The sequence below is a fragment of the Cervus elaphus genome, chromosome 1 (genome assembly GCF_910594005.1).
Source record: "Cervus elaphus chromosome 1, mCerEla1.1, whole genome shotgun sequence".
Lineage (NCBI taxonomy): Eukaryota > Metazoa > Chordata > Mammalia > Artiodactyla > Cervidae > Cervus > Cervus elaphus.
The window spans coordinates 96914617-96986705 of NC_057815.1; the positions used below are offsets into that span (position 1 = coordinate 96914617).

Below are 72089 nucleotides of genomic sequence, written 5' to 3' on the forward strand. Positions count from 1 at the left end.
GAAGAAAAACTGAGCGGCACAAGCATTGTAGGAAATGACCTTGTCTCCTGTGAGGAATCCTGCCATCACTTTGGGAGTGACGGCTGTGGAGTAACCGAAGTCCATCAGAGAGAGGTGGCTGAGGAAGAGGTACATGGGGGTGTGGAGACGAGAGTCCAGCAGGATCAGCGTGATCACCCCCAGGTTCCCAACCAGAGTGAGGAGGTAGATGAGCGCGAACACGAGAAAGAGTGGGATCTGCAGTTGTGGGTCATGGGTTATCCCGGCAAAAATGAACTCAGTCACGAACGTACTGTTCTCCATGGGGGTTATCTATGCATTATGAAAATGCACTGTGTCAATGAGAAAAGAGGGTCTGGGTGGTACATGCGCTTAGAACCGTAATTATGTTCAAGTTATACCTTGTATCTGAATTTTCTAAACTAAATATGGGCATAACAACAAAAGTAATTTTTAAATAATATTAGAAATGTAAAATGTTCTAGTTTAAAGAATTTGGATGGTAATATAACCCAGTACCTCTATCCTCATAAATGATTGAAACTGAAGTACAGAAATGGACGGAAACTTATACAAGATCATTGCAGAGATTTGTTAAAAATGAGATCCCTGGTGGTTCAGTGGTGAAACCTCTGTGCTTCCAACGTAGGGGGCATGGGTTTGATCCCTGGTTGCGAACTAAGATGTCACATGCTGCACAGCGTGGGCAAAAACTAATAAAAGAACAATAAATCAATTTAAAAATGAGATTTGTTAGTCTCCCAATTCAGATTTTTCAAACATAGACATATTCATATTATATGCATATTCATGCAATAAAATAGCTTACTGTAATTTAATTTGCTTCATTGTGATTACCACTGTTGTATCATGAGCAGTGCTATATTCTAGTAATACAAATTTTAATATATCAAGTTCTAGCTTTAATAGTCTCACAAGACAATAGAATACATAGAATGAATAATTTCCCCAAAGTTCAATACTGTAGAAATTCCCATTCAAGGAATAAAAAATCTAGAGAATAAAAGTTAACAAGTGTGAGTCCAGACTAAGGACATTTAAATGCAAATTCTAGCTCCACCTTGTGCTAGATGACTGACTTTGGGTATTGTTCACTATCACTAGGTCATCAATCTTCCCTCGAACTCAGTATCAAACTGGAGTGATGGTGGAAACTGGCATTGCAGGGTTTTACACGTTATGGCTAGGACAGAGTTATTGGTCTATGCATTGATTAGAAGGGTGGATGTTGTAGTAGAGGAATTCCAGATAACTCTAAAAGGAAACATCCTATATGCTCCCTCATGCATTTGCTTCTTTGCCAAAACCTTTTCACTCTCGTGTTCTGTCCTTATCCTCCTCTAATTTTTCAAACAATAATCCTGTTTTACTCAAGTTTTGCACAGTCCAGCTATGCCAAGTATTTTCTGAGTCATCTTGTGTATTAACTAGAGTGTCTGAGGTTCGGGTTCTCCATCTGTAAAATTGGTCTAACATTATTGCCTGATATTTAACAGAATTCAATTAATGTACATATTCTTCCTGTTAGAAGATAGTGACAGATTCTATCTAGGGACCCAAAATGTAAGTGAGGTTAAAGAAAGCTTCCATGTAAGAATGAAATCTGGATTACTATGATGTCACCCATTTCCATTTTCTTTGCATTAAGCTTATTAATCTATACAACAGTTAATGATGGCTTAGAACAGGATGGTACTGAGGGAGGTAGTGAGAAGTTAAGCAATTATAGATATATTTCAAAAGTAGAACTGATTGGATTTCATGGTATGTTGAATGTAGGCATTAGGGAAAGAAGGAGCAATAATGACTCCATTTTTTGTATAATAACAAAAGAATGGTGTAGAAGAAGCAGATGTTCAAGAAATAGCCAGAGTGACAATTTCAGAATAGTCATGGTGAGTCTGCGATTCTTTCTGGCCATCTAACTTAGAAGAGTTATGTAAACAGTTGGACTTGTTGCATCAGAGTTTATTAATTCGAACTATATTGGCAACTTGCTAGTGATTTAATCTTCTCATATCATATTAAATCCACAAAATTAAATAAGACCACTAAAAGAAAGACTTTGGAGCACAAAAATCAGGGAGTATGATAATGTTATAAAGTCAAGAACATGAAACAATACAGCATTAAGAGGAAAGTGGAAGAGAAAATTGCCATCGCAGAGACGGCTGTCTCAAGACACAGGCTTCAGTTGGACAAGTAGGGAACTTCCAGAGGAGAAATGAAGTGTGTGCTGGTTATGCTGATGACTGACTGTAAATTCCAGAAGGAAGAGTAGAATGATCAGGAGTTGGGCAGGCGTGGCTGCTGGGCTTAGAAAAAGGGATATGAAGAGATGTGGCTGTTATGTAACGGGGTTGAGGGCTGACCTGAGAGTCCTCGGCTTCGTGGTGAGTGACACAGTGACAAAGAGCCTCGTGAGACGAGTCCTTCGGTCTCAACATAGGGGGGAAACCAGGCCATGAGGCTGTGGGGTGGGACGTGAGGGCGACGGTCTAGACAGAGCCCGCAGCGCCTCACCCCTCCTTTACTCCTGCTATTGGTGGTGGGGAGGCCACTGGGAGGCATTACCATCCTGAGAAGGCACCCTCTCGGTTTCTACCTTACCTTAATCAATGCAAAGATAAGTTGAGGGATAGGGGAAGTACACCGGAAGCATTTCATTTTACTTTTCACCATCCCTTTTCTCAACAAAGTGAAGGAGTGAGTCTCGATCCGGCATTTTCCTAAGGAGGAGAAAAATAATTTCAGGCATGTTTGTGAGATAACATTAATGTTAAGATAAGAATTATAAAACGCCTCTGAATCATGGATAGACTTTTTTAGCAGTCTTTCTATGGGTTGGACCACCACATTGGGTGTTCAGGATATAATTGAAAAGTGCACAAGATGCCCTGTACCCTCAGTACAAGGCTGATTTATTCTTCAAAGAATAACATGAATTTCAAAGCTTCCATGAAGTCTTCTAAAACTCCTTCTCTCTAGACACAGCCTTTCTGTTATAATCTACAGGGCACCATTCATCACTTTGTTACTCTTAATGATTTGGTTCATCTTAATTTAAGCATGTATGGACGTGAGAGTTGGATCATAAATAAGGCTGAGTGCCAAAGAATTGAGGCTTTTGAACTGTGGTGTTGGAGAAGCCTCTTGAGGTCCCTTGGACAGCAAGGAGATCAAACAAGTCAATCCTAAAGGAAATCAATGCTGAATTTTCATTGGAAGGACTAATGCTGAAGTTAAAGCTCCAATACTTTGGCCACCTGATGCAAAGAGCTGACTGATTAGAGAAGACCCTGATGCTGGGGAAGATTGAAGTCAGGAAGAGAAGGGGACGACAGAGGACGAGATGGTTGGATGGCATCACGGACTCGATGGACATGAGTTAGAGCAAATTCTGGGAGCCAGTGAAGGACAGGGAAGCCTGGTGTGCTGCAGTCCAAGGGGCTGAAAAGAGCTGGACACAACTGAGCAACTGGACAACGACAACAATTTAAACTTCATCTCCCATATAGAGCATCAATTCTGTATAAGCAGACAAACTTAAATAATGAATTAAACTATGATAGTTAGAAACTGCAGAGCACTTTCTGTTTTCAGGGCACCACATGCATGCTATACCTCCATTGATTTATCACCCAACTATGTGAGATACTATCCCCTTTTCACCTAGGGGGAAACTGAAGCTTACTGACAAAGAGTTATACACAGAGGTCCATAAAACTAGTGAGTTAGCAGAGTTGGTATTTGAAGTCATATCATTTTGAATCAAAGCCAGAGTTCTTTTTTTTAAGATTGTTGTTACTATGGATCATTTTCAAAGCCTTTACTGAATTTGTTACAATGTTGCTTCTATTGCTTCTGTTCTGGTTTTTTGGCCATATGCCATGTGGCATATGGGATCATAGCTCCCTGACCAGGGATCAAACCTGCTCCGCTAAAATGTGAAATTATAACCACTGGACTGCCATGAAAGTCCAAACTCTGAGCTCTTGATCACCAAAAAATATTCCCCAAATCTTTTATATATAATCTAAACTTTGTGCCCCAGTCCTGAGCACAAAAAGTTACTCAGTATATTGGTGTATTCATGAATGAACTGATAATTATTGAGTTCATCATTCACAGGTAATGTGGCAAGTAAAAAGCATGGTCTTGGGAAAGAAACATATGATTAGCTAGTGAAAATTTGGCTAATACTTTATTTTTCTGAATCCCAGCCAAATGAGGAGAACTAGATCCACAGTGTTCATAATCAAATTCTTCTTCTCATTTGAAAGAAAGAAAGAAAAAGAGAAAGGAAAAGGAATGAAAAGAAAAAATATTACTACATATAAAAGTTACATAAATAACATCAGTTAATAAGCCTCATAAAGTGCTGGAATTTTTTTCAGTAAATCATCCAACACTCATTCTCCTCCAAGTACCAAGTGCTTACAGTATATCAGGTTGTGTGCTAATTCTAAGGGCCACGATGACGTAAAAAACATGTTCCCTGATCAGGAAGTGCAGAGGATCAAGAGAGAGAGATAAAATGGTGAATGCTGATTCACCCTTCGGTCAATATAGCTAATAGTTAAGCTGATTAACTATTAACTAAGCTGACTGGGTGCCTAATGCCAGCAAACCATAAGAATGATCACTGGAGTCCAAGTCCCCTCACTCATGAAAATTGTTCCTTCTGGTGTGACTTTTACACCTGTTCTCTTGGTGCATTTTTATGATTGTTCTGTTAGACTTGGTCCCATTTATTTATCTCTATTTCTTCTCTTTTTCATTAATGGTGTTATATGCCCTCCAGATTTTAATAAATTTCTAATCAAGATTCAATTCAATACTCTCAAATACCTTAGGATTAGATGATGGAGCTAATATTTCCATACTTCAGAAGAAGAAACAAAAAGTGAGAAGAGTTGAATAACTTTTCAATTTCTACAAACCCCTGCACGGCAAAGCAGGGACTCAAGTCCCTTCCATTCCTTTTACTTTTTCACAAGATAAATGCACATCCTTCTTAAGAATTTCCATAGTGTTTGTGACATAGTCTCTTTTTAAAAATCACAGACATATAAAAACATTCAAAATGTTCAGTATTCAGTTATGGATAAATCAAGATGAAAACAGGTGCATTGATATATTTTCCTGGTTACTTCTGACCCTACAAATTTACACAGATTGCAGATTTGATTGGAGGCTTACCTGGCTTCTTGGACAACGAAGAGGCAAATTCAACACTTTCACATGTGAGTCTCAAATCCGAAATTCAGTCTATAAAAGAAAAGATATATTCTACTGAGATGTTCTTCTCAGCCTTTGATCAAAAGGGAAAAGTTCTTCAGAGCATGGAAAGATTGAGGAAAAAACACTTAATGGCAGAGAAGTAGCTAGCATGTCTTGTATGGTAAGAGCTGCTGATCTATCTTCTTAAATAAGTCACTTAATTGCTTTAAGCCACTATATATTCCTCTATTAAATGGAGATGCTAGAAAGGCAGCCCCAAACAATATCTTCCCTAAAAGACTACTGCTGTCATGAGAAAATAAGAGAACCCCTGTAGTGTGTTGAAAATGGTGATCATGATAATCAAAGTCATGATGATTGGCAGGTATTTGTCTTGGTCATTATTCCAAGCTTCCTGTAACTCTGCAGAAATATCATCATATCTGTTAGATAACTACTGACAATCATGTGAATGAATGAATGGTCAAGGGGCCCTAGCACTTGGTCTATTACCTGTAATATAGGCCGAATGGAGCTAGTAGAAACTGGAAGAGAGAGAAGCTTATACACCCACAGACTTCTCAGGGGACAAAGCCCCCATGAGGGCAGTAACAGGTCCTGATCTTACTGCTGGAGGACAACTGATGAATGTGTCTGTAGGGATCCAGCTCTGCTTGTTGAGGGAAACCTTGAGTGTATTAATATAATGTGTATTGATTTTCTATGATAATGCTAAAATCAAGTTACATCTTTACCTCTAGTGTCCAATATTGACATAAACATGGGGTGTAGGGACACTAAGCCAACTGGATCCCAGAAAGAAATGCATGACTTAATTCATCAGAAACATTTGAACTATTAGTAAGAATTATTAATTCATTCAACTGTGTATTGGTCCCAAATGAGTTTAGTCATACTCATGACCCTGGATGTCCATATCCATGCAAAACAAACATGTTCTTTGTCTCATGTGCTTAAGCCAATTGGGGAAACAAACATGGAAGACACTCACAATAAGGATATAAAATTACAACTATAACAAGTTGCCCATATGAGAGTGAACAGTAAAAATCTACCTTAAATTGTTAGGCCAGAATGTTTTTCTCAGGAGAATGAACACCTCAGTCAATACATAAAGGATGAACAGAGGTAGCATGGGAAAGATTGCCCAAACAAAGAGAAGAGTTATGGTAAGGACTCAAGTTTCAAACGGAGTTGGCAGAATCTAAAGAAACCGGAAGGACTACAGCATTGGCAGCAACGCTTGTTCCTTGGAAGTTTGTTTTCAGCGTCCTTTCCAGAATAAAATTCAGAAACAAATACAAACAAACAAAAATGCTCATCCCAAACATTAAAAAATTATCAGGAGGAATGACTGGACCAGCATGGACAAATGGTAATGATAATTCAACTTTGTCCTACCTAAAGCAGAAAACCCTGGGACTGGCAATTAGTTTCAGACTGGAGTACATTTTGTTACCACTAATTTGGGAATTTGCATCATTGTGTGCCAAGCCATATCCCATTTCTCAAGGAGAGCCTGTTATATTTAAAACTATTCTGAACAGCCAATAGTTTTTAAAGCTCCAGTGGAGAAATTCCTAGAATTTGCTTTGTGATATTTGAGTAATTAATGTCGACTCTATCAAGTCATGACTGAATGGTATTCTCATACACAAGACTTTTCAGACTCTGTACGTATCATTCATCACCATCTTAGGCTTCCAGTGTTTGGTTTTTATTGTTCTTGCCCTAGTAGAAACAGCTGCTACTCTTACTACCAGAAATGGTAGTAGTAGAATCTTTCTTCTAAGTTCATGTTGAGGACAGTATCTAGCATGAGAAACATGAGCATATAAACTGCAGATAGACATATTGAGATTTAAATACAGGACTCTTCATTTTGTCGTTATGAAACCCTTAACAAACACTTGTATAAGATTGACTTTAATAGTGCTATATACATCATTGAATTATAATATACTTGTAAGGCAATTTTTTTTAATCTCATTACAGTGCCAAAAAAGAGATAATCACTCAAAGATTTTATCATAATTGCTGTTATTCATTTATTGACTCCTTGACAACACACAAGATTATTCTTATTCTTTCATTGACTCATAATAAAAGAATTCTTTGAGGATACAATGTGTTGAACATTTTCCCCCCAAAGAATACAGACATTTATACTTAATACTGGAATATAAAGCATGTACACAAATTATTATGCTACAAATGAGAAGTGATGATTATGGTCAGAGAAGTACATGTCAGTTATTAGCACTTAGAATGACCCTGATGTTGTCTTCATTAATAGTATAATGTCTATGTATATGGCTTCTCAGGTGGCACAGTGGTAAAGAATCTGCCTGCCAATGTGGGAGACACAAGAGAGGTGGGTTCACTCCCTGGGCTGGGAAGATCCTCTGGAGGAGGAAATGGCAACCCATTCAAGTCTTCTTGCCTAGAAAATTCAATGGACAGAGGAGCCTGGTGGGCTACAGTCCAAAGGGTTGCAAAGAGTCGGACATGACTGAGTAACTGAGGACACACACATATGCGTGTGAATTCATATATATACATATGTATATGTATCAGTTCAGTTCAGTTCAGTCGCTCAGTCATCTCTGACTCTCTGTGACCCCATGGACTGCAGCACGCCAGGCTTCCCTGTCCATCACTAGCTCCCGGAGTTTACTGAAACTCTTGTCCGTTGAGTGGGTGATGCTGTTCAACCATCTCATCCTCTGTTGTCCCCTTCTCCTCCTGCTTTCAATCTTTCCCAACATCACGGTCTTTCAAATGAGTCAATTCTTTGCATCGGGTGGCCAAAGTATTGGAGTTTCAGCTTCAGCATCAGTCCTTCCATTGAATATTTAGGACTGATTTCCTTTAGGATGGACTGGAGGGATCTCCTTGCAGAGTCTTCTCCAACACCACAGTTCAAAAGCATCAATTATTCAGTGCTCACCTTTCTTTATAGTTCAACTCTCACATCCATACATGACCACTGGAAAAATCATAGCCTTGACTAGATGGACTTTGTTGCCAAAGTAATGTCTCTACTTTTTAATATGCTGTCTAGGTTGGTCATAACTTTTCTTCCAAGAAGCAAGCCTCTTTTAATTTCATGGCTGCAATCACCATCTGCAGTGATTTTGGAGCCCGAAAAAAGAAAGCCTGTCACTATTTCCACTGTTTCCCCATCTATTTGTCATGAAGTAATGGGACCAGATGCCATGATCTTAGTTTTCTGAATGTTGAGCTTTAAGCCAACTTTTTCCCTCTCCTCTTTCACTTTCATCAAGAGGCTCTTTAGTTCTTCTTCACTTTCTGCCATAAGGGTGGTGTCCTCTTCATATCTGAGGTTATTGATATTTCTCCCAGCAATCTTGATTCCAGGCTGCGCTTCTTCCAGCCCAGCTTTTCTCACGATATACTCTGCATATGCATATATAGTATTACATATATTATAATAATAATAACATATAACACATAGCTACTGAACATATGTTATATGCTCTGTGCACTCAGTTATGTCCAGCTCTTTGTGACCCAATAGACTGTAACTGGCAGGCTCCTCTGTCCTTGCAATTTTCCAGGCAAGAATACTGGAGTGAGGTTTGCCATTCCTATTCCAGGGGATCTTTCTGACCCAGGGATTGAACCTGTATCTCTTGCATCTCCTGCATTGAATTCTTTACCACTGGGAAGCTAGGTACTACCTAATATAGTACTCACAAAAAAACTCCTGTATAGATATTATTGCTATTCTTTTTTAAAATGAGAAAAGAAGCACATTTGGAGAAGTTATGTAACTTGCGAAGGACACACAGCAGGTATATATGAGCAATCAGGCCACAAAAATCATAAACAATATGTTTAAACTGTATGCTATGCTGCTGAAAAGCATGTTACAGATTCAGTATATCACGGTTTGTTTATGGTAGAAAGTGGATCACAATAAGTCTGGCTGTCTCAAAAAGTGCTCCACAGAATTGTATTTCTTCAAGGTGGTATTACTTATTCAAATATTTGTAATATGCTGTATAATCCTTTCATGGACACTAACTTATACATGACTTTAAAGTTAAGTTTATATTTGACAAATCCAGTGTTCCTCAACTTTAATCCTAAATATAATTTTTAAAGAATTCCTATTAACTTTTTATCAAATGAGCTAGAGGATACAATGGAGTAGCATCTTTTAAGTAACTCCATGGTAAATATCCTATGTTAGTGCATATATATGGAGTCTAGGAAAATGGTACAGCTGAGCCTATTTGCAGGGTAGGAGTAGAGATGCAGACATAGAGAATGGGCCTGTGGATACAGAGGGACGAAGAAGGAGGTGGATGATTTGGGAGAGTAGGATTGGCATGGCTTCCCTGATAGCTCAGTTGGTAAGGAAGCCACCTGCAGTGCAGGAGACCCTGCTTTGATTCGAGTTGGACCATAAAGCTGAACACCGAAGAATTGATGCTTTTGAACTGTGGTGTTGGAGAAGACTCTTGAGAGTCCCTTGGACTGCAAGGGGACCAAACTAGTCCATCCTAAAGGAAATCAGTCCTGAATATTGGTTGGAAGGACTGAGGCTGAAGCCAAAGCTGCAATACTTTGGGTACCTGATGTGAAGAACTGACTCATTGGAAAGGACCCTGATGCTGGGAAAGATTAAAGGTGGGAGGGAAGGCGGTGACAGAGGATGAGATGGCTGGATGGCATCACCGACTCAGTGGACACGAGTCTGAGTAACTCCGGGAGTTGGTGATAGACAGGGAGGCCTGGTGTGCTGCGGTCCATGGGGTTGCAGAGAGTCGGACATGACTAGAGACTGAGCTGAGCTGAGCTGACTGAGGACTGGCATAGACAGGCCCTGTGGACACGAGCTGGTGGGAGCAGGCGTGCAGTGTAGAGAGCTCAGCCCGGCGCTCGGTGATGACCTAGGGCCGGGTGGAGGGGCTGGGAGGAGGCTCAGGAGGCAGGGGGCATGTGTGTCCATGGAGCTGACCCACTCTGCTGAACAGGAGAGGCTAACACCACACTATGATGCAATCACACTGCAGACTCTGCGGCCCCACGGACCCCGCCACGCTCCTCTCTCCACGGGATTCTCCAGGCAAGGACACTGGATGGGCTGTCATGCCCTTCCCCAGGGATCTCATCTATTTATGGACGGCTTCCAAATCCATACCTCTTCTCCTGACCTTTGTTCTAAGGTCTAGATTATTTATCCAATTACACTTTGGCATTTCCACTTAAATGTTCAGTCAAAATGTCAAACTTAAAAACAAACAAAAACAGAAAACCCAAAATACTTCCATGTTACACAGATTCAACATCATATTTTCATTTAATGAAAGTCAAAAAGCTAATTTCAAAATCAGCCAAAGAATAAACAAACACTTTCAAAGTTGCAGAAGTGGGACTGACATCTGATTTCTCAACATGAATGATAAGTTCAGGAGTGATTGGAATGATGTCTGTAAAAGTATTAAGGACTAGTAACTCATAAACTAGAATTTTACAGCCAGTTATCATATCTTTCAAAACGAAACAGAGTAAAAACCTCTTCCCACAATAAAATTGAGAGATCCAGTTGCCTGCAAATCTATACTGAAAGGAATACCAAAGAAAGTTCTTCCAGAAAAAAAAAAAAAAAGCTTCAAAATGAAAATATAGGAAATTAGAAAAAGCACTGGAAAGACTAATAGGTTGGTGCTACAAATAAATATATTAACTGCTTTAAATAATGTTGAAAATTCTAAAGTTTTAATTGTAAGTAGAGTCAAAATATTTGACAATAAAGCAAAAAGGGGTGGGAAGCAAACGGAATCAAAATATACAACTCTTTAACACTGAGGAAAAAATAAAAGTATAAAGGTACAAGTAAATAAGTAAAGGATGAAAATTGCAATATAAGAGACAAAGAAGCAAAATTAATTATTTAATATTAGGTAATCTTACTCTAAAGAAAGGAAAAATATGAAACACACAATAGGTGGACTAATAGAAAACCAAGAGGCAGATTTCAACCCACTGTATCAGTTATCACTTTGAGAGTCAAAGTCCAATAATTTTATATAAAGATAAAAGCTTATTGAACTGAAATATACTGAACTGAATATATATTTAGGTATGAAACATGTGATAACATAAAACATTTGTTTCCTAATTGTTCAAAAAAACAAAAACTGAATGGCTTCTGTTATCCCTTATGTTATGCAAAGTAATCATCAGTATTTTCTAAAGCTACCCTAAGAAGATGCAATCACAATTCCTTTTCTAATATTTTTTCTCCCACAGTTGTTACCAAAAGTGCGATCTGGCTGCTCACCCCTTTAAAGCCAATAAAGAGGCAAGGAAAGGTTGCTTTATTTGGAGGCTGTCAGCTGGGGTGGGGGTGGGGTGGTAGGGTGGACTCCTGTCCGAAGATCACTTCCCCGCTGATAATCAGTGGGCGGGAGCTTTAAATGGGGATTTCCAGGGATGTGTAGGTGGAGGGAGGGAGCTACATGCAGAAACAGCCCAGTCAGCTCTGACAGTCCTCTTGAAATTGGTCATCAGAAGTCTGATATGTGTCATCTTGATTGTTTTAAGTGCACTTAATCTGTAGTTCCAGGGTCAGCTTGTTCCCATTTATTTGAGGCCAGTTCTCAAAACTGTGGCAGCTTCCGTCTTGGCTACAACCTGGCCATCACGCAGTTAACTTCCTCCACCCAGTGAGGTTTCAGTATCTACAAAACAGAACATTATCTACAGCACTTAAGGAGGAACTAAAGGTTCTTGACTTCTTTTAATGACTAAATTATTATTATTAGGTCTTGACTGTTTTCCTTTGTTTCTGCCTTTTCTCACTTCTCTGATTAAACTTGCTCTTTGGCTATAGTCTTTCTACAGACAAAAGGCAGGCAGAAGATATGGTGTGGAAGGACCATGGGGTTCTGTTACATTTCAAAGTCATGGCACTAAAAGAACCAACTTTACAAGATGAGATTGCATGGTAACCTAATAGGAGAAGCAGATTATGGCTTCCTCTTTGTACACAGTCTTAATTTACCTTTTTAAAGTTGAGGTATAATTGACATATAGCATCATATCAGGTGTACCACATAATGATTGGACACTGGTTTGAACTGCAAATTGATCATAAGACTAGCTAACATCCATTCCCACATGTAATTGCAATTTCTTTTCCCTGTGATGAGGATTTTTAAGATCTGCTCACTTAGCAACTTTCAAATATGCAGTACAGGTTTATTAACGACAATCACTATGCTATATGTTAATTTACTTTATAACCACAATTTTTACCTTCTGAATTATCTCATTCTTTTGACAACACTTTTGGTTCATAAGGGCTTCCCTGGTGGCTCAGACGGTGAAGTGTTTGCCTGCAATGTGGGAGACCTGGGTTCAATCCCTGAGTCGGGAAGATCCCCTGGAGAAGGAAATGGCAACCCACTCCAGTATTCTTGCCTGGAAAATTCCATGGATGGAGGAACCTGGTGGACTACAGTTCATGGGGTCGCAAAGAGTCGGACATGACTGAGCAACTTCCCTGGTGCCTTGGTTCATAAATGGGCTCCTTGGCACTCCATAACAAACCTCAAAACTCCTCAATTCTAGATTTCTTGTTTCAGATAGAAACTGAAGTGAATTTCTTCACTTAGCCTCACTTTCTAAATCTTTTTAATGGAGTTAGTGATACCCACCCCTGAGGTTTTACAGAGTTGTTTGATTATGAAATAAGATGGAGCATGTGAAACCTCCGGCAAATCACTCAGTCTAAGAAAAGATTTCCCTTGTTATCAGGCAGTGCTATGCAAGGTCATCCTGACTGATGCACCGCAGCTACGTCACTGTGAAGGTAAAGGCCTGCGGCTCTGAGACCCTGAAGACCGCCTTGTGCTAACATCAGTGAACAAGGCTGCCCTGGGCAGCGGATTGCTCTCACTCTAGTGAGTTTGAATGAAGCCAGATTGGGATTTAAGGGTCTGGTGACTGATGTCTTGAAGGGGATTGTACTGGCGAGAAACTCTTAGGGGACAAGTTCTCTTGTAATAAATACATCCATAGCTCCATGCCTATTGAATATTTTAATTAAAATAATTCCTGTGGGGACCAAGTACTTAGGGAAACTACTAAGGAAAGTCATGGGGTGTAGGAGTTATTATTTCTTCTCAAGTAAACCCATCTGTTCCCCCAAATAAAGAAACAATTATTTTAACATTCTTGGAAGCTGCTGACATGGGCATTAGAGCAGAAAAAGTAACACAGGCTGGGGCATTGAACCAGTCACCAAGACCTTGGACAACATGACCTCCGTTAAGTTCTGTGGGGTCGTTTTCTTCCTTTCTCTTTGGAGATAAGTATCTTCCTGCGTCTATTGTGCACCTTGAATTTGAAAGTCATAGCCTGACTAGAAGCAAAATCTAGCAAAAGGCAAGCATCCCAATTTTATGCTCACCCAACACTAATCTTGCTTCTCTTTTATGTATACTGTAAACCTCCAGATGAAATTTTATTTCTTGGTTTTCTTACAATCATATATGGGCTGAGTGGTTTTCCAAGTAATTTGTTTCTAAGAGATAAAGAGAGACCATACCTTCTCATTCTTACACTTAATAATACTGACATCTTCCACAAGTGACTCCAAAGCTTTCTGAAGGTGGAAGGAGAGAGTGTGATAAAAATTGCATGATGGACATCCATAAAAATAAACTCAAAATGGATTGAAGATCTAAATGTAAGACCAGAAATTATCAAACTACTAGAGAAGAACATAGGCAAACCCTCTCTAACATAAATCACAGCAGGATCCTCTATGACCCACCTTCCAGAGTAATGGAAATAAAAGCAAACATAAACAAATGGGACCTAATTAAACTTAAAAGCTTTTGCACAACAAAGGAAACTATAAGCAAGGTGAAAAGACAGCCCTCAGATTGGGAGAAAATAATAGCAAATGAAGCAACTGACAAAGAATTAATCTCAAAAATATACAAGCAGCTCCTGCAGCTTAATTCCAGAAAAATAAAAGACCCAATCAAAAAAAAAAAATATGCCAAAGAGCTAAATGGACATTTCTCCAAAGAAGACATACAGATGGCTAACAAACACATGAAAAGATGCTCAATGTCACTCATTATCAGAGAAATGCAAATCAAAACCACAATGCGGTACCATCTCATGCCGGTCAGAATGGTCGCTTTCAAAAAGACTACAAACGATAAATGCTGGAGAGGGTGTGGAGAAAAGGGAACCCTCTTACACTGTTGGTGGGAATACAAACTGGTACAGCCATTATGGAGATCAGTGTGGAGATTCCTTAAAAAACTGGAAATAGAACTGCTATATGACCCAGCAATCCCACTCCTGGGCATACACACCGAGGAAACCAGATCTGAAAAAGACACGTGCACCCCAATGTTCATCGCAGCACTGTTTATAATAGCCAGGACATGGAAGCAACCTAGATGTCCATCAGCAGAAGAATAGATAAGGAAGCTGTGGTACATACACACAATGGACTATTACTCTGCTATTAAAAAGAATACATTTGAATCGGTCCTAATTAGGTGGATGAAACTGGAGCCCATTATACAGAATGAAGTAAGTCACCAATACAGTATGTTAACACATATATAAGGAATTTAGAAAGATGTAAAGATGACCCTATATGTGAGACAGCAAAAGAGACACAATATAGAAGTATAGAACAGTCTTTTGGACTCTGTGCGGGAAGGCAAGGGTGGGATGATTTGAGAGAATAGCATTGAAACGTATGTATTATCATATGTGGAACAGATCGCCAGTCCAGATTGATGCATGAGACAAGGTGCTCAGGGCTGGTGCACGGGGATGACCCTGAGGGATGGGATGGGGAGGGAGGTGGGAGTGGGGATCGGGATGCAGAACACACATACACCCATGGCTGATTCATGTCAATGTATGGCAAAAACCACTACAATATTGCAAAATAATTAGCCTCCAATTATCCGCCTTCCTGTTGGCAGTGAACGAGAGCTCCTGGTGCTCCGCGTCCTTAGTGGCTCTTGGGGCTGGCAGTTTCTGCACGTTGGCCATTCTAGAAGACATGCGGTGTTAGTTCATTGTTGTTCTAATTTGCATTTTCATGATGACCTAAAATGTGGAGAATAATTTACTTTTAAATCTTAATGGTTTGGGAATTTGAAAAAGATTATGCCTAAGATGAGGAGGACTCTTCAGGGCTGGCCTCCTGATCATGAATTTGGTGCCTTCACACAGACCTTGTGCTTAGGAGGTCCTGCTCTGAGTTTAAAGCTCTGCTCTTGCCAACTTAAAACTATCATTCATTCTTAACAAGGGGCTCAGCATTTTAGTTTTTACATTGGTATCTGCAAAGTATGTAGGCAAAATGATTCTTCACACTTGAAATACTCCAGAGGGGCTTAGCACTTCACAAGGATAATTGCTAGAAAATGAAGATTCTGGATCCTTTTCTCCAAAAGGAAAAACTGTCTCTATCATTAGGGACAATCTGTTGCTGTGGTCTTTCATTTGTGTGTGTGTGTGTGTGTGTGTGTGTGTGTGTGTGTTAGTCATTCAGTCAAGTCTGACTCTTTTTGATCCCTTGGACTGTAACTCGCCAGGCTCCTCTGTCCATGAAATTCTACAGGCAATAATACTGGAGTGGGTAGCCATTCCCTTCTCCAGGGGATTTTCCTGACCCAGGGATTGAACCAATGTCTATTTGGTTCTGAGAGATATACATTTAACTATCTCTGTCATTCCTTAACAGGACATGCTGGCACATCAAGTCACACCACAGGAGCCCTCAATACTAGATTCAAGACCTAACATGAAAGCATATGTATTTCATTCTTCCCATGTATGAGTCCACTGTTTTGAAATAAATATATATTTTTATATGTGTTCTAAATCATTTAGCATGGAAAGAAATATTCACAGAAGAAAACAATACACAGGGAATTGATAAGTCAAAGAAATCCTTTTTAGAATCATTTAAATTGGCACAATTTTCATTTTAAGAGATATCTTTAAAACTATTATCATATCTCTGATCGATTCTTAGTGTTCTAATATTCCCAATTTAAAAGCTAGGCTAAGGTTTCCCTCTTGGCTCAGTGGTAAAGAATCTGCCTGCTAATTCAGGAGACGTGAATTTGATTCCTGGTCTGGGAAGATCCCAGCTCCAGGGCAAGTAAGCCCATGTGCCACAACTATTGGTCCCGTGCTCTAGAGCCCGGGAAAGGCACCAACTGAGCCCAGCTACTGAAGCCCACGTGCCCCGGAGCCCATGCTCTGCACAAGAGAAGCCCATGCACCACAGCTAGAGAAACTCACACAGCAGTGGAGACCCAGCACACCAAAAAATAATAAAAAAATGAAAAATTTAAAAAAAAACTAGGCTATGTTATTCTTAGAGATACATAAGGACAGTCAAAGCAGCCTCTGTTTTGAGCCTGAATGGTGATCTGTCAGTTGGTGACCTGATTGTACATGGGAAGGAAGGAGCATAAAATGTGCCCTGAGATGAGCATCTGAAGACAGAGTCAAACCTGACTGTAAAACTAAATGTTATTTTTACTTCAGTAAGTCAAAATATGCTTACATTACTATCTCCCTTGTCTTATACTCTGCAATGCTTTTTTCATTAAAATTATCACATGAAGATGTTACTCTGGGTAAAGAGTTGATAAAGGTGAAAATTGAGATAAAGATGCCCATTTGATGATGTTTATTATCATTGAACAAAGAAGAAAATAAAAGCACTCAGTAATAACCTATAGCAAGGATGATTGGCATGAACATTAATTATTTAAATGAAATAGTTTCAAATAAAGAGTTTTTTAAAATAAAATGACATGCAAAATGACTGTTTCTATTTAAAAATATACATGTTTATATTTAAGAATGTGTTATCAGACACCAAAACCATTGTTTCAAATTATAGTATTAAAAAAATGTGAATCTTATTTGTCTCTTGAACTCATTTTTCTGTCCACATATAGGTGTGTGCGTTGCACATGATTTGTATGGATAAGGTACATGTGAGCATGTACTTAAATATGCAGGTGAGCACATTTCATAAATGTGCTTATGAAAGTGTGGATGATCATGGAAACAAATATACAGTAAAAGCAATTAAAAAGGAAATTTAAAAATATGAATTACAGGTTCATGATTGATTCTTCCAATGTTATTATTCCTGTGATCTCATTTTGTCAACACATTTGCTTTCTAGACTCAAAAAGAACTTGAGAAAAGACGTAAAAACATTTTTATAATTGTTGACATAGCAAGTCAATATTTTCCTTAGCTTGATATGACCTGTGTGAAACCATACTGTTGTTGTATATACATAATTAAAATACATGTCTTATTGAAGATTTTGCCTTCCCCACAGCTATTTTAGGTCTATTTTATTTTACATTTTTACTTTTTATCTTGTATTGGGCTGTAGCAGATTAGCAATGTGGTGATGGTTTCAGATGAGCAGTGAAGGGACTCGGCCGTACACTGCATGTATCCCCTCTCCCCCACACTCCCCTTCCGTCCCGGCTGCCACACGATACCGCGCAGAGTTCCGTGTGCCAACACAGTAGGCCCTTTCTCCAGTTTACATACAGCGGTGTGTGCACCTCCATCCCAAACCCCCTGATTATCCCTTCCCCCTCATTCTCAGCCCCAGCAACCACAAGCTCATTCTCAAAGTCCCCACAGCCTTTGTTAAGGCACTCTTGACCTCTCTGTTCCTCAGACTATAGATCAGCGGATTCAGCATGGGGATGACCACGGTGTAGCACACAGACGCCATTTTGTCTGTGTCCATGGAATGGCGGGAGCCGGGCTGTAGGTACATGAAGGCGCCTGCCCCATAGAAGATGGAGATGGCGGTGAGGTGGGAAGCACAGGTGGAAAAGGCCTTCTGATGTCCTTCAGACGAGCGCACCCTCAGAATGGTGACAAAGATAAACAGGTAAGAGACCAGGATGACTAGGACAGTAGAGATGATATTGAATCCTGCCAGAATAAAATATACCATCTCGCTTCTGTTGCTGTCTGAGCATGAGAGAGCCAGGACGGGGGTAACATCACAGAAAAAGTGATCAACCACATTGGATCTGCAGAAAGAGAGACTGAATGTGTTCCAAGTGTGCATGGAGGCCTCGAGAAAGCCAAAGACATAGCAGCCTACGACCATCCAGGCACACACCCTTGGTGTCATGATGGTGGTGTAATGGAGTGGTTTACACACCGCTGCATGACGGTCATAGGCCATTGAGGACAAGAGAAAAGTTTACACAACAAGAAAGTCAACAAAAAAGAAAAACTGAGCGGCACAAGCATTGTAGGAAATGACCTTGTCTCCGATGAGGAATCCTGCCATCACTTTGGGAGTGACGGCTGTGGAGTAACCGAAGTCCATCAGAGAGAGGTGGCTGAGGAGGAAGTACATGGGGGTGTGGAGACGAGAGTCCAGCAGGATCAGCGTGATCACCCCCAGGTTCCCAACCAGAGTGAGGAGGTAGATGAGCGCGAACACGAGAAAGAGTGGGATCTGCAGTTGTGGGTCATCAGTTATTCCGGCAAGAATGAGCTCAGTTACTTCTGTACTGTTCTTCATGGGGGTTATCTACGCATTATGAAAATGCACTATGTCAATGAGAAAAGAGGGTTCAGGTAGCAACTGAGCTCAGAACCAGAATTGCATTCAAGTTATGCTTTATATCTGACTTTTCTGAATTTAACATGGGCATAAGAACAAAGAAACTCATGCAAAATCACTACAGAGATCTGTTAAAAAAGAAATTTGTTAGGGGACTTCCCTGGTGGTTCAGTGGTTAAGACTCCATGCTTCCAATGAAGGGGTGCAGGTTTGATCATGGTTGGGAATAAAGAGCTCGTATTCCACTTGGCATGGCCAAAAAAGAAAAGTAAAGTAATTAATTAAAATTAGATTTGCTATCCTTCCATTCAGATTTTCAAACAGAATATTCATGCAATAAAATAGGTTACTGTAATTTAATTCATTTCATTGTAGTTACCACTGTTGTATCAAGAGCAGTATTTTATTCTAGTAATACAAATTTTAATATATCATGTTCAAGGCTTTGATAGTCTCACAGGTAATAGGATACATAGAATGAGTAATTCCCACGTAGTGGGATACTGTAGAAACTCCTGTATAAGGAATAAAGACATCAGAGAGTACACTTACACTTTAAGTGTAAGTCCAGGCTAAGACTAACTGAGTGCAAATTCTATCTCCACCTTGTACGAAATGACTGGGTATTGCTTAATATCATTTGGCCATCATTTTAGTGATAATGCAAACTGGCATTGTAGGCATTTACACATTATGACTGTGCTTAGTCGCTCAGGCCAGTCCGACATTTAGCGACCCCATGGACTGTAGCCCACCAGGCTCTTCTATCCATGGGGAGTCTCCAGGCAAGAATACTGGAGTGGGTTGTGATACAGAATATGACTAGGACAGAGTTATTGGTCTATGCATTGATTACAGGCGTGAATGTTGTAATCGAGAAATTCCAGATAACCCTGAAATCAAACATCCTATATGTTCACTCATTCATTTGTCTTCTTTCCCCAAATCCTTTCACTTTCATATTCTGTCCATACTTTACTCCAATTTTTCAAATAACAACCTTCTTTTACTCAAGTCATGAACAGTGCAGCTATGCCAAGTAAGAACTGATTTATCCTCTGAGTCATCTTGTGTATTAACCAGGGTGTCTGAGCCTAAGTTTCTCCTGTAAAATGGAATAAAGAATACCACCTAGCACTTAACCAGATTCAATCAATCTAGATATTCTTACTGTTAGAAGATAGTGACAGAATCTGTCTAGGGACCCAAAACGTCAATGAGGTTAAGGAAAACTTCCATTTGAGAATGAAGTGTGGGGTACTTTGTTTTCTTCCATTTCATTTTTCTTTGCATTAATCTCATTAATCTATGCAGAAGTTAATGATGGCTTGGAGCAAGGTGATAGTGAGCGAAGTAGTGAAAATAATCTAGTTATCAGTGTGTTTTCAAAAGTAGAGCTTGCTGGATTTCCTGATATAGTCAGTGTAGGACATTAGAGGGAACAGTGTTGGTTCCTTTTTTTGTATAGTCCTCGAGGGAATGGTGTAGAAGAAGCAGATGTTTGAGAAAGAACAAGAAAGATTTCAGATTAGTCATGGTGAGTTTGAGATTTTTTAGGCCATCTAACTTAGAAGGGTTCCATAAACAATTGGACTTGTATCAGATTTCATTAAATCAAAGTATATTGGCAATTGCTATGGTTTAACCTTCTCATATTACATGAAATCCACAAAACTAAATGACATCACTTAAGGAAAGAAATTGGAGAACAAAAAAATCAAGGTATGCTAATGTTACAAAGTCAAGATCATGGAACAATACTGCTCTAAGAGGGAAGAAGGAAAGAAAATTGTCACCACTGAGATGAGTGCTAGGGAAGCCCTGTCCCGGGACACAGTTTTCAGTTGGGTGAGTAGGTTGAAGGAACTTCCAGGGGAGAAGTTAAGCATATACTGGTTATGCTGATAACTGTAAATTCCAGAAGGAACAGTAGAGTGATTTCAGGATTCGGGCAGGAGTGGCTGCTGGGCTTAGAAAGAGGGATATGAAGAGACGTGGATATTATTTAATAGGGGTTAAGGGCTGACCTGAGATTCCTCAGTTTCATAATGAGTGATGCACTGATAAAGGGAATCATCTCAAAGTAGGCGATGATGACCAGGCTATGAGCCTGTGGGGTGAAAAGGGAGGATGAGGATCTTGATGAAGCCTCCTGACCCCTGCTGTTGGTGTTAGGGAGGTCACTGGGAGGCATTAGTATCCAGAGAAGATACCCTCTTGTTTATTGTTTACCTAAGTCAATACTCATATATTAAGTAAGTAAGTGTTAGTCGCTCACTTATGACTGACTCTTTTTGACCCCATGGACTGCAGCCCACCAGGCTCCTCTGATTATGGTATTTTCCAGGCAATAATACTGGACTGGGTTGTCATTTCCTTCTCCAGGGGATCTTCCCAATCCAGGGATCGAACCCGGGTCTCCTGTACTGCAGGCAGATTCTTTACCAACTGAGCTACAAAGGAAGCCTATGTATTAGATGTCCGTAAATCAGGGGAGGGAGAATGTACTGGAAACATTTCATTTTATTTTTTACCATTTCTCTTCTCAATAATGTGAAGGAGTGTGTCTTAATTGGGCATTTTCCTACAGGGGAGACAAAATAGTTTCAGACACATTCTTGTGATAACATTAATCTACTGATAAGAATTATAAAAATCTTTGAATCATGTATTGACCTTTTAGCAGTCTTTCTTTAAAGATTTTTATGGATTGGATCAGCATATATTGGGTGTTCAGGACATAATTAAAAAGTGCAAAAGAAGCTATGTGCCCTCAATTACAATTCAAATTTATTCTTCAAAGAATAACTGGGGTTTCGAAACTCCTGTGACATCTTCAGCAACACCTCCTCTCTAGACAGCACCTTTCCGTTAAAACCTACGGGGCTCCACTGATCACCTTGTTACTTGTATTTGTTTTATCCTAATTTAAACTTCATCCACCATATGGATCATCTATACTGTATAAGCAGAGAAACTTAATGAATTAAACTATGAGAGTTAAAACTACTGAGTGCTTTCTGTTTTCTGGACACTGTATTACACTGTGCATACCTCCATTGAATCATCTCCCAATCATGTGAGATATTATTCCCGTTTCACATATGGGGAAACTGAAGCTCGCTGACAAGGATTTACACGCTGAAGTCCGTAAAACTAACAAGTAGCAGAGCAGATATTTGAAGTCATGTCAAAGCCGGAGTTCTTGATCACTAAAACATAGTCTCGTAATATTTTATATGGAATCTAAGCTCTCTATACCAGCACTTGGCACAAAAATTTGCTCATTATATTGGCTTATTCGTGAGTGAGATGATTTATTGAGTTCATCATTCACAGGCAATGTAAGAGGTAAAAAAGCTTCGCTTTGGGAATCAAACATACAATTAGCTAGTGGTAATTTGCTTAGTACACTATCTTTCAGAATCCCAGTCAAGTGATAAGGACTGTATCCACTCAAGTATACAATCGAATTCCTCTCCCCTCTCTCCAGAAAGAGAGAAAAAAAAATACTTCTACACCTTAAAGTTACATAAGTTTTGAGTAACCTCAATTAATAAGCCACATAGAGTGCTGGAATTTGTTCAGTTATTCATCCAACATTTATTCTCTTTCCAAGCACTGAGTGAGTGTTTACAGTATATCCAGTTGTATCCTAATTCTAAGGTTTACAATGACATAAAAATGTATATATATATATATGTGTGTATGTGTGTGTGTGTGTATATATGTGTATGTATGTATATATATATATATATATATATATATATATATATATATATATATATTCCCTGATCAGAAAGTGTATAAGATGAAGACAGTTATATACAATGATCATTATTATGATATATTTTTATTCTTTATTCCCAAGAAAAGAGCATCATTTTTGTCCCTCTGGTCAGTGGGATGGTACCATGGTCTAATTTACAGTCTAGTTCACCAGGCAATATATCTAATAGTTAATAATTCTGGTTGCCTAATGCCAGCAAACTTCAGAATGACAACTGGGGGATTTCCCTAGTGATCCACTGGCTAAGATTCTGCACTGTCAATGCAGGGGGCCCAGGCTTGATTCCCGGTTGGGGAATTAGATCCCACATGCTGCAAATAAAAGTTCACATGCTGCAAGGAAGAGATCCTTGTGCTACAACTAAGACCTGGTGCCGTGAAATAAACAAAAATAAATATATTTTTTTAAAAGAATGAAAACTGTAATCCAGGTTTCCTCATTCCTGTAAATTCTTTCTGATGTGATTTTTACACCTCTACTTTCAGTGTATTTTTACAGCGGGTCTATTAGCCTGAACCCACCCCCCGATGCTTATCACTCTCTATTCCTACTCTTTTCATAAATACTGTCATGTGCTCTACAGATTTTAATAAATTTTCCAGTTGAGATGCAAAGACATTGGGATTAGCCAATGGAGCTAAAATTACCGATTACCATACCCCAAAAGAGGAAATTTTTAAATGAGAAAGGTTTAACAACTTGTTTAAATTCTACATAGTCAAGCATGGGGAGGCAGAGACTCAGGACCCTCTTGTCTCTTTTGTTTTTTAAACAAGATAAATGCATATCCTCCTTAAGAATTTCTATGGTGTTGGTGACACAGTCTCTTATTTAAAAATCACAGACACATAGTAACATTCCATTCAAAATGTTCAGCATTCAGTTATGAATAAATAGAGGTGGAAACAGGTGCCTTGATGTATTTTTCTGGTTACCTCTGCCCTGAAAATTTTATGCTGATTGCAGATTTAATTGGATGCTTACCTGGCTCCCTGGACAATGAACAGGCAAATTCAACACTTTCACATATGAGTCTCAAATCAGAAATTCAGTCCATCAGAGAAAAGAAACATTCCACTGAAAAGTTCTGAGTCTTTGACCAAAGGAAAAAGTTCTTCACAGTAAACAGAGATTTTGAAAAAAAACAAAAAACTACTGAAGGGCAGAAAAGTAGTTAACATGACTTGCACAGTAAGAGCTGCTGATCTGTCTTCTTCTTTTAAATAAATCACTTAATTTCCTTAAGCCTCTATATATTCATCTAGTAAATGGAGATATTAGAAAGGCAGCCCCAAACAACACCCTCCCTGAAAGATTTCTGCTGTCATGAGAAAAAAAGAGAATCCTTGTAGTGTCCTGAAAATGGTGATCATCACAACCAAAGTCATGATTATCTGCCCTGATCATTATTGCAGGCTCCCTGTACCTCTCACTTTGGGTAAAGCCATCATATCTGTTAGACAAGTACTGACAATCATTTGAATGAATGAATGGTCAAGGGGTTCTAGCACTTGGTCTGTTACCTATAATATAAGGCCAAATGGAGTGATTGGAAACTGGAAGAGAGAGAAAGTTACACACCCATGGACTTCTCAGGGGACAAAGCCCCCATGAGAGCAACAACAGGTCCTAACCTCACTACTGGAGAAGAAGTAATGAATGTGTCTATAGGAATCCAGCTCTGCTTGTTGAGGGATATCATGAGTGTATTAACATAATGTGTATTAATTCTCTATGACCATCAAGTTACATCTTTATTTATAGAGCCCAGTATTGACATAAACATGGGAGGATAGGGAGAGAGGTCTGCCGTTAAGCCAAATGGATCCCAGAAAGAATTTCATGCCTTAATTCATCTGAAATGTTTGGACTATTGATTAGAATTATCATTCATTCAACTGTGTATTGGTCCCAAATGAGTTTAACCATAGTCCTAGCCTTGGGTGTTCATATCCATGCAAAAGAAACATGTGCTTAGTCTCATATGCATACATTTATTGGAGAAGACAAACATGAAACAAACTCACAAAGGAGGATATAAAATTATAAATAGAGCAGGTTCCCATATAAGATAAAAATCTACCTTACATTGACAGACCAGAATGTTTTCTCAGGAGTATCAACACCTCAGCTAATACATAAAGGATGAATAGATGTACATGAGAAAAACTACACAAAGTGAAAAGCTATGGTAAGAAAAAAAAAAAAAGAAAAGAAAAGCTATGGTAAGGATTCCAAGTTGTCAAAGAAGTTGTCAGAATCTAAATAAGGCAGAGGGATTGCCCATAGTTAGCAAGGCATGTTCCTTGGGAGTTTGTTTTCAGTGTCTTTCACAGAATAAAATTCACAAACAAATGCAAACAAACAAAAATGCTCATCCCAAATGTCAAAATTATCAGGAGGACAATTAAAATAAATAATTTAAAAACAAACCAAATTATCAGGTGGAATGATTGGTGTGGATCATAGGAAAAGCAAGGACAACTGGTAAGAATAATTCAACTCTTGTCCTACATAAAGGAAAAACCATTGGGATTGGTGATAAGTTTCAGATTGGAATACATTTTATTCTCACTAACTTAGGAATTTGTATAATTGTGCACCAAGTCATATCCTATTTCTCAAGGAGGATCCATCATACTTAAAGTTATTCCCAACAGCTTATGAGTTTTAAAAGCCCCAGTAGAATAATTCCTAGGATTTACCTTACTATTTGGGAGTAATTTCCAGTGGTAATGTATGGATGTGAGAGTTGGACTATAAAGAAAGCTGAGCACTGAAGAATTGATGCTTTTGAACTGTGGTATTGGAGAAGATTCTTGAGAGTCCCTTGGACTGCAAGGAGATCCAACCAGTCCATCCTAGAGGAGATCAGTCCTGGGTGTTCATTGGAAGGACTGATGCTGAAGCTGAAACCCTAATACTTTGGCCACCTCATGTGAAGAGTTGACTCATTGGAAAAGACTCTGATGCTGGGAGGGATTGGGGGCAGGAGGAGAAGGGGACGACAGAGGATGAGATGGTTGGATGGCATCACTGACTCGACGGGCATGAGTTTGTGTAAACTCCGGGAGTTGGTGATGGACAGGGAGGCCTGGCGTGCTGCAATTCATGGGGTCGCAAAGAGTCGGAGTGAACTGAACTGAGCAACTGAACTGAACTGAACTGAACTGAACTGAATATCTACTCTATTAAGAAATGACCAAATAGAATTCTCATGCACCAAAGTATTCAGACTGCACATATCTTTCAATAAATATTAGACTGACAATGTTTGGTGTTTATTGTTTTTGTCCTGGTAGAAACAGCTCTACTTTTATTACCAGAAATACATTAGAATCTTTCTTCTAAGTTCATGATGCAGACTATCCATATAGCATCAGACATACGAACATATAAAGTGCAAACAGACGTAACTAAATTTAAACACCAGATTCTATGCTTTCTGCTATGAAACCTTTAACACTTTCATAAGATTAACCTGATGCTACTAGATATATCATTGTATCATAATGTGCTTGAAAGGTAATTTTTATATGTTATCTCAATGCAGTGCCTAAAGTTATAATCACTCAAAAATGTTATTATGGTTATTGCTATTCTTTTATTAACTTACAAGGATTCCTTAAGAACACACAACATATTAAAGCCTTTTTTCCCCAGAAAATATAGAAGCTTACATTTTAAACTGGGGTATAAAAAATACATACAAATTATTATGCTGCAAATAAAATGTGATGATTATGGTCAGAGAAGTACAATTCAGGTACTGTTAGCATTTAGAATGACTGGAATGTTGCCTTCATTTACTAATGCATATAGTGCATATATGTGTGTGTATATATATAATAATAGTATTATGTATGCTATGGGCTTCCCTTGTGGCTCAGCTGGTAAAGAATCTGCCTGCAATGCGGGAGACGTGGGTTTGATTCCTGGGTTGGGAAGATCCCCTGGAGAAGGGAAAGGCAACCCACTCCAGTGTTCTGGGCTGGAGAACTCCGTGGACTATACAGTCCATGGGAAAAGGGTCACAAAGAGTTGGACACAGCTGAGCGACTTTCACTTTCACTTTTTCATGTACGTTATGCCAATAACATACATAATATAATATATGGCTGCTGAACATATATGCCAGGCCTTATCTAATACAGCACTCACCAAAAACTCCCATGTAGACATTATTATGATTGCCTTCTAAAAATGAGAAAGAAAAAAAAATAAACACATTTGAGAAGTTAAGTAACTTGGAAAAAGCACAGAGCAGAGGTATATGTGAGAATTCAAGCTATAGAAATATTAAGTATTAATATTACACTTAAACCATCCTTTTCTGCTAAGAAGGGTGTTCGTCTTCAGTACAGAATAGCTGATATATGGTCAAAAGTGGATCGCAATAAGGCTACTTGTCTCAAAATGTGCTCCACAGAAATCCCTTTCTTCAAGATGGTAATATTTTTTCAACTGTCCACATCTTTAGCAGCATTTGATACTGTCGGTGTTCTGGACTTTGGCCATTCTGAAAAATGCGCAGTGTTCTTTGATTGTTATTTTGATTTGCATTTTCATGATGACCTAAAAAGCAGGAGACTAACAATTTTAAATATTAATGGTTGTAATTTTTAAGAGATTATATCTAAGAAGGGGAGGACTCTTCAGGGCTGGCTTCATAAGCATGAATGTGATGCCGTCACTCAGATCTTGTGCTAACAAGGTTCTGCTCTAGGTTTAATACTCTGTCCTTGCCAACTTAAAAGTACTATACATTTTGATCAAAGGACTCAATATCTTTGCTTTTCCACTGGGATCTGCAAATTGCATAGCCAAAAATGATTTTTCACCCTTAAATCTCCAGGGAGCTTTTCCCATTTTATAAGCATAGCTCACAGAAAATGCAAAACCCAGTTCCTTTTTTCTTAAAAGGAGATATCCCCTCCCTATTAGGAGAGATAATCTGTCCCTATGATCTTTCACTTGGTTCTGAAGGATACACACTTAATTATCTGTCATTCCATAACAGGACACGCTGGCACTTCAAGTCAAACTACAAGAGCCCTCAATGATAGTTCCATGTCTTTGAAATAAATATACATTTTCACATGTTTTCTATTATATATGCATTCAAATTCATTTAGCTCAGAAAAAAATATTCACAGAAAAACTACTACATAGGGAAATGATAATTCAAAGAAATTCTCTTTAGACTCAATTAATTTGATATTGTTTTCTCTGTAAAAGATATCCTTATAATTATTGTCATATCTCCGAATGAGTCATACTCAAATTTAAATCTGTGCTAGGTTATTCTTAGAGTGCAGTAAGTATCAGTCAGTTCAGCCTCTAATTTGAGCCTGAATGGAGATCTGTCCACTGGTGACCTGACCGTATACAGAAAGGAAGAAACATAAGCTGTGTCCTGGGCTGAGCATCTGAAGCCAAAGAGTCAAGGCTTACTGTAAACTTAAAAGTTGTTATTTTTACTTGAATGAATTAAAACATGTTTTTGTTCGGTTCCCTTATACTCTGCTATTCTTTTTTTTTTTTTTTTTCTTTTTTTTTTTTCTTTTTTTTCTTTTTAGATTTACACTTATTCCCCATCCCGATCCCCCCTCCCATCTCCCTCTCCACCCGATTCCTCTGGGTCTTCCCAGTGCACCAGGCTGGAGCACTTGTCTCGTGCATCCCACCTGGGCTGGTGATCTGTTTCACCATAGATAGTATACATGCTGTTCTTTTGAAACATCCCACCCTCACCTTCTCCCACAGAGTTCAAAAGTCTGTTCTGTATTTCTGTGTCTCTTTTTCTGTTTTGCATATAGGGTTATCGTTACCATCTTTCTAAATTCCATATATATGTGTTAGTATGCTGTAATGTTCTTTATCTTTCTGGCTTACTTCACTCTGTATAAGGGGTTCCAGTTTCATCCATCTCATTAGGACTGGTTCAAATGAATTCTTTTTGACGGCTGAGTAAAATTCCATGGTGTATATGTACCACAGCTTCCTTATCCATTCATCTGCTGATGGGCATCTAGGTTGCTTCCATGTCCTGGCTATTATAAACAGTGCTGCGATGAACATTGGGGTGCATGTGTCTCTTTCAGATCTGGTTTCCTCAGTGTGTATGCCCAGAAGTGGTATTGCTGGGTCATATGGCAGTTCTATTTCCAGTTTTTTAAGGAATCTCCACACTGTTTTCCATAGTGGCTGTACTAGTTTGCATTCCCACCAACAGTGTAAGAGGGTTCCCTTTTCTCCACACCCTCTCCAGCATTTATTGCTTGTAGACTTTTGGATAGCAGCCATCCTGACTGGTGTGTAATGGTACCTCATTGTGGTTTTGATTTGCATTTCTCTAATAATGAGTGATGTTGAGCACCTTTTCATGTGTTTGTTAGCCATCTGTATGTCTTCTTTGGAGAAATGTCTGTTTAGTTCTTTGGCCCATTTTTTGATTGGGTCATTTATTTTTCTGGAATTGAGCTGCAGGAGTTGCTTGTATATTTTTGAGATTAATCCTTTGTCTGTTTCTTCATTTGCTATTATTTTCTCCCAATCTGACGGCTGTCTTTTCACCTTACTTATAGTTTCTTTTGTAGTGCAAAAGCTTTTAAGTTTCATTAGATCCCATTTGTTTAGTTTTGCTTTTATTTCCAATATTCTGGGAGGTGGGTCATAGAGGATCTTGCTGTGATTTATGTCGGAGAGTGTTTTGCCTATGTTCTCCTCTAGGAGTTTTATAGTTTCTGGTCTTACATTTAGATCTTTAATCCATTTTGAGTTTATTTTTGTGTATGGTGTTAGAAAGTGTTCTAGTTTCATTCTTTTGCAAGTGGTTGACCAGTTTTCCCAGCACCACTTGTTAAAGAGGTTGTCTTTTTTCCATTGTATATCCTTGCCTCCTTTGTCAAAGATAAGGTGTCCATAGGTTCGTGGATTTATCTCTGGGCTTTCTATTCTGTTCCATTGGTCTATATTTCTGTCTTTGTGCCAGTACCACACTGTCTTGATGACTGTGGCTTTGTAGTAGAGTCTGAAGTCAGGCAGGTTGATTCCTCCAGTTCCATTCTTCTTTTTCAAGATTACTTTGGCTATTCGAGGTTTTTTGTATTTCCATACAAATTGTGAAATTCTTTGGTCTAGTTCTGTGAAAAATACCGTTGGTAGCTTGATAGGGATTGCATTGAATCTATAGATTGCTTTGGGTAGAATAGCCATTTTGACAATATTGATTCTTCCAATCCATGAACACGGTATGTTTCTCCATCTGTTTGTGTCCTCTTTGATTTCTTTCATCAGTGTTTTATAGTTTTCTATGTATAGGTCTTTTGTTTCTTTAGGTAGATATACTCCTAAGTATTTTATTCTTTTTGTTGCAATGGTGAATGGTATTGTTTCCTTAATTTCTCTTTCTGTTTTTTCATTGTTAGTATATAGGAATGCAAGGGATTTCTGTGTGTTAATTTTATATCCTGCAACTTTACTATATTCATTGATTAGTTTCTGCTATTCTTTTTGCATTAAAATTGTCACATGAAGATGATAGTCTGGGTAATGTGTCAATAAAGATGAAAACTGAGCTAAGTAAAGATGCTCATATAGATGTCCAGTGGTTAAGAGTCTGCCTAACAGTGTGGAGGATGCAGGTTCCATCCCTTGTCTGGGAAGATCTCACATTCTGCCAAGCACTAAGCCGGTGAGCCACAACTACTGAGCCTTCATCCTAGAGCCTCAAGCTGAAACTGCTGAGCCCAGCCCCTAGGGCCTGCACTCCGAAGCAAGAGAAGCCCACAGTGGGAAGCCTGTGGACCACACTGAAGGGCAGCCCCTGCTCATCACACTAGAGAAAGCCTGCACGAGGCCATGAAGACCCAGAGGAGCCACAAAGAAATAAAGAAAGAAAAAGTTTCAAAAAGAGGTTCATATAATGATGTCTATTATCATTGAAAAAAGAATAAGACAAAAGCACTCCATAGTAAACCTAGAGCAAAGAATATTTGGGACAAATATTAAGTATTAAAATGAAATAGCTTCAAATAAAGAGTTGTCAGTTGTTTTTTTAATTCACATATAAAATGTTTATTTCTATTTTAAAACATACAGGTTAATATTTAAGAATGTATTATCAGACACCAAAACCATTGCTTCAAGCTATACTATAAAACTAGACAAGTCCCATTTGTCTCTTGAACTCATTTTTCTGTCCACTCATGAGTGTGTGAGTTGCATGTGGTTGCATGGGTAAGATGCATGTAGGCATGTACTGAAATACGCATATAAGCATAAATATACATATGAATGTGGGTGAATATGGAAACAAATATGCAGTAAAAATTAATTAAAAACAAATTTTGAAATATAAATTATAGGTTCATGGTTGATTCTCCCAAAGTTACTATTCCTGAGAATTCATTTTGTCCACATGTTTGCTTCCTAGACTCAAAAAGAACCTGAGAAAGCACATAAAAAATTTAGATAGTTATTGACCTACCAATCAGTATTTTCCCTAGCTTGATTTCAGGTATATGAAACCACACTACTGTTGTTTCTATATAATTAAGATATGAATCTTAGAGAAGACTTTGCTTTCCCCACAGCCTTTTTTAAGGCGCTCTTGACCTCTCTGTTCCTCAGACTATAGATCAGCGGATTCAGCATGGGGATGACCACGGCGTAGAACACAGACGCCATTTTGTCTGTGTCCATGGAATGGCGGGAGCCGGGCTGTAGGTACATGAAGGCGCCTGCCCCATAGAAGATGGAGATGGAAGTGAGGTGGGAAGCACAGGTGGAAAAGGCCTTCTGATGTCCTTCAGACGAGCGCACCCTCAGAATGGTGACAAAGATAAACAGGTAAGAGACCAGGATGACCATGATAGTAAAGATGATATTGACGCTCACCAAAACAAAAAACACCATCTCGCTTCTGTTGCTGTCTGAGCATGAGAGAGCCAGGACGGGAGTAGCATCACAGAAAAAGTGATCAATCACATTGGATCTGCAGAAAGAGAGACTGAACGCATTCCAAGTGTGCACAGAGGCCACTAGAAAACCAAGGACGTAGCAGCCTACGACCATCCAGGCACACACCCTTGGTGTCATGATGGTGGTGTAATGGAGTGGTTTACACACCGCTGCATGACGGTCATAGGCCATTGAGGACAAGAGAAAAGTGTCCACAGCAAGAAAGACAGCAAAGAAGAAAAACTGAGCGGCACAAGCATTGTAGGAAATGACCTTGTCTTCCATGAGGAATCCTGCCATCACTTTGGGAGTGACGGCTGTGGAGTAACCGAAGTCCATCAGAGAGAGCTGGCTGAGGAAGAGGTACATGGGGGTGTGGAGACGAGAGTCCAGCAGGATCAGCGTGACCACCCCCAGGTTCCCAACCAGAGTGAGGAGGTAGATGAGCGCGAACACGAGAAAGAGTGGGATCTGCAGTTGTGGGTCATGGGTTATCCCGGCAAAAATGAACTCAGTCATGACTGTACTGTTCTTCATGGGGGTTATTTATGAATTAAGAAAATGCACTGTATCAATGAGAAAAGAGGATCTGGGTTGTAACTGTGCTTAGAAACATAATTACGTCCAAGGTATACCTTATATCAGAATTTGCTCAATTTAACATGGACATAACAACAAAAGTTAATTTTTAAAAATGGTAGAAATACAGAATGTTCTAGCTTAAAGAATTTTGAAGATAATATAACCCAATCATCTATCCTCATAAATGATTGAATCTTAAGTTCAGAATTGTAAACAGACATTTACAAGATGATTGTAGAGATTTCTTAGAATGAAATTTGTTAGAGGACTTAACTGGAGATTCAGTGGTTAAGACTCTATGTTCCCAAAGCAAGGGCACAGGTTTGATCCCTGGTCGGGGAACTAAGATACAACATGCCATGCAGTGTGGCCAAAAAATAAAAATAAATAAATGTTAAAATTAGATTTTTTTAGCCTCCCAATTCATATTTTCAAAAAAAAAATTCATGCAGTAAAATAGGTTACTATAATTCAATTCATTTCATTGCAATTACCACTATGGCATTAAGTTTACTGTTAGTTGCTCAGTCATGTCCGACTCTTTGCTATCCCATGGACTTGCCTGCCAGGCTCCTCTGTCCATGGGATTCTTCAGGCAAGAATACTGGAATGAATCACCATTCCCTTCTCCAGAGGATCTTCCTGGTCCAGGAATCGAACCCAGGTCTCCTGTGTAGCAGGTAGATTCTTTACCCTTTCAGCTACAGTGAAGACCATTATATCAAGAACAACATTATATTCTAGCAACACAAATTTTAATATATCATTTTCTAGGTTTCAGTAGTCTCAGAGGATAAGAGGATACATAGAATGCATAATTCCCAGTTAGCGGGATACTATAGAAATTCAGTCATCAGAGAGTTTGAAGTGTGACTCCAGGCTAGGGACACTTGGATGCAAATTCTAACTCCACCTCATACTAGATAACTGACTTTGGGTGTCTCTCAAAATCAGTTGGCCATCAGTTTTCCCTTGAGCTCATTATCAAACTGAAGTGATAGTGCAAACCAGCATTGTAGGCTTTCACACATTATGACTAGGACAGTTGATGGTCTATGTATTGATTACAGGAGCATATGTTGCAATTGAAGAATTCCAGATAACTGTGAAATTGAACATCCTATATGCTCACTGATTCATTTGCTTCTTTCCCCAAATCCTTTCAGTCTCATATTCTGTCCATACTTTCCTGCAATTTTTCAAACAATAGTCCTCTTTCATTCAAGTTGTGCACAGTTAAGCTATGCCAAGTAAGATTTGATTATTTTTTATTATTTTCTGAGTCATCTTGGGTACTAAGTAGAGTGTAGGAGCCTCAATTTCTTAATGTGTCAAGTGGATATTACAATATCACCTGGCACTTAACAGGATTCAATCAATGTAAATATTCTTACTATTAGAAGATAGTGACAAAATGTGTCTAAGGACACAAAATGTAGGTGTTACAAGGAAAGATTCCATGTGAGAATGAAATCTGGATTACTATGCTTTCACCCATTTCATTATTCTTTGTATTCATCTTATTAATCTACGCAACAGTTAATGATGGCTTGGTGCAGGTTCTCAGTGAGAAATTACCCAATTCTGAGTGCATTTCAATAGTAGAGCTTACTGGATTTCCTGATACATTGAATGTAGGCATCAGAGAAAGAACAATAATGACTCCATTTTTTGTATAGTCCTATAGGGAATGGTGTAGAAGAAGCAGATGTTTGAGAAAGAACATGAAAGATGATTGCAGGTTAGGCATTGTGAATTTCAGATTACTTCTGGTCATCTCACTTAGAAGGGCTGTATAAACAATTGAGCTAGTTGCATCCGATTTTAATTCCAACTATGTTGGCAATTTGATATTGATTTAACCCTCTCATGTCACATTGAATCCACAAAACTAAGTAAGATGACTTAAGAAAAGAGCTTGGAGGAAAAAAAATCAAAGTATGAAAAAATTACAAATTCAAAATCATGGAACAATACAGCATTAAGAGGAAAGTGGGTAAGAAAATTTTCACCACTGAGATTGCTGCTAGGGAAGCCTTGTCTCAGAACACAGATTTCAGCTGGACAGGTAGTTAATGTAAAGTGAAGGTTATATTAGGAGAAGGAGGCAAAGTTACTGTATATTAGGTTATGTTGATGACTGACTGTAGATTCCAGAAGGAAGAGTAGAATGATTTAAGGAGTTGGGCAGGAGGGGCTGCTGGGTTTAAGGAGAGAGATATGAAGAGATGTGGACATTATTTAACAGGGGTTGAGGGCTTTCCTGAGATTCTGCAGGTTCGTGGTGAGTGACGCAGCAATAAACACAATCACGAGATTAGTCCTTAAGTCTCAATGTAGAGAGCAAAAACCAGGCTCTGAGGTTGTGGGGTGGGAGGGCAGGGTGGAGGTCTTGACAGAAGCCTGCAGCTCCCCACCCACCCCCGTACTCCTGTTATTGGTGGTGAGGGGGTAACAGGCAGAAAGGCCAGGGGTCTCCAAACAGAGGAAATAGGCTGCAAGCATCAGACATTTTTCATCTCTCCCTTAAGTGGCAGGAGGAAACAAACTACAAGCATCAGATCTTTTTTCTCTTAAAATTCTGTGTTACCATGATGGCACCTGTTTCCTCCTGAACTTAACTTTTCTCAAACCTTGAGCTAACCAATGCATTTTTCTTATAGAAATGTTTTTCTTAAGCTATGTTAATGAAACTATGTATTTGCTTTGGAATTTGCCTTTCTTCAAAATGGTTCCACCTATGACTAACTTCTTTTCTCAAACCTTGGGCTGACAATAGCTCAACAAACCAGCATTCATATCAGTTGTTTTATGGCTGGGGGATGACACACCTCATGCCATCCTCTCTCAAAAATGCATATTATGGGAGGGGGGCCTGGTGAAACTCCGTCAGCCTTGAGGTGTCTCTCTGATCTGATGAATAGCTTTCTAACAGACATAAAACATGCAGCTAAAGACTAGCAGGGGGGCACTCTTTCTGCCCCCTTCTGATGTCTAGGTCAGGAGCTTTCTCTATCTCTTTTACACTTTAAAAAAACTTTATTACACAAAAGCTCTGAGCTGTCAAGCCTCCTCATTGGCCCCAGATTGAATTCGCCTCCTACGGAGACCAAGAATCCGGGCATCTTTCACAGCTCAACAACAACCTTTCAGTGGTAGGGAGACCACTGGGAGGCCTTATTATCCAGAGAAGACATCCTCTTGGTCCTTACTTACCTTAATCAATGCTCTTATTAGATGTCCCTAAATCTGGGGAGGGAGATATATTGAAACTCATTTTATTTTATTTTGTTACCCTCTTTCTTCTCAACAAAGTGGAGGAGTGATTCTTAACCCAGCATTTTCCTACAAGGGGGAGAAAAAGCTAGTTTCAGGTACATTGTTGCAATAAAAGTAATGTAATGGTCAGAATAAGAATTGTAAAAAGTCTTCAAATTATTGAAGGGCTTCTTTATCTTGTTTCTTTGAAGTTTTTCATGGATTGCACCACTTAAAATAACTAGTATCCAGGAGATACTTAAAAAGTGCAGTCTTCCTGACGAGATGCTCTATGTCCTTGATAAAATTCAAATTTATTCTTCAAAGAATAACACGAGTTTCAAACTTACACAAAGTCTTAAGCAACTTCTCCTCTCTAGATGCCATCTTCCTGTCATAACCTATCGAGCACCGTTAATGACTCATACCTCATTTGTTACTCATGATAATTTGTTTTATCTTCATTTAAGCTTCCTGTGAGCTTTCCAGGTGGCTCAGTTTACATACAAAAACCCTGCATTGCAGGAGAGATGGGCTTGATCCCTGGGTCAGGAAGATCCCCTGGAGAAGGGGATGGCTACCCACCCAGTATTCTACCCTGGAAAATCCATGGACAGAGGAGCCATGCAGGCTACAGTTCACTGGGTCTCAAAGAGTCAGACACGACTGAACGACTAAACAGCAACAATGTGGGATATTATTATTCTTTATTCCCATGCAGAGAGCATTATTTTTGTCCCTAATTTTGTTTGTTGTTCAGTCATTAAGTCATACATTTGTCCCTAATAGTTAATCATTATTCTGGGTGCCTAATGCCAGTAAAATTTCAGAATGATAACTGTAGTCCAGGTTTCCTTATTCCCATAAACTGCTCTTTCTAGTGTAATATTTATACCTCTTCTTTCAGTATACTTTTATAATTGCTTTATAAGCATGAATCCTCTTCATTTCTCTCTATTTCTCCTCTTTTTTAATGTTGTCATGTTTTCTCCAGATTATAATGAATTTTCAAATTGAGATCAAATTTCATACTCTTAAATACCTTGGGATTAGATGAAATAGCTAATATTTCCATATTCTAAAAGAGAAAACTCAAATTGAGATCGTCTGACAACTTGTCCCAGTGATACAAAGTCCCACATGGCATAGGAACCTAAGACCCTCTTGTTCCTTTCTTTTTTTTTTTAGATAAATACACATTCTCCTTTAAAAGTCCATGATTCATGTACCATATTATCTTGTTAAAAGTGACAGACACATAATAACATTTTCAAAAAGTTCAATATTGACTTAAGCATAAATCAAAGGGAGACAGGTGCATTGATGTATTTTCCTAGAAAAATCTGACCCTGAAAATTTATACAGACTGTAGACTGATCAGAGGCTTACCTGCTCCCTGAAAAATGCAGCAGGCAAATGCAATACATTCACATGTGAGTCTCAAATCATAAATTCAGTCCATGGAAGAAAGGAGACATTCTACTGAGATGTTCTTCTTAATCTTTGATCAAAAGGGGAAAAGTCCTCTGGATCAAGGTGATATTGAGGAAAAATATGTACTTCCAGGAAGTAGCTAACATGAATTATGTGGTAACATCTGCTGATCTCTCTCCTCAGATAAGTCACTTAATTGCTTTGAGATTCTATATGATCATAAAATAGAGATACCAGAAAGGTAGCCCCCAACAGCAGCTTCTGTGAAAGACTACTGCCATCATGAGAAAATAAGAGAATTCTTGGAGTGCCCTGAAAAGGGGCCATCACTATAATCATAATCAAAGTCATTATTTGCAGGTATTTGCCCTAGTCATTACTGCAGGCTCTCAGTATATCTCAGTTTGGAGAAAGGCCATTATAGGTATTAGACAACCATTGACAATCCAGTGAGTTGGATGATGGTCAACGGACTCCAGCACTTGGCCTGTTACCTATAATATAAGGTCTAATGGAGTCATATGAGAACTTGAAGAGAGAGAGAGTTATGTACCCATGGAACTCTCAGGGGGAAAGCCCCCATGAGAGCAATGACAGGTCCTAACCTCACTACTGGAGAATAAGTGATGAATATATCTACAGGGATCCAGCTGTGCTTATTGATAGAAACCATGAGTATATTAATATAACTTCATTATCTCTTTGATCATGCTAAAATCGAGTTACATCATTACCTCCAGGAACCCATGAGACCATGAGTATGTTAATATAATTTGTCCTAATTCACTTTGATAATGCTAAAATCAAGTTACATCATTACCTCTAGGAACTCATATTGACTTAAACATGGGCAACAGGGATAGAAATATGTCATTAAGCCGAATAGATCATAGAAATTATTGCATCCCTTAAATCGCTTGAATATGTGTATCACTGATAAGTATTATTTATTCATTCAACTGTTTATTGGTCCCAAATGAGTTCAGTCGGTCTTGTCCCTGGCTGTTCATACTGAACACAAAACATGCATGGTTCTTAATCTCATGTGCTTACGTTTACTGGAGAAGACAAACATGAAGCAAACACACAAATAAGGATATAATTATGAATAGAACAAGATGTCCATATAAGAATGAATAGTAAAACTCTACTTTGAATTGACTGGTCAGAATGCTTTCTCAGGAGAATTAACACTTCTGCCAATACAGAAGGGATGGATAGATGTAACATGAGAAAGACTACTTTTAAAAAAAGTGAAAAGCTATGGTAAGGTTTCAAGTTGTCAAAAAAGTTGGCAGAATCTAAAGAAGCCAAGTAACTATAAAATAGTAACCAAGATTTCTTTGGCAATTTAGCGTTCTTTCCAGAAAACAAAAATCTTTAAACAAATCCAAGCAAACAAAAATGCTCATCCCAAACACTGAGATTATCAGGAAGAAAGACTGGTATAGATCATAGAATCAGTAAGGACGACTAGTAAGGACAACTCAGATCTTGTCCTGCATAAAGCAATAACCACTGGGACTGATGATTTGTCATTGCTGTTCAGATGCTCAGTCGTGTCTGACTCTTTGTGACCCCATGAACTGCAGCACCCCAGGCTTCCCAGTGCTTCACCATCTCCCTGAATTTGCTAAAGCTCATGTCCATTGAGTCGGTGATGCCATCCAACTATCTCATCCTCTGTCATCCCCTTCTCCTCCTGCCTTCAATCTTTCCCAGCATCAGGGTCTTTTCTAATGAATCAGCTCTTTGCATCAGGTGGCCAAAGTATTGGAGTTTCAGCTTCAGCATCAGTCCTTCCAGTGAACTTCCAGGACTGATCTCCTTTAGGATGGACTGGTTGGATCTCCTTGCACTCCAAGGGACTCTCAAGAGTCTTCTCCAACACCACAGTTCAAAAGCATCAATTCTTTGGCACTCAGCTTTCTTTACAGTCCAACTCTCACATCCATACATGACTATTGGAAAAACCATAGCTTTGACTAGACGGACCTTTGTTGGCAAAGTGATGTCTCTGCTTTTTAATATGCTGTCTAGGATTGATTGTCATAGCTTTTCTTCCAAGGAGTAAGCGTCTTTTAATTTCATGGCTGCAGTCACCATCTGCAGTGATTTTGGAGCCCAAGAAAATAAAGTCTGTCACTGTTTCCTAATCACTGTTAATGATTAGGTTTAGATAATTAATCAGTCACTAAGTCATGTCCAACTGCTTGTGACCCCAAGGACTGCAAGCATGCCAGGCTTCCCTGTCCTTCACCGTCTCCCAGAGGTTGCTCTGACTCATGTCCATTGACTCAGCAATGCTATTCAATCATATCCTCTGTCACCCTCTTCTTCTCCTGCCCTCAATCTTTCCCAGCATCAGCATCTTTTCTAATAAGTTGACTTTTCAATTCCAGTGGTGAAAGTATTAGAACTTCAGCTTCAGTGCCAGTCCTTCCAAAGAGTATTCAGGGTTGATTTCCTTTAAGATCAACTGGTTTGACCTCCTTGCTGTAAGAGAGGTTCTCAAGAGTCTTCTCCAGCACCACAGTTTGAAAGCACAAATTCTTTGTTGTTTAGCCTCCTTTATGGTCCAACTCTCACATCTGTACAAGACTACTGAAAAAACCATAGCTTTGACTAGACAGACCTTTATCAGCAAAGTAATGTCTCTGCTTTTTAGTATGCTGTCTAGGTTTCTCAAAGCTTTTCTCCCAAGGAGTCGGTGTCTTTAAAGTTCATGGCTGCAGTCACCATCCACAGTGATTTATAAGCCCAAAAAAATAAAGCCTGTCACTGTCTCCACTTTTCTACCAAGTATTTACCATGAAGTGATGGAACCGACTGCCATGATCTTAGTTTTTTTAACGTTGAGTTTTAAGCCAGCTTTTTCACTCTCCTCTTTCATGCTCATCCAGAGGCTCTTTAGTTCTTCTTTGCTTTCTACCATGAGGGTGGTGTCATCTGCACATCTGAGGTTGATATTTCTCCTACAATCTAGATCCCAGCTTGTGATACATCCAGTCCAGGATTTCGCATGATGTACTCTGCATATAAGTTAAATAAGCTGGGTGACCACAAAAAATCTTCATAGAAAACATACTGGTTATAGCAAACACACTCTTCCAACAACACAAGAGATGACTCTGCACATGGACATAACCAGATGGTTAATACCGAAATCAGATTGATTATATTCTTTGCAGCTTGAAGATGGAAAAGCTCTATACAGTCAGCAAAAGCAAGACCTGGAGCTGACAGTAGCAGGTCATGAGCTCCTTATTGCAAAATTCAGGCTTAAATTGAAGAAAGTAGGGAAAACGACTAGGTAATTCAGCTATGACCTAAATCAATCCTTTATGATTATACAGTTAAGGTGATGCATAGATTCAAGGGATTAGATCTCACAGACGGAATATCTGAAGAACTGTGGGTGGAGGTCTGTAACATTGTACAAGGTGCAGTGACCAAAACCATCCTAAAGATAAAGAAATGGAAGAAGGCAAAGTGGTTGTCTGAGGAGGCTTTACAAATAGCTGAGAAAATAAGAGAAGTGAAAGGCAAAGGAAAAAAGGAAAGATATACCTAAAAAATGCCAAGTTCCAGAGAATACCAAGGAAAGATAAAAAAAGTCCCCTTAAGTGAACAATGCAAAGAGATAGAGGAAAACAATATAATGGGAAAGACTATAGATGTCTTCAAGAAAATTAGAGATACAAAAGGAAAATTTCATGCAAGGATGGTCATAATAAAGGACAGAAATGGCAAAGACCTAACAGAAGCAGAAGAGATTAAGAAAAGGAGGCAAGAATACACAGAAGAATTGTACAAAAAAGGTCTTAATGACTCAGATAATCATGAGGGTGTGGTCACTCACCTAGAACTAGACAACCTGGAGTGTGAAGTCAAGTGGGCCTTAGGATGTGTTACTGCAAACAAAGCTAATGGAGGTGAAGGAATTCCAGTTGAGCTATTTCAAATCCTAAAAGATGATGCTGTTAAAGTGCTGCACTCAGCATGTCAGCAAATTTGGAAAACTCAGCAGTGGTCACAGGACTGGAGAAGGTCAGTTTTCATTCCAATCCCAAAGAAGGGCAATGCCAAAAAATGTTCAAACTACCATACGATTACACTCATTTCACATGCTAGCAAAGTAATGCTTAAAACTCTTTCAGTTAGACTTCAGCAGTATGTGAACCAAGAACTTCAGGAGGTACAAGCAGGATTTAGAGAAGGCGTAGGAACTAGAGATCAAATTGCCAACATTTGCTGAATCACATAGAAAGCAAGGGAATTCCAGAAAAACATCTGCTTCTGTTTCATTGAGTATGCTAAAGTCTTCGACTGTGCAGATCACAACAAACTGTGGAAAATTCTTAAAGAGATAAGAATACCAGTCCACTTTACCTGTTTCCTGCAAAACCTGATTGCAGGTCAAGAAGAAACAGGTTTAGATTAGAGTACATTTTGTTCTCACTAATTTGGAAATGTGCATTATTGCAAGCCATATTAACATTTCTCAAGAAGAACCCATCATATCTAAAAAGTATTCCTTATAGCCTCTGAGTTTTAAAAGCCCCAGTGGAGTAATTCCTAGAAGCTATATACTTTGTGATTTGTGAGTGGTTAATATCCACTATACTGAGGCATGACTGAATGGAGTTCTCATATGCCAAGGCGTTCAGACTCTGTATGTGTCATTCATCATCTTACACTACTGATGTTTGGGTTTTACTTTTTCACTTGTCCTGGTAGAAACAACTGCTACTCTTGTTACTGGAAATGCCTTAGAATCTTGCTTTCTTCTAAGTTCATGCATTTACCAGTATCTATATAGTGTGGGAGATTTGGAGATATAATGTGCACACAGACATGTCCAGATTTAAATACAAGAGTCTCTATGTTGTACTTATGAAAGCTTTGGCAAGTACTTGAAATAAGATCGGAGTGATGGTACTGTAGACATCATCACATCATACTATAGTTGGAAAGAGTTTATATAGATACAGAGATAAATATAGATACAGATAGTATAGCAACAATGCCTAAAGGGATAATCACTCAAAATTTTTATTATGAGTACTGTTATTCTTTTATTAACTCACAAACATTCCTTGAGAGCATGTGTATTAAACTATTTTATTCAAGAAATACTGCAAATTACATTTAAAATTGGAATATAAAATGTGCACATAGTTATGTTACTACTAATAAGTGATGATTATGGTAAATAAAATGTCAGTCAGTTACTCTTGTAATTTACAATGACTGTAATGTTAATTTCACTGATAGCATAGTATATATATATAGTACAATATATACTATTATGCTATAATGTATAGAGACTGACTGCTGATTTATCAAAATAAATAATAACTTCAGAATTGAGTGAAGTGATTGTTTAATTTTTTAATTTTAGTGTTGATGTGTAGTCGGTTTACAATGTTGTGTTAATTCCTGCTGTCCAGCAAAGTGGCTCAGTTATACATGGAGTGATGCCTTTAAATGCAGAAAGGATAAGTCATTCACAATCTAGAATTTTATAATCAGCTATCATATGTTTCAAAAATGAAACAAAATCAAAATCTTTCAGACAACAGATTGACAGGTGCAGTTGACTACAGGTCTGTACTGAAAGATGCTCTAAAGGAGTTCTTCCAAGCAAATAAAAAAGTTCCAACCTGAAAGTACAGGAAATTAGAATAGTCTCTGGAAAGACTAATATGTGAATAATGCAAAAAAAAAGATAACTTTTGAAAATGATGTTGAAAATATCTTCAAAAGTTTAGTTATATTTGAAGTTAAAATATATGACAATAAAAGCAAAAAGGAGTGGGAAACAATAAGAATCAAAATGTTACACTGTTCTTAATAGTGAGAAAAAATAAAAAATATTAACATATAACTTAATAAATGAAAGGTGGAAGCTACAATAATAGGGGATAGGAAAGCAAAGTTAGTCAATTACTTACTGTGAGTTAACCTTATTCATAAAAGGAAGGAAAAATGAAACAGAACAGATGGGATGAATAGAAAACAAGAGGCAGATTGAAACCCAGCTGTATCAGTGATCACTTTGAGTGTTAAAATTCAACAATTTTAAAAAGATAAAAGCTCTTTGAACTGAAATATATTGAGCTGAAACATATATTTGGGTTTCAACTGTGACAATATAAAACACTTATTTCTAACTGCTAAAAAACAAAAAGGACTAGTTTCTGCTACTCCTTAAGTTACACTAACATCGACATTTCCTAAAGCTGCCCTAAGATGTATTTTTCTACTAATTTTTCCTCCTCTAGTCCCAGGATTGCAACCACTAACATCCTTAAAAGACAAAGTCAGATGATAAGTAAGTGAGAGAAGTAGGTAATGGCTTCCTCTTTGTGCTGAGATCTAAATTATCTTTATTTCTGAGGTACACTTGGCATACAACAATAAGGTAGTTTCAGGTGTACAACCCAGTGACTCAATATTTGCATGCATTACAAAATGATCACCACACTAATCTAGTTAACATGCATCCCCACACATAGTCACAACTTGTTGTCCTTGTGGTAGTAATTTGAAGATCTATTCTCTTCAGTTCAGTTCAGTTCAGTTCAGTTCAGTCACTCAGTCGTGTCCGACTCTTTGTGACCCCATGGACTGCAGCACGCCAGGCTTCCCTGTCCATCACCAACTCCAGGAGTTTACTCAAACTCATGTCTGTTGAGTCAGTGATGCCATCCAACCATCTCATCCTCTGTCGGCCCCTTCTCCTCCTGCCTTCAATCTTTCCCAGCATCAGGGTCTTTTCAAATGAGTCAGTTCTTAGCATCAGGTGGCCAAAGTACTGGAGTTTCAGCTTCAGCATCAGTCCTTCCAATGAACACCCCGGACTGATCTCCTTTAGGATGGACTGGTTGGATCTCCTTGCAGTCCAAGGGACTCTCAAGAGTCTTCACCAACACCATAGTTCAAAAGCATCAATTTTTCGGTGCTCAGCTTTCTTTATAATCTAACTCTCACCTCCATACATGACTGCTGGAAAAACCATAGCCTTGACAAGATGGACCTCTGCTTTTTAATATGCTTCTAGGTTGGTCATAACTTTTCTTCCAAGGAGCAAGCGTCTTTTAATTTCATGGCTGCAGTCACCATCTGCAGTGATTTTGGAGCCCAGAAAAATAAAGTCTGTGACTGTTTCCCCATCTATTTGCCATGCCACTCTCTGAGCGACTTTCAAATATGCAATACAAGCTTATTGACAATAGTCTATTGACTGTTAACTATAGTCACCATGCTGTAGATTTTACCTCCATGACATTCATTGCATGACATTCATTGTAAGTTTGTTTCTTCTGAATTATCTCACCCATTTCATTATGTCTTTTTGGACCATAATTGGATTCCTTGGCGCTACATGTCAAACCTCAAAATTCTAGATTTCTTGTTTCAGATGGGAATAAAATGAATTCCTTTACATCACTTAGCCTCACTTTCTGAAACTTTTTAACAAAATTACTAATAACCACCCTTGATATTTTACAGAGTGCTGTGAGGATGAAATAAAACAAAAGATGTGAAATGCTTAGCATATCACTCAGTCTATATAAAAGATGCCTCTTGTTATCAGAGAATGCCATCCAAGGTCATGTTTACTGAAGAATCACAACAATGTTACTGTGAAGAAAAAGACCTCAAGCACTGACACCCCCTTGTAATAAAATTAAGTGAACAAGGTTGCCCTGGACACCAGGTTCTTTGCACTATAATGAGACTGAATGAAACCAGATTTGTATCGAAGAGTCTGACGACAGATGTCTTGAAGGGCATTACTCTGACATGAAGCTCTCAGGAACAAGTCCTCCTGGGATCTATCCACAGCTCCATGCCTCATGTACTGAATATTTTAATTAAAACCTTTCCTATGGGGACCAAATACTTAGGAAACTTCCTAAGGAAAGTCACGGGTGTATGAGTTGCTATTTCTTCTCCAATAAACCCATCTGTTCCCAAAAATAAAGAAAAAGAGGTTATTAACACTCTTGGAAGCAGCTGATGTGGACATCAGAGCAGGAAGGAAAACACAGGCTGGGACACTGAACCAGTCACAAAGGCTTCAGACAGCATTACTTCCATCAGTGCTGTGGGATTTTTTTCTTTTCCTTTTGGAAGCAAATATCCTTCTGTGTCTATTGTGCCCTTTGAATTTGGAAGCCATAATACATCTAGAAGTAAAATCTAGCAAATCACAAGCATTCCTACTTTACTTTATTCACCCAACACTAATCTTACTTCCCTTTTATGCATATTGCACACCTTCTAATGAAATTTTATTTCTTGCTTTTCTTACAATCATATATGAGTTAAGTAGTTTTCAAAAAATTCATTTCTAAGTGGTAAAGAGAGACCATGCCCTCTCATTCTTACACTTAGTAATACTGACATCTTCCACAAGTGACTCCAGAGGTTTCTGCAGATGGAAGGAGAGAGTGCGATAAAAATGCATTGTAGATAATCACTATACACTCCTATCATTTTGCAAGGAAATTTCTTTGTGTGTAGGAGGAAAACTTTCAAAACAAGCATGTATTTGTTCTCTGCCACAATCCAAAAAGTTAGTGTCAATTCGAATTTTATCAATATGATTGCAAGGGAGCCTGAAGTATAGAGAAAACAAACAAGAAGTGAGAAATATGTTTCCAAGGGTAAACATACATTGGCACATCATAACTATATGAAGTTAATAGTTTACATTAGGGTTCACTCTTAGTGTTCCATATTCTATGGATTTGGACAAATATATAATGAAATTCAGCTCAGTTCAGTCTCTCAGTCGTGTCCGACTCTTTGCAACCCCATGGACTGCAGCATGCCAGGCCTCCCTGTCCATCACCAGTTCCCAGAACTTGCTCTAACTCATGTCTATCAAGTCGGTGATGCCATCCAACCATCTCACCCTCTGCCATCCCCTTTTCCTCCTGCTCTCAATTTTCCCCAGCTTCAGGGTCTTTTCAAATGAGTCAGTTCTTCGCATCAGGTGGCCAAAGTACTGGAGTTTCAGCTTCAACACCAGTCCTTCCAATGAATATTCAGGACTGATTTCCTTTAGGATGGACTAGTTGGATCTCCTTGCAGTCCAAGGGACTCTCAAGAGTCTTCTCCAACACCACAGTTCAAAAGCATCAGTTCTTCAGCATTTAATTTCTTTATGGTCCAACTCTCACATCCACACATGACTACTGGAAAAACCATAGCTTTGACTAGATAATGATATTATCCATCATTATCATATTACACTGAATACTTTTACTGCACTAAAAATCCTTTGTGCTCCATCTACTCATCCTTTCCAAAGCCCTGACTCCTAACAAGCACTTGTCTGTTTTACAGTCTACAACACTTTACCTTTTCCAGGATGTCATATAACAAAGTCACATAGTTGATAGTCTTTTCAGACTGGTGTCATTCATTTAGAGGTATGAATTTGTTTCCTCCATGTCTTTTCACCACTTGATAGCTCATTTCTTTTTAATATTGAATAGCATTCTATTGTTTGGATTACACAGCTTATTAGTCCATTCATTTATTGAAGGACATATTATATGCATCCAAATTTTGGCAGTAATGAATGAAGATGCTATAAATATCCTTGAGCTAGCTTTTGCCTGGGCATAAGTTTTCACTTCCTCTGGGTAAATACCAAGTAGAACAAGTGCTAGATTATGTAGTAAGAGTGTGTTTCGTTTTGTAAGAAGCTGGCAAACTGTCTACCAAAGAGGCTGCAGCAGCCTGCCTTCCTGTCGGCAATGAGTGAGAGGCCCTGTTGCTCCACAACCTTCGTGGCACTTGGTGATTCTGAGTTCTGCACATGGCCATTCTAAAAGATGTGCAGCAGTCTTCCATTGTTGCTTTAATTTGCCTTTTCATGATGGCATAAAATGTGGAGAATAACTTAATTTTAAACATTAATGGTTTGGGAATTTTTTAAAGATTTTATCTAAGATGAGGAGGACTCTTCGGGGCTGGCGTCATGAGCATAAATCCCGTTCGTCACTCGGACTTTATGCTTAGAAGGCTCTGCTCTGGGTTTAACACTCTGCTCTGGCCAACTTAAAATTATCATACATCTTTAACAAAGTGCTCGACATTTTGGTTTTTCCACTGGGATCTGCAAATTATGTAGCAAAAATGATTCTTCACACTTAACAGCTCCAAGGAGGTTTTCACATTTTACAAGGAAAACTCACAGAAAATGAAGAAGTCAGATCCTTTTCTCCAAAAACGAGATATCCCCTCCCTATCAGGAGAGAAAATCTGTTCCTACATTTTTGCCTTGGTTTTGAAGGATATACACTTAATTATCTTTGTCACTCCATAATGGGACGTACTGACCCTTCAAGTCAAACCACAGGAGCCCTCGATGTGATTTCAGACATCACATGAAAAAGTGGTGTACTAAAGGCTTCCCATATATGAGTCCAGGGTTTGAAATAAATATACATTTTCATATGCTTTCTATTACACATGTGTTCCAAATCACTTAACCTAGAAAGAAATATTCATAGAAAAACCAGTATATAGTGAATTGATAATTCAAAGAAATCCTTTTTAGATTCAATTAATTAGATACTGTTTTCTTTGTAAAAGATATCTATCAGATCTCTGAATGAGTCTTAGTGTTCTGATATACCCAAAGTTAAAAGTCACCCTACATTATTCTTGGAGTGTGGTAAGTATCGGTCAGCTGAACCTGTAATTTGAGCCTGAATGGATCGATCAGTTGAAGACCTGACACTACACAGGAAGGAAGGAGCATAAAATGTGTCCTGGGCTGGGCATCTGAAGACAAAGAGTCAAGTCTTACTGTAAAACTAATGCTGTTGTTTTTTTTTTTTTTAATTTCAGTGAATTAAAATATGTTTTCTTTAGTTTCCCTTGTCTTATATGCCGCTATCCTTTTTTCATTAAAGTTATCACATGAAGATGTTACTCTGGGTAACGAGTCAGTAAAGATGGATATGGAGCTGAATAGAGATTCTCATCTGGTGACATCCCTGCTGGTCTAGTGGCTAAATGTCCACTTGCCAGTGCAGGGGCCCAGGCTCCATCCCTGGTCTGGGAAGACCCCACATGCTTGGGAGCAACTAAGCCCATGAGTCACAACTACTGAGCCGGTATCCTGGAGTCCCCGAGCCGAAGCTACTGAAGCCTACACTCCTAGAGCCTGTGCTTCAAAACAAGAGAAGCCACCACAGTGAGAAGCCTGTGCTGGCAGTGAAGAGTGGTCCCCGCTCCCTGCAACTACAGAGAGCCAGCGTGAAGCAACAAAGACCCAGCAGCCGTAAAGAAATCAAATTGTTTTAAAAAGGCGCTCATGTAATGATGCTTATTATCACTGAAAAAAAGAATAAAACAAACAAAAGCACTCAGAATGAGGATGTTTGGCACAAATATTAAAATGAAATGATTTTATTTTCAAGTAAAATGTTTCTAAAAATAAAATTAATATCACAGAGCAAATGATCATTTCTATTTAAAAATATATAGGTTTACATTTAAGAATGTATTATCAGACACCAAAAACATTTTTCCAATTATACTATAAGACTAGACAAGTCTAGTTTGTCTCTTGAACTCAATTGTTTGTATATCCATGAATTATATGAGTTGCATGTGATTTGCATGAATAAAATGCATATAGGCTTAAATAGGCATATGTACTTAAATAGGCATGTGAACATAAATGTGCATATGAATGTGGATGATCATGGAAACAAATATACAATAAAATGTATTTCAAAAGAAATCTTAAAAATATAAATTATAGGTTCATGGTTGACGCTTCCAAAGTTATTTTTCATGAGATCTCACTTTGTCCACACATTTGCTTCACAGATTTAAAAAGAACTTGAGAAGGTATGTCAAAATTTTACATAATCGTTAGCCTAGCAAGTCAATACTTTCCCTAGCTTGACTGAACTATATCAAACCATCTTATTTGTTTCTTTATAATTAAAATATGTATCTTAGAGAAGACTTTGCTTTCCCCACAGCCTTTGTTAAGGCACTCTTGACCTCTCTGTTCCTCAGGCTATAGATCAGCGGATTCAGCATGGGGATGACCACGGCGTAGCACACAGACGCCATTTTGTCTGTGTCCATGGAATGGCGGGAGCCGGGCTGTAGGTACATGAAGGCGCCTGCCCCATAGAAGATGGAGATGGAAGTGAGGTGGGAAGCACAGGTGGAAAAGGCCTTCTGATGTCCTGATGAGCGCACCCTCAGAATGGCGACAAAGATAAACAGGTAAGAGACCAGGATGACCATGATAGTAAAGATGATATTGAATCCTGCCAAAATAAAAAACACCATCTCGCTTCTGTTGCTGTCTGAACATGAGAGAGCCAGGACGGGAGTAGCATCACAGAAAAAGTGATCAATCACATTGGATCTGCAGAAAGAGAGACTGAATGCATTCCAAGTGTGCACAGAGGCCTCCAGAAAACCAAAGACATAGCAGCCTACGACCATCCAGGCACACACCCTTGGTGTCATGATGGTGGTGTAATGGAGTGGTTTACACACCGCTGCATGACGGTCATGGGCCATTGAGGCCAAGAGAAAAGTTTCTACAATCAGAAAGACAGCAAAAAAATACAACTGAGCGGCACAAGCATTGTAGGAAATGACCTTGTCTCCGACGAGGAATCCTGCCATCACTTTGGGAGTGACGACTGTGGAGTAACCGAAGTCCATCAGAGAGAGGTGGCTGAGGAAGAGGTACATGGGGGTGTGGAGACGAGAGTCCAGCAGGATCAGCGTGACCACCCCCAGGTTCCCAACCAGAGTGAGGAGGTAGATGAGCGCGAACACGAGAAAGAGTGGGATCTGCAGTTGTGGGTCATCAGTTATCCCGGCAAGAATGAACTCAGTCACGAACGTACTGTTCTCTGGGGGAAGCATTTGTGCAGTATGCGAACAGCCTATATCAATGAAAAAAGAAAGGCTGGTTAGTATCTGAACTTAGAACTCTCATGATGCCCAAGATTGCCTTATATCAGAATTTTCTGTGTTAACCTAGGCATAACAACAAAAGGTAATTTTTAAATATTGGTATAAATATGAAATGCTCTACCTTTAAGAATTTTGAAGATACTATAACCCAATCTTCTATCCTCATAAATGATTGAAACTAAAGTTCTGAGATGGAAAGAGACATACAAAATTATCAGAAAAATCTGTCAAATGTGAGATTTGTTATAGGACTTCCCTGGCAAGTCAGTGGTTAAGACTCCATGCTTTCAATGCAGGGGGAGGCAAGTTCGATCCTTAGTCAGGGAACTAATATTTCACATTCAACACAGCATGGCTGAAAAAGAGAAAGGGAAAAAAAAGAGCCAATTCATTGGAAAAGACACTGTTGCTGGGAAAGACTGAGGGTAGGAGAAGGGGGAAACAGGATGAGATGATTGGATGGCATCATCATCTCAATGGACATGAGTTTGAGCAGACTCCAGGAGACGGTGAAGGACCGAGAGGCCTAACGTGCTGTAGTCCCTGGGTTTGCAAAGAGCGGGACATGACTGAGCAACTGAGCACTCTTGCACCCTCACTAGACACTGTTTTTCGGTTACAACCTGTGAAGTGCTGTTGATCATTTTGTTACTCATAATAATTTCTTTATCTTAATTTAAGCTTCATATCCCAATACTGTATAAGTAGACCTAAGTAATGAATTAAACTATGATAGTTAGAAATTACTGAGCACTTTCTATTTTCAGGGCACCACATACATGCTCTACCCCCATTGATTTATTACCTCACTGTGTGAGATATTATCTCCATTTAATATATGGGAAACTGAAGCTTACTCACAAGGAGTTACAGACTGAAGTCCTTAAAACTAGTAAATTGCAGAGCTGGTATTTGAACGCACATCATTTTGAATCAGAGCCTGAGTTCTCAATCACTAAGAAATATTCTCCTAATATTGTATATATAACCCAAATTCTCTACCACAGCCCTGGGCACAAAAAAGTTACTCATTATATCAACCTACTCATGAATGACTGACTTACTGATTTCATAAGCAATGTGGGGAAATAAAAAGCATGGTCTTTGGAATCAAGAATACAACTTGCTAGTGGGAACTTGGCTAACACAGTATATTTCTGAATCCTAACTGAGTGACAAGAGCTATATCCATACAGGTTTATAGTTGAATTCCTCTCCCTTCTCTCCAAAAGAAAAAAATGAAAAAAACACCTCTACATTTAAAAGTAACATAAGTTTGCCATAATATCAATTAGTAGGCTCCATAACGGGCTGGAATTTGTTCAGTAATCTGTCCAGCATTCATTTTCTCTTCCAGTACTAAGTAAGCACTTACAGTATATCAGGTTGTGTGCTAATTGTAAGGTATACAATGAAATTAGAAACCTATTCCCTGATCAGGAAGTACAGAAGACCAAGAAAGATACACAAAATGGTCATCACTGTGGGATAGCTTATTCTTTATTGCCAAGCAGAGAGCATTACTTTTGTCCCTCAGCCAGGGGGATCATACCATGGTCTCATTTACACTCTAGTTCAGGAAAGGCAACCCACTCCAGTAGTCACCCCTGGAGAATCCCCTGGACAGGGGAACCTGGCGGGCTACAGTCCATGGGGTCTCAAAGAGTCGGACATGACTTAGCGACTAACGCTTTCACCAGCCAATGTATCCACTAGTTAATCATTCCAGATGCCCAATGCCAGCAAAGTTTCAGAATGATAACTGAGCTGACAGGGACTTCCCTGGTGGTCCACCAGCTAGGACTCCACACCCCCAGTGCAGGGGGCCTGCGTTCAAACCCTGACCAGGAAACTAGATCCCACATTCTGCAAGGAAGATCCTTTTATATGCCACAACCGAGACCTGGCACAGTCAAATAAATAAAAATAAATAAATAAATAAATAGTTTTTAAAAACTGATAACTGGAGTCCATGTCCTCCCATTCCTATAAATTGTTCATTCTGGTGTGATCTTTATACCTTTTCTTTCCTTTTATAATTGTTCTCTTAATATGGGTCCCCCTTGTTTATTTCTCTCTGTTCTTATTCTTTTTAATGAATGAAGTTATGTGCTCTCCAGATTATAATAAATTTTCCATTGAGACACAATTTGATACTCTCAAAGATTTTAGAATCAGCCAATGTAGCTAATATTTTGATACTCCAAAAGAGAAAACAAAAAGCAATTAAGCTTCAACAACTTGTCCAAGTTCTAGAAGCTCATGCATGGCAAAGCAAGGACTCAAGACCCTCTTGTTCATTTTATTTTTTTACAAAAGTAAATACATATCCTGCTTACGAATTTCTTTGATGTGTGTGACACAATCTCTTTTGAAAAATCACAGACACATAATGACATTCAAAGCATTCAGTATTCAGTTGTGAATAAATCAAGAGGGAAAAAGGTGTCTTGATGTATTTTCCTGGTTACTGCTGCCCCTGAAAATTCATACAGATCATAGATTTGATTGGAGGCTTACCTGGTTCCCTGAACAATGAACAGGAAAATTCAGCACTTTCACATGTGAGTTTCAAATCAGAAATTCAATCCATAAAAGATAAGAAACACTTTACTGCGATGTTCTTTAGTGTTTGACCAAAAGGGAAAAGTTCTCCAGAACAAAGAGATATTGACAAAAAAATATTTAATGCCAGGGAAGCAGCTAACATGAATTGTATGCTAAGAGCAGCTAATCAGTCTTCTCAGATAAGTCACTTACTTGCTTTAAGTCACTATATATTCATCTATATAATGGAAATATTAGAAAGGCAGCCCTCAAACAACATCCTTCCTGAAAGACCGAGAGACTCCTGTAATGTCCTGAAAAGGGGCACTCATCATAATCATAACCAAAGTCCTGATTATTTGCAGCTATCTGCCCTATTCATTACCGCAGGCTCCCAGTAAATCTCATTTTGACAGAAGACCATGGAAGGCAATAGACACCTACAACTGTCAAGGACAACAATCAGTTGAACGAATGGATGGGCTCTAGCCCTCGGTCTGTTACCTACAATATAAGGGGCTAGCTATAAGACAAGGCCTGTGACCTATAACATAAGGCCAAACAGAGTCATCAGAGAACTTGAAGACCGAAACAGTAACAGCCGTGGAGCTCCCAGGGGACAAATTCCCCTCGAGACCAAAAACAGGTCCCTTTCTCACAGCGCTGGAGAACAAGTGATGGATGTGTCCACAGGAATCCAGCTCTGCTTGTTTCTGGGAGACCATGAGTGTGTTACCGTAACTTGCATTAATTCTCCTAGATAACTCTAACATTAAGTTACATCTTTACATCTAAGCATGAGGGGATTGGAGGAGAGGGTTGCCTCTAAGCCAAATGGATTATAGAAATTATTGCATTCTTTAATTCATTTGAAATATTTGTACCGTTGATAAGAATTATTCATTCATTCAACTACTTATTGGTCCCAAAGGAGTTTAGCCATACTCCTGGCTCTGGATGTACATATCCATGCAAAGCAAACTTGTTCTTAGTCTCATGTGCTAAAGTTTATTGGAGAAGACAAAAATGAAATGAGTTCACTAATAAATTAGGATATAAAATTATAAAAGAACAAGGTGCTCCTATGAGAGTGAGCAATAAAAAAAATCTTACTTTTAATTGACTGGTCAGAATCAATTTTGGGGGGCAACATTTTTTTCACAGTAGAATTTTTCTCAGGACAGTTAATGAATTAACACCTCACTCAATACTAAAAGGAAGAATATAACAATGTGGGTAGACCTAGATATTATCATACTAAGTGAAGTAAGTTTGATAAAGACAAATATCATATGATATCACTTATATGTGGATCTAAAAGAAATTATACAAATGGACTTACTTACAAAGCAGAGACAGACTCACAGAAATAGAAAAAGCAAATTCATGGTTACCAAAGGAGAATGACAAGGAGTAGGGATGAACTTGAGTTTAACTATAATAATTTATGGTTCAACTCTCACATCCATACCTGACCACTGGAAAAACCAGAGCCTTGACAAGACAGACCTTGGTTGGCAAAGTAATGTCTCTGCTTTTTAATATGCTGTCTAGGTTGGCCATAACTTTCCTTCCAAGGAATAAGTGTCTTTTAATTTCATGGCTGCAGTCACCATCTGCAGTGATTTTGGAGCCCGAGAAAATGAAGTCTATCACTGTTTCCATTGCTTCTCCATCAATTTGTCATGAAGTGATGGGACCGGATGCCATGATCTTAGTTTTCTGAATGTTGAGCTTTAAGCCAACTTTTTCACTCCCCTCTTTCACTTACATCAAGAGGCTCTTTAGTTCTTCTTCCCTTTCTGCCATAAGGGTGGTGTCACCTGCATATCTGAGGTTATTGATATTTCTCCCAGCAACCTTGATTCCAGCTTGTGCTTCCTCCAGCCCAGCATTTCTCATGATGTACTCTGCATGTAAGTTAGATAAGCAGGGTGACAATACACAGCCTTGATGTACTCCTTCCCTTTCTGCCATAAGGGTGGTGTCACCTGCATATCTGAGGTTATTGATATTTCTCCCAGCAACCTTGATTCCAGCTTGTGCTTCCTCCAGCCCAGCATTTCTCATGATGTACTCTGCATGTAAGTTAGATAAGCAGGGTGACAATACACAGCCTTGATGTACTCCTTCCCCAAACTGGAACCAGTCCATTGTCCCATGTCCGGTTCTAACTGTTGCTTCTTGACCTGCATACAGGCACCTCTCAGAAGGCAGGTAAGGTGGTCTGGTATTCCCATCTTTTAAGAATTTTCCACAGTTTATTGAGATCCACACAGTCAAAGGCATTGGCATAATCAATAAAACATAAGTAGATGTTTTTCTGGAACTCTCTTGCTTTTTTGATGATCCAGCGGATGTTGGCAATTTGATCTCTGGTTCCTCTGTCTTTTCTAAATCCAGTTTGAACATCTGGAAGCTCGCGGTTCACGTACTGCTGAAGCCTGGCTTGGAGAATTTTGAGCATTACTTTGCTAGTGTGTGAGATGAGTGCAATTGTGCGGTAGTTTGAGCGTTCTTTGGCATTGCCTTTCTTAGGGATTAAAACTGACCTTTTCCAGTCCTGTGGCCACTGAGTTTTCCAGATTTGCTGGCATATTGAGTGCAGCATTTTCACAGCATTATCTTTTAGGATTTGAAATAGCTCAACTGGAATTCCATCACCTCCACTAGCTTTGTTGTGATGCTTCCTAAGGTCCATTTGACTTCACATTCCAGGATGTCTGGCTCTAGGTGAGTGATCACACGATTATGATTATCTGGGTCATGAAGATCTTTTTTGTACAGTTCTTTTATGTATTCTTGCCACCTCTTCTTTATAGCTTCTGCTTCTGTTAGGTCCTTGAGCCCATCTTTGTGTGAAATGTTCCCTTGGTATCTCTAATTTTCTTGAAGAACTCTCTAGTCTTTCCCATTCTATTGTTTTCCTCTATATCTTTGCATTGATTACTGAGGAAGGTTTTCTTATCTCTCTTTGCTATTCTTTGGAACTCTGCATTCAAATGGGTATATCTTCCCTTTTCTCCTTTGCCTTTAGCTTCTCTTCTTTTCTCAGCTATTTGTAATGCCTCCTCAGACAACCATTTTGCCTTTTTGCGTTTTTTCTTGGGGATGGTCTTGATCACTGCCTCCTGTACAATGTCATGAACCTCCATCCATAGTTCTTCAGGCACTCTGTGTATCAAATCTAATCCCTTGAATATTTGTCACTTCCATTGTATAGCCATAAGGGATTTGATTTAGGTCATACCTGAATGGTCTAGTGGTTTTCCCTACTTTCTTCAATTTCAGTCTGAATTTGGCAATAAGGAATTCATGATGTGAGCCACAGTCAGCTCCCAGTCTTGTTTTTGCTGACTGTATAGAGCTTCTCCATCTTTGGCTGCAAAGAATATAATCAGTCTGATTTTGGTGTTGACCATCTGGTGATGTCCATGTATAGAGTCTTCTCTTGTGTTGTTGGAAGAGGGTGTTTGCTATGACCAGTGAGTTCTCTTGGCAAAACTGTTAGCCTTTGCCCTGCTTCACTCTACTCCAAGGTCAAACTTGCCTGTTACTCCAGGTATCACTTCACGTCTTAGTAAAGTCCAATGCTGTAAAAAACAGTATTACGTAGGAACCTGGAATGTTAAGTCCATGAATCAAGGTAAATTGGAAGTGGTCAAACAGGTGATGGCAAGAGTGAGCATCAACATTTTAGGAATCAGTGAACTAAAATGGACGGAAATGGGTGAATTTAACTCAGATGACCATTATATCTACTACTGCGAGCAGGAATCCCTTAGAAGAAATAGAGTAGCCATCATAGTCAACAAAAGAATCTGGAATGCAGTACTTGGGTGCAGTCTCAAAAATGACAGAATGATCTTTGTTCATTTCCAAGGCAAACCATTCAATTTCACAGTAACCCAAGTCTATGCCCTGACCAGGAATGCTGAAGAAGCTGAAGTTGAATGGTTCCATGATGACCTACAAGACCTTCTAGAACTAACACCAAAAAATGATGTTCTTTTCATCATAGGGGACTGGAATGCACCACCTAGGAAGCCCATAAAATCAGCTATCCTTCAATAGTAATTTTTAAAAAAGAATGAATGGTTTCCCTGGTGGCTCAGACAGTAACGAATCTGCCTACAATGCAGGAGACACGGGTTCGATTCCTGGGTCAGGATGATCCCCTGAAGAAGGAAATGGCGACCCACTCCAGTATTCTCCTCTGGAGAATCTGGAGACTCCCATGGACAGAGGAGCCTGGAACCCCCAGTCCATGGGGTTGCAAACAGTCACATGACTGAGCGACTTTCACTTTTCAATAATTTTATTGAAAATTTTTATTTTCAAAATATTTATTTTTTAAAAAAAGATGAATAGGGACTTCCCTGCTGACCCAGTGGTTAAGACTCTGAGCTCCCAATGCAGGGGGCCCAGGTTCAATCCCTGGTCAGGGAACTAGATCCCACATGCTGCAACTAAGACCTGGTGCAGCCAAATAAATGAATAAATATTTAAATAAATAAATAAATAAATAAATAAAAAATAAAAAAAGATGAATAGAGGTGGTAACAATGATTGGCTCAAACAACATGAAGAGTTATGGTAAGGCCTCAAATTGTCCAAGTTGGCAGAATCTAAGTAACCAAGTAAGTGCAGTATAGCAAGCAAGACCTCTTCCTTGTGTTCTTTCTAGAACACAATCTTTCTTTCTAGAACAAAATCTTGAATGAACCCAAACAAACACCTCCTCCCAAACACATATCCAGAGGAATGACTGAATCATAGGGCCAGCATGGACAACTGGTAACACAAATAACTTGTCAAATCTTGTCCAGCATAAATCAAACCATTGGGATTTGTTATTAGTGTCAGACTGGAGTATCTTTTATTCCAGTCAGTTTGAGCACCTGCATTATTATAAGTCAAGTAATAACCTCTTTCTTGAGAAGAAGCCATCATATTTAAAAATTATTCCTTACAGCCTACAAGTTAAAAAGCCACAGAGGAGTAATTCCTAGAATGTATATATACTTTCTATTATTTGTTATTTTTTGTTATTATTTTGTTGTTATTATTTGTTATTTTTTTTAGTAGTTAAAATCTACTATAAATTCCCAGGTGGCACTAGTGATAAAGAACCGCCTGCCAATGCAGGAGGTGTAAGAGATGCTAGGTTCAATCCCTGGGTCGGGAAGATCCCCTGGAGTAGGAAATGGCAACCCACCCCAGTATTCCTGCCTGGAGAATCCCGTGGACAGAGGAGTCTGGTGGACTACAGTGAAAAGGATCACAGAGTCGGACAGGACTGCAGTGACTTAGCACAGAGCACACATCTACTGCACTGAAGCGTGAGTGGATGGAATTCTCATACACCAGGGCTTCCGCTTCTGCAAGCATCATTCACCATTATCTTACACTATTAATGCTTCTGTTCTTTCTACTTCTCCTGATAGAAACAGAGGCTGCTCTTATTACTGGAAATGCTTTGAAATCTTTCTTTCCTCTAAGTTCATGTTTTTACCAGTGTCTATATAGTGTGGGAGATATGAACATATAATGTGCAGACAGATGTATCTGGATTTAAATACCATATTGTACTTAGGAAACCTTTAGCAAGTCCTTGAAATAAGATTAGCATGATAGTGCTATAGATATCATCACATCATAATATAGTTGGAAGGAGATTATATATATATATATATATATAAATAGATGTGTGTGTATATATATAGTATAACCATAATGCCTAAAGCGATAATCACTCAAAAATTTTATTATGATTGTTCTTATTCTTTCATTAACTCACAAATATCCCTTGAGAACATGTGTATTAAACTCTTTTTTTCCCAAGAAATACAGAAGCTCACAGATAAAATTGGAATATAACACATGCATGGAATTATTATGCTACAAATGATGATCATGTTCAGTGATGTATAAGTAGTTACTATTAAAATTTACAAAGACTGTGGTGTTAATTTCACTAATAGTATGCTGTGTGTGTGTGTAATTATATATATATATATATAGAGAGAGAGAGAGAGAGAGAAAGAGAGTAAAGGGGCTTCCCGGGTGGCTGAAGTGGTAAAGAACCCACCAGACGTTGCAGGAGACTCAAGAGATGTGAGTGAGATCCCTGGGCTGGGAAGTTCCACTGGAGTAGGGAATGGCAACCCACTCCAGTATTATTGCCTGGAAAATTCCATGAACAGAGGGGCCTGTCAGGCTACAGCCCGTGGGGTCGAGAGTTGGACACAGCTGAGCTACTGAGCAAAGCGCACACTATAGTATAACATACAGTGAGACAGACAGCTGATCTACCAAAATAAATAGTAAGTTCAGAATTGAGTGGGGTGACTTAGACGAGATTAAGATGATGGGGTAGAAGGATGTGCGCTCATCTTCTCCTGCCAGAGCACCAACCTGCAGCTCGCTGTTGAACAACCATCGACAGTGAGATACTGGAGCCCGCCAAGAAAAGCTGCCCGTCACCCAAGGACAAACAGGGGCCACGATGACATGGTGTGAGGGGGACAGCTGCAATAAAACCAGTCCCATACCCACTGGTGGGAAGTCACAAGCTGGAGAACAATGGTACCAAAGAAGCGCACGCACTGTTGTGAAGTTTCTTGGCCCCACGTCAGCCTGGGAACCCAGCCAAGGCACTGGGAGTCTCCAGGGCACCTGACTTTGAGGCCAGCAGGATGTGATTACAGTTTCCACAGAACTGCAGGACACAGAGACTCCTGGAGGGCAGAACTGAGTGGAGGGGCATCTTCATTTTTTATTTATTTTATTGAAGTCTAGTTGGTTTTCAATGTTGTGTTCATTTCTACTGCACAGCAAAGTGACTCAGTTACACATGGAGTGATGCCTTTAAAAGTAAAAAGGATAAGTCACAACCTAGAATTTTGTAATCAAATATTGTATCTTTCAAAATGAAACAAAATCGAAACCTTTCAGACAACAGATTAAGAGTTCAGTTGCTGGCAGATCTATACTGAAAGATACACTAGAGGAGGTTCTTCCAAGCCAAAATTTAAAAAAAAAGCTCCAAAATGAAAATACAGGAGATTAGAATAGGCTCTGGAGTTAGCATGAATAATAAAAATAAATATATTGACTTTTAAAATAATGTTGAAAAAATATTCTAAAGTTTTAAATATATTTAAAGTTAAAATATATGACCATTAAGGCATAAAGGGATGGGAAGCAATCAGAATCAAAATGTTACACTCTCCTTTCTTGGTGAAGAAAAATAAAAATATTCATGTACAACTTAATAAGTGAAGGATGAAAGTTGCAATAATAGGAGACAAAAAAGCAAAATTAGTTAACTCCTTACTGTGAGATAATCTTATTTCAAAAGGTAGGAAAAAATGAAACAAAACAAAAAAAAAAACAGATGGGGTGAATAGAAAGCAAGAGGCAGACTGAAACCCAGCTGTGTTAGTGATTAATTTGAGTGTTAAAGATCAACAATTTTAGGCAAAGATAAAAGCTTTTGAGCTGAAATATATTGGACTGAATACATATATTTGGGTTTCAAAATGTGATGATATAAAACACGTGTTTTCTAATTTGTTAAAAAGAAAGAAACTCGATGGCTGCTGCTACCCCTTAAGTCACGCTCTGCTGTGTGCTATGCTGAGTCGCTCAGCCGTGTACGACTCTCTGCGACCTCATGGACTGCAGCCCACCAGGCTCCTCTGTCCATGGGAATTCTCCAGGCAAGAATACTGGAGTGGGTTGCCATGCCCTCCTCCAAGGGATCTTCCCAACCCAGGGATCCAACTCAGGTCTCACACATTGCAGGCAGATTCTTTACCATCTGAGCGACCAGGGAAGCCCCAAGTTACACTAAGTAACATCAACGTTTCCTAAAACTACCGGAAGATGTAATCTGAATGCCTTTTCTACTGTTAATAGTTTTTCCTTCTCTGGTCAGAACACATAACCACCAACATCCTTACAAGATGAAGTCAAATGATAATAGGAGAAGCAGGCTATGGCTTCCTCTTTGTGCTGAGATCTAAATTCTCTTTTATGAAGTATAATTGGCATATAAAAATATGTTAGTTTCAATGACTTGATATTTGTATGTATTGCAAAATGATCACCACACTAAGTCTAGTTAACATCCATTCCCATACATAGTTACAGTTTTTTTTCTTGTGATGAGGACTTTTAAGATCTACTCTCTTAGCAGCTTTCAAATATGCCATACAAGATTATTGACTATAGTCACCATGCTGTAGATTTCACCTCCATGACATTTATGGTATAACCGTAAATTTGCACCTTCTGAATTATTTCATCCACTTGATTGCACGTGGGGACCATACTTGGATCCCTTGCACTGCGTGTCAAACCTCAAAAGTTTTCAATTCTAGATTTCTTACTTCAGATGGGAACAGAATAAACTCCTTAATATCACTTAGCTTCACTTTCTAAAACTTTTTAAAGGAGTTACTAATAACCACTCTTGATGTTTTACAGAGTGCTTTGAGGATGAAATAAAACAAAAGATGTGAAAAGCTTAGTAAATCACTCAATCTCTCTAAAAGATTCCTCTAGTTATCAGTGCCGTCCAAGGTCATCCTGACTGAGGTGCCACAGCAACGTCACTGCGAAGGTAAAGGCCTCCAGCTCTGACACCCTCCCTCAAGACCTCCTGTGATAAAATCAGGTGAACAAGGTTGTCCTGGGCACCAGGTTGCTCTCACTCTAGTGAGTTTGAATGAAGCCAGATTGGGATTTAAGGGTCTGGTGACTGATGTCTTGAAGGGGATTATCTGGACATGAAGCTCTCAGGAACCAGTTCTTCTGGGATCCATCCACAGCTCCATGCCTCATGTACTGAACATTTTAATTAAAACCTTGCCTGTGGGGACCAGGTACTTAGGGAACTTACTAAGGAAATTCATGGCCGTATGAGTTGTTACTTCTTCTCTAGTATACCCATCTGCTCTCAAAAATAAAGAAAAAGAGGCTATTAACAATCTTGGAAGCAGCTGATATGGACATCAGAGAGCAGGAAAATAAACATGGAATGGGGCATAGAATCAGTCACAAAGGCCTCAGACATTATTTCCATCTGTCCTGTGGGATTTTTCCTTCTTTTTTTCTCTTTGGCTGTATCAATAAAGATCCTTTTTTTAAATTAGGGTGTGGTTGCTTTACAATGTTATGTTAGTTTCCACTGTACAACAAAAGGAATCGGTCATATGTACACACATATCCCCTCTTAGACCTCCCTCCCAACCCGCCACCCCACCGCTCCCGGTCACCCTCAGCACCAAGCTGAGCTCCCTGACTATACGGCAGGCTCCCACTAATGACCTAGTTAACACATGCTAGTGTATGTATGTAAATCCTGATCTCCCAGTCCACCCCCATTTACCACAGCCAGGACATGGAAACAATCTAAATGTCCATCAAGATGAATGGATGAAGAATATGTGGTACATGTGTAAAATGGAATATTACTCAGCCATAAAAAGGAACAAAATAGGGTCACTTGTAGAGACATGGATGAACCTAGAATGAAGTTAATCAGAACAAGAAAAACAAGTATTGCAAATATGCTTCTGGGTCTACAGTGCCCCTTGTATTCTGAAGTCATAATCTGACTATGAGTAAAATCTAGCAAATGACAGCTACTCCAACTTTATTCTCATCCAACACTAATCCTGGTTTCATTTTATGCACCTTCAGATGAAATTTTATTTCTTGGCTTTCTTACAATTAGATATGAGTTGAGTGGTTTTGGAAGTGATTTATTTCTAAGTGGTAAAGACCAAGGCTTCTTATATTAATAACATTGACATTACAAGTGACTCCAAAGGGTCTGTGGGTTGGAGGAGAGAATGGGAATAAAAAAAGCATGTGGAGTGCATATATGATATAGAGAGTAATATACGATATCTTATAATATATTTAATTTTAGAAGCCACAATCTAAACTGTCATGATAAGCTACCTCTTGATTAAAGAAGATGATACATGTTATAGCAAGCATTCAATATATATATAAATAATGACTTATGTGTCTAAGTACTGCTTTTGAGCATTGCATACTATACGTCATGCTTATCTATGCCAGTATTTCTGTCTTGGGTCAGAATTTATTTCAGCCTTTGCAGAATTTTTCCATCCCTGTGGATTTGAAGGCCCCAAATTCTATATTAGAAAATAAGATTTTTCAATTCCTCAGGAGACATAGCATCTCTCCAGTATGCCCTGCAAAGTTCAACGTGCTAATTTGAGTCCTTTGTCCTCTGTGCATTTAAGTATTCATCAGATTCTGAAAGGAGGTTCATGAACCAGAAAAGGCTAAGGACCACAGATAGAACTGTTTATGAGGAGCTGGGGTTTGCATTTTTCTCCCCAGTCTGGGTTCTGTATGTTCAGTGCCAGATAACACCTAGATGGTCTTTTTCGTCAGAGCCCTGTGGAATGCTGGTATCGGTCCATAAAGCCTAAAAACAATCCAGTGTTGTCAAAATTTTTAAAGTTTGGAAACAATATTTCAAACATCCCCCTCCTAGAGTTCAAATGCCCATCAGCCTAATAAAGATGCTGAAAGGACTGCAGTCAAAGCTGTTTAACTCATCTCCTCATGGAAAAGCTTTTTCCTATGTAAACCTATTAACTTCTGCATAGCATTAGTGTTCGGAGGAAAAAAGTCTTTATTAGACAGAAGTGTGCAATCCATGAAATTCATTCAAAGTATCCCCTGGGAGCAATTTATTTCGGAGTTATATTCTTTGAACATTTCATGCCAACTTTCAGAAGAACCGTATATAATTTGCCATATATAATTCATGATTCTCTCTCATTATGCTGAGCATTTTGTAAGAACTCATTTTTTTGTCATGTTTACTTTTCAAATGCCATCAAAGTGTCTGAATGTTTTAGTTATCAATAAAGGCTTCATGCATAAATGAATAACTCAGAACCTTTTGTTTGTTTTATTGATGGGGAAGCAAGTTACCAACCACCTGTTCCAATTTTCCCAGGACAGAGAGGTTTCCCAGGGCTGGAGTCTTTCTACTAAATCCGGAAAATTCCAGGCAAATTGAGACAAGTGGAACCCAGTTCTCCTGTATTGTAGGAGGACTTTATCATCTGAGCCGCCGGGGAAGCCCAGGGGATCATGCTCAGTGGTGGGACGTTTTTGTTTTGCTGATCTTTGTTTTCAGTAGTTCTATCTGTTCACCCTGTGTGTATGTGTGTGTGCGTGTGTGTTGGGAACTGAGCTAAACATCGGCCATGAATTTTTTGTTGTAGCTTAATCCTCACTATAATCCCAGGAAATAGGAGGTATTCTTTTGTCTCTATTTCAGTGACAAGGAAATTAAGACAACAGTTTCATTCCTGGCTCAAGAATGTACAGCCCTTCTCCAAAGAAAGCCATATTTGAAAAGATATATGCACCCCAGTGTTCATTGCAGTTCTATTTACAATAGCCAAGACATGGAAGCAAACTAAATGTCTATCAACAGATGAATGGATAAAGAAGTTATGTGGCCCCTAACACACAATGGAATATTACTCAGTCATTAAAAAGAATGAGTAACACCATTGGCAGCATCATGGAGGGACCTAGAGTTTATTATACTATGTAAGGTAAGAGAAAGACAAATAGCATATGATATGTAAAATATTAAAATGATATGTAAAATCTTAAAAAATGATACAAATGAAATTATTTAGAAAACAGAAACAGACTCCCAGACTTTGAAAATAAATTCGTGGTTACCAAAGGGGAAATGTCTGGGGGAAGGATAAATTAAGAGGTTGGGTTAGGATTAACAGGCACACGCTACTATACATTAATATAAAATATATAATCAACAAGGATCTACTGTATAGCTCGGAACTATACTCAATGCTCAGTAGTAACCAATGTGGGAAAAGAATCTGAAAAGGAACGGATATATGCATGTGTATAACGGGATCAGTTAGCTGTACATCTGAAAGGAACACAACGCTGTAAATCAGTTATGCGTGCAAAGTCACTGCAGTCATGTCCTACTCTCTGCAAGCCTATGGACCAGTATGGCTTACGCTGTGGAGTCCGGTAACCCACTGGTCTCCTCTTTGTCCATGGGATTCTCCAGGCAAGAATACTGGAGCGGGTTGCCATGACCTCCTCCAGGGGATCTTCCCTGGAGGGCATAGAACCAGGAGTTTGCAGTTACCAGATGCAAATGGTCATATGCAGAATGAATAAACCATAAGGGTCTACTGTATAGCATGGGGCACTATAGTCAATATCCTATGAAAAACCATAATGGGAAAGAATATGAAAAAGAATGAACTATACTCCAGTGTAAAATAAAAGTTAAATTTTAAAAATTAAAAAAAGAATACCTCTGGCCCTGGAGCGACTTCTGTCCTGCCTTCCAAACTGGATTCTGCAGGTACAGCAAAGAGATAGGTCATGAAATTCATCCTTGAAAATAAGCACTCAGTAATTCATGTGGGAAATAATGTGGACAAGGCTAATCCACTTCCTGCTGGGGGAGATAGAGAGGGAGAGAGAGAGAAACCTGGAAAGCCATCATCTTGACATTAATCCAAGAGGCGAGTAAATTTGAATATGAGTTTTTAATATGTTATAAACAGGCCAAGTGAGCCCAGAGTTATTTTTAGCTCTGAGTTATGAAACGCAATCACATGGGGAAGTGGCCTACATTTTCAGTTTTATATCTGGTGAGGAGTTTTGCCACCTAAGTGAACGTGACATTTTGCCAACCTGTTTGGAAAAGGCATCTGGAGTCCTATGAATTCTGAGTGTGCTGGGCAGGAGTCTACTTGATGTTGAGGGTTGGGAGACGGAAAATCCGGGCCCACTCTCGGGCAGCATGTCTTGCATGGAGCCTCTTAAACCTTCGGTACCTCAGTTTCCTCATCTGAGAAACAGGAGACGGCGGGAAGGTCAAGACACAATAAGAGGCATGCAGAGCCAACAGAGTGGCTTAGATTCCTGTTCTACCCCTTAGTTCCTGTGTATCTGAACTTCGGTTTCACCATTTGGAAAATGAAAAAAAAAAATTAATGCACCTCTCACAGATTTAGTGTGAATTTTGAAGAGATGATGTGCGTTAAAATATGGAAAACAACTGGCATGATAAAAGTGCCCGGTAAAATCATAAAGCCCTGGCCTCGAATGTTCAACCATCCGTCCATCCAGGAAGACGTGCCGAACACCTGCTGCGAATGCGTGCCAGGTACTGAGTTAGGCGCCGGGGACTCACAGGGAGAGATGACAAGGCGGGTGTTCTCAACCCACTCCCCACTCAGGAGAAGACGGTGACTCGCCTCCAGCTTGCCATCCTGCAGGAAGTCGCTCCCCATCTCTAAGCCTTGGCTTTTATCAGGCATAAAAGCAGAGAAGGAGGGGGAATTTGGAGTTATCAGATGCAAACTGTGACATGTAGGAAAAACAACAGGACCCTCCTGTGTAACACAGGGAGCTCTCCTCAATACCCTGTTACAGACCATACGGAAAAGAACGTGGAGAAGAGGGCGTGTACATGTGTAACTGGAGCGCTGCGTGGTGCAGCAGAAACCAGCCCAACATTCTAAATCCGCTACACTCCAGTCAAAACTAAATAAACAAGAAATAAGAGGATACTAAAGTGAATGCTAATAGAGCAACTGGGAGAACAAACGTGCTCAGCAGCTTCTAGAACACAGAAAACCCTCAGGAAGCCTTTCAGGAAGTGCGGGGGTGGTCTCCCAGGCTCCTTACCTCTGTAGGGAATATGAATGCTGTGGGCACTACCCTCGGGGCTCTTATTGTCTGCTTTCTTCAGAAAACAAGTCTGGAGGTTTTAGATTCTAGCTCTGATAGTGAGCAATAGAAATCATGATCCTGAGGGAGGTAAAACAATATCATTTGACCATCAGAAGCTATCATAGAACTAAGAGTAAGTGAGGAAACTTCTTTTATCATATTCACTGAGAAACAGGCTCTGAGGCTGAAATTCACGTGCATGTGGCTCAATGGGAGTGCCTTAGGGTCAGCGCCTACGAGGGAGACACGGCAGCCGGACCAGGGCTGTGATGCGTTTGCAGCAACAACAGCAAAAGTGAAAGTGTTAGTCAGTCCTGTCCGACTCTGCACGACCCCAGGGACTGCAGCTCGCCAGGCCCCTCTGTCCGGGGGCCTCAGCCAACCCCTGCAGCGGAGATGGCCCTGGGGAACTGTCAGCTGTCACAAGGAGACAGGGGGCCAAGCCTCTGTTTCCCTCACTGACCAGTCTTGGATGCGAGTTACCTTAAGGGAGGTGGCTCTCTTCAGCCGTACATAATTCCTGGAGGGAGTTCACGTATGAGGTTGAATCAGGGAAATGCAAGTCAAAATCACAGAGAGCTACCATCCCACACTGGCCAGAATGGGCAGGTTTTAAAAATCTACAAGTAACAGATGCTGGAGAGGGTGTGGAGAAAAGGGAGCCCTCCTCCTCTGTTGGTGGGAATGCTAGCTGGTCGGCCACTGTGGAGACCCGAACGGAAGGAAGCTCCTCGGGAAACTGAAAATAGAACCCGTGGGTGATCCATCTTCCCTTGTAGCTCAGTCAGTAGAGAGTCTGCCTGCAACGCAGGAGACCCTGCCTGCAATGCAGGAGACCTGGGTGCGATCCCTGGGTATGGAAGATCCCCTGGAGAAGGACACGGCGACCCACTCCAGTATCCTTGCCTGGAGCATCCCACGGACAGAGGAGCCTGGCGGGCTACAGTCCATGGGGGTCGCAAGCGTCGGCCACAACTTAGGGATTAAACCACCACCACCACCATACAATCCAGCAATCCCACTCCTGGGCATAGATCCTGACAAAACTAAAATTAAAAAAGATACATCCACCCCACGTTCACAGCAGCCCTATTTACAGTGGCCAAGACGTGGAAATAACCTACATGTCCATCAACACAAGAGTACATGGAGAAGATGAGGTACATACATTCAGAGGAATGCTGCTCTGAAGCATCTGCCATCTGCAGCATCATGGATGCAGCTTGAGATTGTCCTACTAAATGAAGGAAGTCAGAAAAAGAAAGACAAGTACCGTGGGATACCATGTATATGTCGGCTCTAAAGCATGGCGCAAACGAACGTATCTGTGGAACAGGAGCAGATTCACAGACTTAGAGACCAGACTTGTGGCTGCCAGAGGGGAGCGGGCGGAGGGCTGCGGGGAGAGGGACAGACTGGGAGTTTGGGGTCCGTAGTGCAAACTGTCACATCCAGAATGGGGAGACAACAAGGTCCTCCAGCGTAGCACAGGGAGCTATGCCCAGTCTTCTGCGATGAATCACAATGGGAAACAATATAGAAAATAGTGTGTGTGTATATATATATATGTTGTTGTGATGTTAGTTGCTCAGTCGTGTCCAATTTTTTGTGACCCCATGGACTGTAGCCCGGCAGGCTCCTCTGTCCATGAAATTCTCCAGGCAAGAATACTGGAGTGGGTTGCCATGCTCTCCTCCAGGGGGCCTTCCCAACCCAGGGATCAAACCCAGGTCTCCTGCATTGCAGATTCTTTATCATCTGAGCCCCCTTGGAAGCCCCATATATATATATATATATCTCCAGGGTCCAAGCAGCTCACCATGGCATCTGCTCTGGGAGACGCTATTATTGACATAGAAGATGCTTGGAACTGAAGAGAGGACCTGAAATGTCAAGAGTAGCCAACTAGGGAACCAAAGAGAAGAAGACGCTGCAGTCAATTGGAAAGGCAGCCAGCTGGCTCTCGGGTATGACTTTCCCCAGCTCTCACCAGGCCCACGGGTCACGCAGGTATGAAGCGATGTTTTCTGAGAAGGCAGCAAGGAACATGTTTCTAAGACAAAGGGTGCTGCTATCAGAAACACCCAGGGAGAAGCAAAAGCGGGTGTTCTCGAGCACAGCCTGGGTGGGGGCCCCCGCCAGGAGCGCTGTGGCGTGTGTGGCGTCAGCGGCGGTGGAGTCTGTCCCAGGGCTTGTCTCGGCCACTTTCTGGACAGGAGACCACTTCCCCTCCCTGGGCCTCGACTTCCTCATCTTAAACACGCAACAGTAGATGGCACTAACCCTCAGGTCTCTTTTATTCCTGTGTACAAATAACTCCAGATCTGAACTGACATTGTCAGCAAGAAAATTTGGTTAAAAAAATGGATGACTTGGCAATTGCTCAGCTTTCTGAAGGAAGTTTAATTTTGTAGCAAGGCTTTCTCTGTATCATTCATTTTCCTTCTGTGATGCCCGTTGAAATGCTTATGGACTTTTGTATTACCAAGTGCTTTTTTCCTATTCTTTTGCCATTTTACATTTCTACTCTATTTTTCAATTTCCTGTCTCCTGTTCACTGTACCGTCCCTGGGTAATTTTCGCTCATGCAACAGATACATGTTGTTTGTTACAGAGACCTGCTCAGGCTAACAGGAAGGGGGAAGATGGAGGTAATTGAAAGGACATTGAGAGGCTCAAAGAATCAAAGCAAAACTGGACCAAAGGCAGGTGGTTGTCACTGTTGTTCAGTCACTAAGTCCTGTCCGACTCTGTGTGACCCCATGGACTGCAGCACACCAGGCTTCCCTGTCCTTCACCGTCTCCCAGAGTTTGCTCAAATTCACGTCCATTGAGTCAGTGATGACATCCAGCCATCTCATCCTCTGTCGTCCCCTTCTCCTCTTGCCTTCAATCTTTTTCCTGCATCAGGGTCTTTTCAATGAGACAGCTCTTTGCATCAGGTGGCCAAAGTATTGGAGCTTCAGCATCAGAGGAACCAAAGTCATTTCAGAGGCTAAGGAACAAAAGTCAGCAGCAAAGAAACCATGGCCTGACTGCAATGGCCCAACTGAATCCCACCAATGGGGCAAGTGACTCCAAGCCTACATGCTTCCCCCACTTCATTTGCTTCAGATTTCAGTTGGGGGGAATGAGAACTTGTTATTGGCTGAACTGAAGAGTCCTGTGAGGCCCCTTCGCCCCTCCACACATCACAGTTCAGGGACCTCTTGAAAGAAGGCAGAGGAGGAAAGACTCTCCTTGCCTCAGTTTCCATAGACTTGGGTGGGCACGGGAATTCTCTCATCCTTCCAAAAGCTGGGATCACTCTCCAAAGAAGTCAGAACACTTTCAAGGAGGAATATAGATTCTGGATACATCAAGAAATGGTCACTCGGTATGACAGACTGTAGGTTCTGTTATACAGACTGAAGTAAGACAGAAAGAGAAAAATAGGCATTGTATGTTAACGTATATATGTGGAATCTAGAAAAATGGTACGGATGAATCTATCAGCAGGGCAGGAATAGAGACGCAGATGCAGAGAACAGACACACGCACGAAATGGGGGAAGCAGAGGGCGGGGCGGACAGAGGGCAGCGGTGACAGAGACACACGACTGTGTGCAAATCAGACAGCCGACCGGGCCGCTGTAGCGCCCGGGAGCTCAGCCTGTGCTCCGTCATCACGGGGGGGGGGGGGGGGGGGGGGGGGGTGGTGGGAGGGGGAGCGGGGGGGGGAGGGGAGGGGGAGGGGGGAGGGGGGAGGGGGAGGAGGGAGGGGGACGGAGGCCCCCGAGGGAGGGGACACGTGCGGACACGCAGCTGAGTCACATTGCTCCACAGCAGAAACTAACGCAGCGTTGTAAAGCGATTCTACTCCAACTAAAAATAAATTTTAAAAGAAAGTATATAAGAAATGAATCAGTATGACCATCAACATAAAAAAAAATGATCAATGGCTGCTCCAACAGGTGCTGAAATACCTTGTTAGGTGGCTACGTGCTCACACATAAAATGCTGGACAATTTGCCGAAAGCAAACCAATGCTTTGTTTCAACATAGATGCAGAGGCAAAGCCGTTTTAAAGGTTCTCCTGCCGTAGCTGGGATTCTGCCTTTAGCTCTGGCAGCTGCAGTTTCTGAACTTTCTTTAGTGGTGTTAGACTCTACAGTATAAACTTGAAAGTCTTAATCTGAAAGAGAATGGTCTCCACAGTTGGGCACCAACTCACAGCCTTCCAAATTTATTTTCGATTATTTTTCTTCAAGAATATTACACTTCAGACAAACAGAACAGCGCTTGCTGAATACATCTGATACTGTCCTTGTCATTTCCCTGTATGTCTCTTTCTTGTCCAGAACAAATGTTGTGTTCTTCAAGTCTCCACCCTGGGATGTATCCTTGCTCTCTTCTACCAGAGCATTTTATGTGCACCTCTTGTAGATGTTTATAATTTTCCACATAGAACTAAAGCTACTTATACCTAGATATTGTCCTCACTTTACTTTATACCATAAACTTCTTTAATACAGGAGCTGTTTGATATACTTTTTAAAAAAACATTCTGTTGTGAAATACACCCTATATAGAAAGCATAACCGAAATTTACACAAACTCCTTTCATATAGGAGGTATGTTTGATTTAACTTTGTTAACATTTTTACTGCGAGACATATATATATTTTAAGTGCATAAAACATGTAGGTTTAGTTTAACAATAGAAAACTCCAATATATCTACCATTCAAGTCAAAAATAGAACAACAGCCTCTGTACATCCATACCCACACATCTGTTTGTATCCATTTGTGGTTTGCTGTCTTTTTATACAATAAGAGAAAAATGGCTGAAAGATCTGGGGGGAAAAAAGTACATGTGTGTTTCATTTCATCAGTAATCAAATAAATGCAAGTTAGGACAACAATAAGAAAAACACTGACCTCTCTCCAAATTGGCATAGTTTAAAAGCCCAGTTATACCAAGCGTTGGCAGTGGGAATTCACACACTGTTGATGGGAAGATAAATTGGCACAATCCCTTTGGAAAAGAACACATATTATTTAGTAAAGTTGAAACTGGATATAGCCTATGATTCAGCAATCACACTTTAAAATAGATACACTCTAAAGCACTGACTGCATATGTGCACTGAAATACTTGACAAAAATGGTCACATCAGCATAACTCATCTTTACCCTAGAGATAAACCAAATTAACATGAACAATACATTGAACAATTAAATTTTGTATTTTTCTATTGAGTTGTCTGACTTTTTCTCACTGATTTGTAAGAAGTTTAAAACAAACGTTTTATACAAACACAGACACAAGTACACACACACACTAACTTTTTAGTTGGTTAAGTACACTGCAAAGATATTATCCAACCCACCCCCCCCACCACACACACATACACACCTTGTTTGTGAATTAATCACAGATCAGAGACTGAGAAACCCCATGTTATGAATGGGCAATAGGACTCTTGGGCTTGGATCTGCATAGGTGAGTGGTGATAGCCTACAGAAGTTTCCTCATAAAAGTGTAACTTCTCTGGGCGGAAACAGTTGTTCTTGTAAGTCCAGGTTCTTCACACAGTTTGATAGGAACAAGTCTCAATTGCCTTTATTACAGCATTATTTACAATAGCCCAGATATGTCCATCAACAGATGAATGAATAAAGAAGATGTGATACATATATATAATGGAATATTACTCAGCCATAAAAAGAATGGATTGGGTCATTTGTAGTGATGTGGATGGACCTCAAGTCTGTCCTACAGAGTGAAGTAAGTCAGAAAGAGAAAAAACTAATATCATATAT

General features: G+C 39.6%; 2 protein-coding genes and 2 pseudogenes across 2 annotated transcripts in view; all 4 read right to left on the minus strand.

Annotated features, from left to right (window-relative positions):
* The window catches only part of LOC122678239 (olfactory receptor 5B12-like), a 948-nt gene extending 642 nt beyond the window's left edge, over positions 1 to 306 (minus strand). The window contains exon 1 of the mRNA XM_043878887.1: positions 1 to 306. This exon is cut by the window's left edge and continues 642 nt beyond it. Within this exon, the coding sequence (XP_043734822.1) occupies positions 1 to 303 (303 nt within the window). The 5' untranslated portion in view covers positions 304 to 306.
* A 17312-nt stretch (positions 307 to 17618) lies between these two features.
* On the minus strand, positions 17619 to 18883 carry LOC122701162 (annotated as a pseudogene).
* A 12385-nt stretch (positions 18884 to 31268) lies between these two features.
* Positions 31269 to 32216, minus strand: LOC122701145 (olfactory receptor 5B12-like). Its single transcript, XM_043914073.1, has one exon. The coding sequence runs from the start codon at positions 32211 to 32213 to the stop codon at positions 31269 to 31271; it is 945 nt and encodes a 314-aa protein (XP_043770008.1). The 5' UTR covers positions 32214 to 32216.
* A 16301-nt stretch (positions 32217 to 48517) lies between these two features.
* LOC122701129 lies at positions 48518 to 50109 on the minus strand (annotated as a pseudogene).
* Positions 50110 to 72089: the final 21980 nt, after the last annotated feature.

Coding starts and splice junctions, on each gene's coding strand:
- LOC122701145 (XM_043914073.1), bottom strand. CDS start 32,213: ATGAAGAACAGTACAGTCATGACTGAGTTCATTTTTGCCGGGATAACC.